Here is a 72,089-nt window from a genome sequence, read left to right as displayed (position 1 = left end):
GCCCTAGAAGAAGACATTTTAATCAACCTGAAATTTATAATTAAAGAGTTTATCAATACAACATTAACAATAAAAATATAATAAATAACTAATCATTAAATTACATATGAATAATAATTTAATAAAGTGAGATATTATGAACAACAGAATTTCATAAAAATAATATCACATTATTTAATATTAATTAGATTAATATTAATAGCAATTAAATATTTATCAAAATTTGATAAATTTCTATATTAATTTAATTATAATATAATATATATTCTCATTAAGATTTAATAGAACTACAATATGGAATAAAAATAATGATTCACTAATATTATTAAATTTAATTATACCGTTCGAACGCCTAAAATAGTATTCGAACGGAATGCAAACCTGTTTGGCTTATATAGTTCGAACGTATAAAACAACGGTCGAATGGGATACTGTTCGAACGTTTAAAACAACGTTCGAACAGTTAATTAATAAACTTGTTTGGCCCGTGCCGTTCAAACGCCCTACCTAGCGTTTGAACAGTATGCGAATGGAACTCAACGACGACGCTGAGTTGACTCAGCCATTGAAATATATAGAATCCTTCGATTTTATGGATTTTCAACAAAGTGATATAAAGAGACTTAAATAAACATTCCTACAATGAATTTAACCAAATCTACGGTGAATATTGATGGATAAATTATTTGATCCTAATTTAAACAAATAAACAAATAATCCATCAAAAACCTAAATTTAAACGGTAAAATGGTTAGAAAAATAGCATACCGGTGCTTAGAGGAAGAGGCTTCGACTGGGTACTATTCACAGTGGCGACTGCGGCTTTAAACGGAGGAGATGGACAGTTATGTTGGAGAAAACGACGTTTTGTGAGTGGTTCGACGTCTGTGAAAATGACCGTCCGCAACAACTTATATATGCAAGACCATTCGAACGGTTTACTTCAATACATTTAAATACTATACTAATATATTAACATATTATATTTTAGTTATAGTCTAATTAAATGACACTATATATGTTATCTATAGTCTAATATATTAACATATTATATTTTAGTTATGGTCTAATTAAATGATACTATATATGCTAGTACTATAGATGAGACAATATGTTGATACTATATATATGTTATATATAGTCTAATATATTAACATAATATATTTTAGTTATAGTCTAATTAGATGACACTATATATGATACTATATATATGTTATCTATAGTCTAATATATTAACATATTATATTTTAGTTATAGTCTAATTGGATGACACTATAGATGCTAGTACTATAGATGACACTATATATGATACGATATATATGTTATATATAGTCTAATATATTAATGTAATATATTTTAGTTATAATCCAATTAGATGACACTATATATGATACTATATATATATTATCTATAGTCTAATATATTAACATATTATATTTTAGTTATAGTCTAATTAGATGAATGCTAGTACTATAAATGACACTATATGTGATACTATATATATGCTATATATAGTCTAATATATTAACATAATATATTTTAGTTATAGTCTAATTAGATGATACTATATATGCTAGTACTATAGATGAGACAATATGTTAATATTATATATATGTTACTTATAATTTAATTAGTATGATATTATATATTCATATATACTTTACTATAATATAATATATATAATATGCTTGACTGTATATTATAATATGATATTACTATGTTACTAAATTATAGTATCATCTAATATGTCTATATATATATATATTAATGTTGTTCTTTTATTTGGAGGTATAGTGTAAAAAAAATATTATTAAACATTTACCAAACCGTTCAAACTATTAATAACAAGAGTTCGAACGGTTAATACCAGAGATGGAATGCATCTATTACCGTTCGAACATACTATTTATACGTTCGAACATGAAAATTTAGGAGGGCAATTTTTGCCACTTCATAGTTTCACGTTCGAATGGTTAGTAAATAACCGTTTGAACAGGAAATTTCTGCAAATATACAACAGAACCTCACAATCTCACTTTCCTCCTGCGCACCACTCTCAGTCTCTTACAAACCAGAGCCCCTTCGCGAACCAGCACCATTCTCCCTCAATCTAGCTCCCAAACTCAAAAGAGTTTTCATCTCACTCAATTATTCCCGGATTAATTCATTATTTTTACTACTTTTTGGGGAGCTCATTCGCATTTGGTAGTCTAATTTCCTTACATTTTCATCTCTCAAAATCTAGGTATGCTTTTTATATTCTCATTTTGATTTGAATATGATATTTTGTAATGTTGAAAATTTGTATGCTCATGACATTGTTGTTTGTGTTGCTGTGAGTTCGTGATTAATAGGGTTTTCCGTTATTGAAGGGGATTGAAATCTAGAATGAACCCGTTAGAACGGGTATGTTATGTCTAAACATAGTTTAGCACCGTTTGAACGGAAACTATACATCAATGTATTTACAATTAGAAATTATAATATATAAGGATAATTGTCAATAATGATTATTTAAAAATAGTTTAAAAATACTTAAACTAAATAAAAGTACAAATACTTAATACTAAATCTTTAAATTAAAATACAAATAGTTAAGATTTAATAATACTTAAATAGTTAATTCTAAATTAATAAAATGAAGTATTTAAATTAAAATACTACTAAATTTTTAAATTAAAATACAAATAGTTAAGATTTAATAATACTTAAATAGTTAATTCTAAATTAATAAAATGAAGTATTTAAATTAAAATACTACTAAATCTTTAAATAATACCTAATAATTATGTTTTTGTTGTATTGTTGTATAAATAATATGTTGTTATTGTTTGACATATGTTGACATATCTTGCATTGTTTATTCATCAAAATAAATCTTAGACTTGTTTGAGAGTTATCAATCCGGATGAATGCTTATTTGATAACTCTTGAATTATCCAGAGTGAACAGTTTGGAATTGTAAGATCATTCTATTAAACTATCGAACTATATCTGTTATCGTCCAACATTATGATTTTGTATATTCATCCATTGTTCTCCGGATATGTAGTTTCGATGATGGTGTAATAACGTGTTAATCGTCAGTGCACACAACCAAATGAGCATATTTGGAGAACTATGGGGAGATGCTGCCGAAATTTTGTTGGACGTGACAGATAATAGATCATAGGTTAGCGACTATGATCTTACAATTCCGAATGGAATAGTGCCAACTACCCGTTAAAAGGTGGCATACTCCTTGATTGATACATGATACATGCTTGTTTGTTGATGCACACGTGATTGTTTGTAATGAAGATAGTTGGCATGGAAAAGAGTTGTATGAGAGTTAGCGATCGATTGGCTCAGAATTACAATGTATATGCTGAAGGTGTTAAAAAATTCTTAGAGTTCGCATTGGGTACATGCAATAGTGATGGGCGTATTAAATGCCCATGCAGAGAATGCAGGAATTTGCGTTCTCATAAAATAGACTTGGTGAGAGAGCATCTGTTTGTCAAAAGTATTGACAAGGGTTATACTGATTGGGTCTTATACGGCGAACCATATCCAATTTCATTTGAGGCTCTACATGAAAAAGAAAAGATCAATGAAGATGTACAACTAGAGGTTGTTAGATATGAATACGATGAGGATATGAAGCAAATGTTAGGTGACATTGGTGCAAGAATGTTTATAGATGAATGTGACACAGACACATCAAGCTCAAATGATAGGAGCCATAACACTTTTGCATGATTGTGGAATGATTCACAGCATGAGCTATATCCAGGATGCAGAAGACACAGTAAGTTGTCATTTACCATAATATTACTTCACATAAAATCAATGTGTCGATTATCTATTAAAGCAATCAATATATTACTTCAGCTATTTAAAGAAGCACTACCGATAGACAATACTTTACCTCGTAAGTTCTATGAAGTAAAAAAGTTGAAACGAGGACTCAGTTTTGATTACAACGAAATACATGCATGTAAGAATGACTACATATTATTTTGGTGAGAGAATGAACAGTTGAACGAGTGTCCCATATGCCACGAATCAATATGGACATCGGACAAGCAAAATGTACCGCAAAAGGTCGTACGCCACTTTCTATTGATATCTAGATTACAATGATTATTTATGTCACGCGCAATGGCTATAGACATGACATGGCACTCATCAAACAGAATAAGGAATGATAATATTTTGTCACATCCTGTTGACTCCCAGGTGTGGAAGGAATTTGATCAGGAACACCTATAGTTTGCTGAAAAACCGCGTAATGTGCACTTGGATTGACAACAGATGGATTTAATCCGTTTTGGAACATGAGTACTAGTTATAGTACTTGGCTGGTTGTACTTATGTCGTATAATCTATCACCATAAAAGTGTATGAAAGATTTATATTTCATTATGAGTTTGCTCATTCTAGATCCGAGATCACAGGAAAATCATATAGACATACACTTACAGCCATTGATTACAAAATTGAAATATTTGTGAGAGAATGGGGTTGTCACATTTGATTCATCAATAGACAAGTTGTTCAAGATCCATATTGCGGTGTTATGAACAATAAATTATTTTTTCGCTCATGAAAACTTGTCAAGTTGGAGTACTAAGGGAAAAATGGCATATCCAACTTATAACAAACATATCAAATGTGAATGGCTTACGTACGGGAGGAAATTATGTTTCATAGGTCATCCTCGATTTTTACCTAGTGACCATAGATGGCGTGGAAATTCTAGAATACTTGATGGAACTGTTGAATGGGGCCAACCTCCACCATATTCGTATGGCGAAGATGTACTTGCACAATTTATAGATATTGGTTGTAATGAATTTGGTAAAAAACAACAAAAGAGAAAATGAGCTACGAATGAGTTGAATTGGATAAAAAAGAGTATCTTTTTCGAACTCCCGTACTTGTCATATTCTTGATGTTATGCATATTGAAAAAAATATCTGCAAATCCGTATTGTGAACATTGATGTCAATTGAAGGAAAAAAAAGGATACATTAAACTCAAGGAAAGATTTGAAATGGTTGGGAATAAGACGGGAAATGCAATTACAAGAAAATGGTTTGTCTGTCTACATACCGATTGGGTGGTATATATTGTTAAGAAACGAAAATGTTACATTTTGTGAATGGCTAATGAAGATTAATTACCGGACGGTTATGCCTCGAATCTAATAAGGTGTGTGAGAACAAATAATTGAAAAATAACTGGATTAAAAAGTCATGATTGTCATGTCTTCTTACAGCGTATCTTGCCTATTGGTATCCGTGGGTACTTGAAGAGAGATGTCGCGTGGCTTTGACTGAGTTGGGTACATTTTTTAAAGACTTATGTGCTATGACATTGAATGTAGAAGTTTTGGATCGAATGGAACGGAAAATTGCCATAATATTGTGTAAGCTAGAAAGTATTTACCCACCCTCATTCTTTGATGTCATGGTTCACCTAGCCATTCATTTGCCACGTGAGGCTCAACTTGCAGACTAATTCAATATAGATGGATGTATTCCATTGAAAGATTTCTTGGAAAGTTGAAACGTACAGTGGGTAATAAGGCTCGCCCAAAAGGATCAATTACAGAAGCATATATTGACGATGAGTGTCATACCTTATGTTCTAAATATTTTCACGGGTTTGACACTCAGTTTGATCGGCCAGAAAGAAACTTTAACATTGACCGAACAAGACAACAAAATGTGTTTTTTGTGTTTTCCCAACATGTACGTTCAATTGGTGCAGTGCGTGGTTATAACTTGTGTGGAAGAGAGTTCAAGAAAGCTCAGTGGTACGTACTGAATAATTGTCCTGAGATAGAGAACCACTTAAAGTAAGTTATAACTTTTTCTTAATTTAAATTCATTCATTTACTTTAAAAGAAATTCTAAGAATATAAAAGATTTGTAGTAATCATCAATTTCAGTGATTATATTAACGTGTTCAAGGAACTGGGAGTAAATGATATAAACCAGAAACATGAAGAAGAGTTCCTGAGATGGTGTGAAGAACGGATAATGACATTACATATACTTTACTCAATAACTAATGAAAAAATTTTGATTTAAATTTTGATATAATATATGCTTTACTTAATATGTAGGTTGTACAAATGCATGCAAATAATCCAAATGATATATCGGATGAACTGTATGCATTGGCGCATGACCCATCGAGACGCGCTACTCGATATTCTGCATTTATTTCTCGGAAAAATAGGTATCACACAATGGATCAAGATTGTTATAGGAAAATCCAACATAGTGGTATCCTAGTCGAAAGAAGTCATGATGGAGAAAACATTTATTTCTATGGGGTTATTGTCGATATAATTGGAATGAAATATTTGGTAGAGCTTGCGGTGTATCTGTTTAAGTGTGATTGGTGGAATTTAAGCAATCCTCGAATTGGAGTCCGTGATGATGAATATTTTTTTAGTGTTAATACATCAAAAAATGGTATGAAGATATTTCTTTTATTTTGGCTTCTCAAGCATCTTAAATATTCTACTTAGATGACCCGGAGTTAGGAAATCAATGGCAAGTAGTACAAAAATATTCTCCAATAAATATATATAATATTATCCCTTAAGCAGAAGGATAAGATGAACACAAAGATGACCCATTTACTCAAGAAGTATACCAAGAGAGTCAACCCGCCTTAAATTTGTTTGTGGATTTGAGCCAGTATGAGATGATTCCATTAAATATAGAAGATATTGAGACTGAAATTATTGATGAAAATGTTGAATCATCTGAAATATCTACAAATGATGAAAGCGAATTATCAAATGAAACTGATATAGATTATGATTGACCAATTATATGTTAACATTATACTTGATGACAAATATTTTACTTATTGAATGTATAAGTAGTTTGAAATTATGCCACCAAAGAGGAAGGAAGTTCACAATCCATCTCCACTTGTTCCTAGCTCTCATTCAGACTCACCATTAAAGATTGACTCTACAGAACAAGGTAAAAATCTAATACTCATAAAAGTTATTAATTAAAGTCCTAAAATAGACATATAATAGAGATTGATTACAATGTTATATTTTAAAGAGTCTACAGTACAATCTCGTCAAGGTCATGGCACCATTAGAGGGGTGACGTTGGAAAAATATCATAAGGTGGGTAAGATCAAGGTTAATATTCCTGACGAACATACTGGAGGCGAAGGACAACCAGTAGCTTGGTTTGCATCGCATGTGGGTGCTGTTACACGAACTTCTGCACCTTTGGCAACGACTTCATGAAAGAAAGTCCCCCAAAATGTTAAAGAGCTTATCAAGAAGTGTTGTTTGGTAATGTTTAAAACATTGATTTTGTAGAATAAATTTTTACATTTTACTTAAATTTAAAATATTATAAATGATAATATGTTTGTGACTATTTTTTTCAAGAATGATTTCGAATTAAATTTTGGTCGAAAAGATGAGCATAAGACTGTGGAAGAGCTTATGGGTAATGCATTCCGCAAATATAAGGCGATGTGTCATGAGCATTATAATAAGTTTGAGAAGAAAGAATATGCACGCCAACATCCTTTTCTGGATGTCCGACCTTCTGAGTGGGAAAAACTTTGTGACATGTTTGAGAATCCATCATATCAGGTATAATTAAATTTAATTATTTTATTTGTCCTATTTGTCATTTCGCTTCATAATATTTTTAATTTATTTGTAGGAGCGAAATTCTATAAAATAGATCTAAATTGAATATTAATCATCATGCAGGCTCAAGATCTTTCCATTATCTCTCTAAGAAATTGGTATTGCTATTTTTTTTATTGGATATAGTTATTATTTGGATGAATCATAATGACTTTATATCTTAACACATATTTATTGTAGCAAGATTCAGATACCAATTATGATCTGACAAAATTATATGCTGCATCGCACACTGATCGTAATGGAGAGGGACTCATCCTGATGTCTATGAAAATTATGTAAGTATTATAATCTGTTTAAATTAAATATATTAGAATATTTATGACGATATTAATTCTTTATCTTATATATGTCTAAAATCAAATAGTTTCCCTACGTACTGAATCTGTGTCAGATCAAAATTCCTTAATAAGTGATATTGATATTTTTACATAAGTCCTGGGTCAACGTTCAAGATATTTGAGAGGTTTGGGTTGTTGTGTAAAGTTTTCTCCATCTTCCTCTTCTTCCGGATTTGCATCTATGACTTCTATAGTACCAGAGAATGTGAATTCTAGAATTAAAGAATTGACTGCAATGTAACATGAGTTAAATGCGCAATTGGCAAAACAAGCAGACATAGAGATGCATCTCAAACAACATGAAGAACAACAAGAAGAGTTCAGAAGACAGATGCAACTCCAAATGTAACAGTTTATGCAACAGTACAGGCATCCAAGCAACTAATGGTTTTTTTCATATAGATTTTGGGATTATCTATTTATGTATGAACAATGCCAGTCTCACGGTTATTTATTTAGTTCACACTTATTATAAAACTTTTGTGAGTATTAAACAGTTTCTAATGTACTTTTTAAAATATTATGAATGTCTATTTGATTTTTTATTATTGAGTTTAAATAAAATAATTATCGTTCGAACGACCACATAACGTTCGAATGTAATTTATTTTCGTAGCGTTTGAACTATCACATAACGTTCGAACGCCAGTTATTTTCGTAGTGTTAGAACATAACTTCTACCGTTCGAATGCTTATACCGTTTAATTTGACCCTTTAACGTTCGAACGGAAAGCTAAATTTTTACTGTTCGAACGTGTGTATAATTTATTTTGTTCGAACATATTTTGCAATCGCTCAAACAAATTAATCATGTTCGAACATAAAATTGTAACCTTTCGAACGATATTTTGGGAAAATTCCAACCGTGATAAAAGAAATTCTTGTTCGAACGGTTTCCTTCAAATTCGTGCCAACAAATATTTTTTTAAGACGAAATGGTGATTTTCATCTCAATATATCTTTTGGGATAGTGTTGTTGGAACGAGCTCAGGATGAATTTTTTTCGTCCCAAAAAATATTTTGAGATGAAATGACTATAATTTGGGACAAAAACATTCGTCGCTAAAGAGCCTTTCTATTGTAGTGATCGGAAACAGAATTTTCTAATTTTATTCTATGATGTATCAGATGAGGTTGGGTAAATAACCTAATATCTATTTTTTACCCAAATTATTGGTTAAATGGCATCGATTATCAGTTATGTGCAAGACTAGAAAAAGTGGGGTACTAAAATATGAAAGAAATAAATAAACCAAGTTATTTGGCTTTAAAACTGGATTTAATTATGTGAGTATATATTAGTGGTTGAAAAACTTAGAATCCTTTTGAGTTTCTCTTTAAACTGATATATGATCTAAAATATGAAAGAAATAAATAAAGTAGACTTATAGATTTTATTGAAAATTTATTGCTTTGCTAGCTATTTAGAACTTGAAAAGCCTTTTCCTTATTTATTTTTTTTAATTTCTCCTATCCATTTTGTGAAAAGAAAAATATTTTTGACCCAATATTATTATTGTTGAAGATATGTCAAGTTTTTATATTTGTATCTCATTAATGACACTTTTGTAAATAGATTAATGACAAACTTGTAATATTTAATTAATGAAAAAGTTGTAATTATATAAATTTGTATATAAAAGGTAATTATGCCTATGGAAATTGAGAGATGCAGAAGAGAAAAATACTTTACATTTTCTTTTGAAGCCGTGTGTGATACTGGAGAGAAACGGAATGGATTTTTTCAATTTAACGTATGATATATTAGATTTACTTTACAATAAAAATAGATTTACAATCTAACGTGTCATATCTAGTCATGTCAATTTATAAGTTTATTTTTATGTGATCTCTTTATGACTAAATTATTTTTCTTTTGAAAATAGAAATAATACATACAAGCTTATATAAGCAAAGTGAGAATTCAAAAAGATGGCTAATGATTGTTAAAATAGCAGTTATAAAACTTTGAAACTATAAACATTAATTATAGTTACAAACGTTTCAAAAATAAAATTATCAATTACCAAAAGAGAACTATTTAGTTTATATATATGAACAAAATTTTGTGCAAAATATAATTGTGCGAAGTGTGTCTAATATGTTGCATTGTGCGGCTAGTGCAAACTGGGTGACACCACTTTTGTATGTCTATCCCACATATTTAAATTTGGAAAAATCTATGCTTTATCTTTAATTTTAACCCACCATGAACACTTCTCTTGCTGACACAGTAGAAAAGACTAAAAACCCACACTTTGAGAAATGAGAAACTGACTGAAAGGCTAGTCTCCTTCCCCTTTTCCACTTTCCATTCCCCATCTATGACCTATTTCTCCTCCCTGTGACCTAATTTCTTTAAATTCCTCTGCTACTCGCTAGTCGCCTCCAGCACCCAGTGTTTCAACACTTCTCGTGACCTCCTTGCTGGCACCAGGTGTTTCCCCTTCCCAAAATATACTTGAATCTCTCTCTCTCTCTCTCTCTCTCTCTCCCCACTGGATTTTGTGCATGTAATTTGAGTTCCGTTCATAAGTTGGTTTCTGGGTCAGTACACCAAAGCATGTTTGCTTTGCTCGATGCTTGTAGTACGCAATAACTGCATGTTCATCCTTAAAAGTCATTCCAGACTTCTAGTTGTCAACCACATCAACTTCATATGTTTCCTCATTCTTCCCATCATCAATACCCCTCCCAACCCCCCCCCCCCCCCAATCAAGATCGTCTTCTGGTTCATGCCATAATAATGGCATCATTTCTTTAATCAACAAATATGAAACAATCAACATTTACTTAATAAATTAGAGCAAAACATGACAACCATTTCCATTAGTAACATCTGTTTGTTGCTCAATACAACACTCGGTTGAGTTTATAGGAGTATCTTCTTTAGTTCCAACAAGCTCCTCGGTTCCACTCTCATTTATTGGTTTTGAAGTCTTCGCCTTTCCACTTTCTACAAAGTGCTCAACCTTGTTTGAAGTTCCTGCGCTAGATGTGGGATAATTGAGTCCCAAATGGTTGGATATAAGGGGGGTTACACAATGTTAAATAATAGTGTAAATAATAATAATATTTCGTAATCATTTATAACTCATGTCATTAATTTATCTGACTTCCCCATATGTAGGGGTAAGTAGTTGTAGAAGCATTATGCTTTGGAGGAGGCACATACGGGTTTGGAGTAGAATCATAGGGGTTTGGAGGAGTCATATAGGAGTTTGGAGTAGAAGTGTAGGCATTTGGAGCATAGGAATTAATTTCGGGTAGCATTTTGAAATGAAGAAAAGTGAGAAGTCATTAGGTCATATGGATTTAAATGAGTAGGGGCTGCTGGAGGAGTATATCGGGGTAGAAGCTCGAAAAATGGAGTCCCTATAGATCCATGATAAGCCTAACAATAAGAATAACATTACTTTAACATCAACAATAACAACGTGGTCAAAGCCAAACAAAAATTTGTACTTTTGTCGCCTTTGTAGAACTGTTGTACCAAAACTACCCAAAAACACACTCAAACACAAGATAGAGACAATATGTAAGTAGTTCGGCAATTTACCTATGTCTACTGTAGTAGAAACAATAGATTTCAAAGTTTTTGTACAAAATATACAAACTCTAACAAGATTATCTCTATCTCTACAAATGGCCTCTTCTATGTATTTCACACAGACACTATTTCGTTTATAAGATGATCTCCTTTTATAAGAGAAGCCTCAAGAGATAAACAGACAATTAAAGTGGCTGTAGGAGACAAGTTTGATATTTTAGAGACAGCAATCCAAGACTTTTGAGTTGTTACTGTTCACATGGGTTGATATTTAACAATCACCCCCTCTGCCCATGTGTGCTATATTAAGCTACTGCAAACTGGTACTTCCTTCAAATGATTTCACCCTCATTGAAATACTCATTATATTTGCCATGAGAGATTTCTACTATCAATGCTCCCTAAGGCACCAACACACCCGAAGGTGCTCAGCAGTGTGAGATGTTGATTAATTCCAAACAGTGTTGGAATTTGATTCCTGTGATGACTTTCATCAACATATCTGTTAGATTATCTTCAGTGCCAATCTTCTAAAATAGAATGTTCCATTCATCTAATATTTCATGTATGAAGTGAAAACGGACATCTCTATGTTTTGTTCGAGAATGATACACTTGATTCTTGGCCAGATGAATCGCACTCTAACTGTCACAGTAAACGGTAACCTCTTGCTGTTTAAAGCCCAAATATGTTACCATTCCTTGTAACCAAATGGCTTCTTTCATGGCTTCTGCCACAACCATGTATTCAGCCTCTGTTGAAGATAGTGCAATTGTAGACTGCCAAATAGATCGCCAACTAATTGGTCCTCCAACCATAGTGAACACATATCCAGTTGTCGATCGTCGTTTGTCAAGATCACCAGCATAGTCTGAGTCAACATATCCAGTTACTAGACTATCTTCACTCTTCTCGAACTTCAAACCAACATCTATGGTTCCTAGAATGTACCGTAGAATCCATTTAGCCACATGCCAATGTGTCTTTCTAGGATTATGCATATATCGGCTGACTAAGCTGACAGCCTGGGAGATATCAGGTCGTGTACACACCATGACATACATTAAGCTTCCCACAACACTTGCATACGAGACATTTTTCATATAGTTCCGCTCTTCATCACTTTTAGGAGACTGCAATGCACTGAGCTTGAAATATGGAGCCATTGGAGTACTTACTGGCTTCGTCTTCGAGTTTATGTTGAAACGTTGTAGTGCTGTCTCCAGATACTGCTTCTGATTAAGGTGAACTGTGCTTTTCACCCTATCTCTATTAATTTCCATACCCAATATTCTTCGTGTTTCTCTTAGATCTTTCATTTCAAACTCTTGACTCAGTTGAGCTTTCAATCGATCTATCTCCACCTTACTTTTACATGCAATCAACATGTCATCTACATATAAAAACAAATATATGAAAGATCCATCTGCAAGTTGTTCGGAATACACACAGTGATTGTATTGGCAATGAGTGTATTTCAAGTCAATCATGAAGCGGTCGAAACCTTTGTACCACTGCCGAGGTGACTACTTTAAATCATAGAGAGATTTCTTCAGATTGCAAACCCATTTTTCTTTACCAATTTCTTTAAAACCTTCTGGTTGAGATATATAAATCTCCTCCTCTAGATCACCATGTAAGAAAGTCGTCTTCACGTCAAGCTGTGCTAACTCAAGATCATATTGTGCAATCAAAGCTAGCAATATTCGTATAGATGAATGTTTCACAATATGAGAGAATACCTCACTATAGTCAATTCCCTCTGTCTGAGCATAGCCTTTGGCTACCAATCTAACTTTGAATCGCACCCCACTTTTAGCAGCTTGATCATCTTTCTAATTGAAAACCCACTTACAACCAATTGACTTCTTTCCATTTGAAAGCGGCACAAGCTCCCATGTCTGGTTCTTATGAAGAGACTGCATCTCCTTGCTCATTGCACTTTTCCATTCAGTCTGTTCACTAAATTGTATGGCTTCTTTGTAAGTGGTTGGGATCTAATCTCATTCAGATGGAAGTGGATACGTCACAAAGTCTGCATAACATGCTAGTAAACATGTCTCTCTTCTTAGCCTGTTTGTTGCAATTGATTCAGGTTGGCTTGGAGATATCGTGACTGGACTATCAACCTCAAGTTGTCCATGCTCTCCATTAGAGACCCTTGATTCTTTTGGCGTAATAAATTTCACCTTCTGCGATTCACAAGGTGCTTTGCTATAATGGCTGCCTTTATGAAAGTCTTTATGCTCATGTGACTTGAACATCTCAGACTCATTGAATGTAACATCTCTACTAACTATTACATTCTTTGACTCTATGCACCAGAGTCTATACTTTGTTACACTAGTACTAAAGCTTAAGAATTTTACTTTCTTAGCTATAGGATCAGCAAGTATCTGATTGAAACTATTGAAATGTTCGGATATAGACATACCTTCTCGCAATTTGAATCTGAAGAGCTTCTTCTTCAAGTATAAGCGACTCTCAATACTTTTTGTCAAGTATTTTTCTTCCAATTTCCGCCAAAGTTCACTTGCTTTTATCTCTCTCATGAAAAATTACTTTGATCTTTGGCAAGGCACAAACTGATTGTACCACAAGCTTGTTGATTAAGCTTGTCCCAATCCCTATTCGTCATGTCCTCCGATTTCTCCTCCAGCGTAATATCTAACTATTGTTGGATCAAAACGTCCATGACTTCACATTGCCACATGCCAAATTTATTAGTTCCATCGAACTTCTCAACTTCAAATTTGACATTTGATACCATGGATCTACGCCCAGAGCTACTAGGATTTCCAGAACTCCTATAACCTGCAATTTCTCCTTTTAATTCCATCTGAAAAATCGCTTACCTTTGGAAAAATAATTTCAAAATTTCAACCGTACGGATGAGTCCAAAATGATCCAAATAGTTGGAAAGCATTATTGGATCGTAGAAATCAGACTCCGAATGGCTTAGATCAAACCCAAAACATATCTGAAACTCTAACGGTCCCAGATTGAACAGGAACAGTAGCGGAGCGTGTGGAAGCGCGTGGGCGCGTGTATCTCACGCGTCTTCAACCTCTAGAGCTCGTGGGGGCATGTGGTATGCACTCATCTTCAACCTCTGGACGACCGTTGGCGCGTGAATCACACATTCCAACCTTCTAGGAGCACGTGTGAGCTCCTCTTACGTCCGTTTTCAATGCCGTTTGCGGTAACGTGTTCGTCTTGTCAAGATGAACCTCCTAGTGTGGTCAAAAGTTGATTTGGATCAACTTAAATTTCCTGGGTAGTGTAAAACCGAAGCTTTGATACCAATTGTTGTACCAAAACCATCCAGAAACACACTCAAACACAATATAGAGACAATATGTAAGTGGTTCAGCAATTTACCTACGTCCACTATAGCAAAAACAGTCGATTTCAAAGTGTTTGTACAAAGTATACAAAATCTAACAAGATTATCTCTATATCTACAAATGCCCTCTTCTATGTATTTCATACAGACACTATTTCGTTTACAAGATGATTTCCTTTTATAGGAGAAGTCTCAGGAGACAAACAAACAATTAAAGGGGCTGTAGGAGACAAACTTGATATTTTGGAGACAGTTATCCAAGACTTTTGAGGAGTTACTGTTCACACTTGGGTTGATATTTAACAAGAACTTGACCATTCTCTCAAAGATGTCTTCAATCCGTGGTTTATAGGTTGTTTATTTTGTCCTTTGCCCATTATGCTTTTTGGTCAATGACTTGTAGCAAGTGATTTGTTTAGATACTAATGTGGACATTGAGCTTAACGAATTAAATTAAATGAAGCACAAATACAATGCAAAAAATTCAAAACTAGGGAACCCAAAGTTTTTGTTGTCCTCACAAGAAAATAAAACCATAACAAAAGTCTCGTTTTGTAGAAAAGAAGAAATCAAACATGACCACAAACAATATAGATAAATGCCTTCAATAAACACAAACAAACTAAAAACACAGACAAGTAAATGCACAAAAATTTTGAATCTAACAATTTAAATACACAAAAAGATAAATGCACAAAAATTTCATTAAATACAAAAAAAAAAAAAAATTAAAACACAAATAGATACAAAAATTTCGAAATACAAAGTAGATATGGTGAACTAAATGCACGGCTTCGATTTCAACATAGAAGGAAGGAGGGAAACTTTCATTGGTGAGTTTCATTGCCTGCAACCTGCTCCTTAGGGCAACTTAATTTTCACTCTTTTGAAACAAAATCAAAGGAAAAATCAAAGTTTTCATGTGTTTTTGGCTCTTGGTTTGTGAGTATTTTTTATTACACTTAAAGCCATGTCACTGTACACGCTGGCCAGTGCGTTACAATGTAATGTACTCTGTAGCAAAACTTCCATCGATAAAGTAACTGCAATCGAGATGAACAAAGGGAATTACAAAAGAGGGCTAAGACATCAATCTTTAGAGGGGTTCCTTCTTGAGAAATGTTCCAGCCATAAAGGGATTCCACAAAATTTAACCTACAAATTGACGTGACTTAATGTGATACATCATATTGTAAAGTTATTTTTATTGAAAAATATATTTAATGTATCATATAAAACCACGTCAGTTTGTGAGTTTATTTTTGTGAAATCTCTTGGTGACTATAGCAGTACTTCTCTTCTTTTAATTTACCCAATCTTAAACAAAAACAAATAACTTGAACTTTGAACATCTTTATAATGAGATTTTTCCACTAAATCCTATGGAAATAGACACCAATGCAAATTCAGGTAGAAACTCAAGTCTCCTTTTTTATCAGGCATTTTCTTTATTTAATCATGTTTGCAATTGCTTGTCTCCTGACTCTCCTCTATAAGTACCATGTCCAAAATCTAGCATCAGTAAGAATAATGAAGAAGTAAAAGAGGAAGATAAGCGAAATTAAGGCCTTAAATCTTGTTAATTCTCTTGCACTTGCATCCATTATTTTATTCCAGAAGTTCTTATTTTATTTTTTTATAAGCAAATTGCATTAAATTAAAAACATATGTACAAGAGGAGAGGAAAAAATAGATAATAGACCAATGATTCGAGCCCTTGTTCCTTGGCCTTTGTCAAAGAGGGGACCGCATTAAGCGTTTTGGTGTTGTTCAACAAGTGGACTGAAAAGTTTGCTATCAAAGGCCATGCATGACTGGAGCACTACAAGCAACCATTCGTTTGTTAGATGTTCTCATGTCCACTACCTCCATGTTCTCATTCAGGAAAGTGGGAACATGGCCAGATATCTAAAGTCAAAATGACAAGGTCGCCAGCAGCTCATCGACAGCGCACTGCACTATTTCGATGCATGGGGCTCACGATACAACATTTGTACTGTTTATTATACACACGGATGTGCGGCAGTGCTTGAGGAGCATGCGCGACTTTGGCGGGCATGTAAGGCTCACGTACGTGCAACTCCATTTGGAAATGCCACTTGGGAAGGTTGTAGATCAGCAACCTTTGAATCCACTGGCGGGGCGCGCACATATCTTAGGTGGCTGAAAAGTAGTAGATATAATATTTTCAACCTAGAAAGAAAAATAGTAAAGAAAATAAAATGGAAGACGAGCAAGATTTATAATATTACAACAATAGAGGTGGAGCTAGAATGAGTGGAGGAGAGGGAGGAGCTGAGAAGGGAGAAGGGAGATAATAATTTTTGAGAAAAGATATTTGTAATAGTAAATTGTTGAACTGCTATATAATCATTTTGAAAAAAATGAATAAAATATAAGATTTACATGAAAAATAATAATTTTTTAATAGTAAATCCTACTCTTTTTCAAAACGATTGCGTGATATTTATGAAATTATTCCCTTGTTTTGATTTTTGGTAGATGTGCTTGTGTAAACACATCACCTCCCATTGTGAAACTATGGACTTGGGTGTTGCAAGAGTTATTTATCATCGTGGAACTATAGTGCAATCATGTCACCTACATAAAGTAAGAAGTTTTTGTAGATTTTATGTAGTAATCTAGTTTCCCTACTTGCGAGTAGATCTCCTCGAGTTTTTATTGAACTTAAAAGAGTGTTGAGAAAAATATAGGCAGATTTATAAAATTTATAATTTTTTAAATAAATATTTTTAAAACTATTAAATACTCAATAAATATTATCACATTGTCTCTTGTAATATTGTCATGAGATATTACAATAATACAAAGTAGTAGGCCTCTTATTTTCGCTAGCATTAATGAGTGTGTTACTTATATGCTTATTGAATTATTCTATTTTCAAGTCGCTATATAGAGTACACTATCTATATTACTCAAAATATAATATTTAATTTGTAAAATTTAACTTTAAAATTTATATTCTAAATTAAATTATATATTTTAATAAATATATTCTACGCATCGAGTCGAGAATATAATTTTTCTCTACTCTGAAGATCGAAATTGGTGCACTTTTAAACAAACAGACCAAACAAAACAACACAAGCGGGGTTGGGGATTCCCTCAAACCTGGTTGATATCGAGACTTACCGTGCAACCAAACACTGCTCCTCGTCCTCGCAACACGTCATTCCTTTCCTACAGACGACGCTTTCTATCTTTCACTGGCTACCACTACGGTGTTTGATTGATGATGATCTAATCTTTATAGATACATAACGGGCAGGTATTCAGAAATTTTTCTCACAGGTAAGCTTTAGTATAGAAGGAAAAAGGTGGGAGAGATCAGGCTATTTTTTCTTTATTTCTTTCTTCTTTGTTCTTTTGTTTGGATTTGAAACTGAAAAGAACAAGATTGGTAGGAAAAATCCCTTGCTCCGATAGTACTTTCACAAAAATTCGAGTTTGTTGAATGGTTGCTATTAATGTTTACTGCTAAAAAAATTTTGAGCGAAATCTGTTCTCCAAACTGGATTCCTTTCCGTGCACTCGGTTCCATTGTCCGGTTCTTCATTATTTGCTTCTATTTGAAAATGTTATTTATTCGTTTGTTTGTACATTTGGAGCTTTGTTCTTCATTATTTGTTTGTACATTCGGAGCTTTGTTTTGTTGTTTATTTCTTAGAAAAAGGAGTATGTAGACTATGCCAACTTTTTTTCCTGCTAGGTGAAGCCATTAGATTTGATTAATTTATTCACACCTACTGAAAAACTTTATTACCTTGAAAGTAGAGGTCTTGCTGGATGAATAAATACTGTTTTAATGTTAACAATAAGAGTATCATCGTTAGAAAGCTTTTTAGTGCATGGATGAATACGTACTATTTTTAGTAGCATTGATGTTTGCTTTGAAGATGATGAGTGTTTTGAAATATTGTCTTCATTTCAAATAAGCAGTTGTAGTTTTACTATGTAATTTTGGAAATGATTGTGCTGTGATATAATTAATTTAAACCTAATAAATTGAATGGATTTTTGTTGGAAATAACAGTTAGGGGATCTTGATAGCTTATTCTCTTTCCTTTCATTTTGGTGTCTAATGTATTTTTGGCGCTTCTGCAATTTGGTAGTTCTATCAAATTGTTATTCTGCAGCAGGTTTAGAGATTTTTTTTATTACAGAAGTAAGATAAGTTTTATGAATGATCAACAAAAAGAATTTTATTAATGATCAACAAAAGAGGTACATTTTGTTGATTCCGTGTATGCTTCCTGCGTACTTGGGCTATGCGTATTATTTTCTATTAATAAAACCTTATTCTTACTTATCAAAAACAATAAGAGGTACATTTTTTTGGGGGATTGGGGGAGGGGGGGTAGAGAGAGAGAGAGGAGAGCAAAAAAACTCTAAAAACCAAGACTAGAAAGACGCAAACTGGCCATCATCCAATGGTAAAGTGCATTAAAAATGACTGCATCGCCATTCTGGAAGATAAACCTTGACATGGATGGAAGTCCTTCAGAGTTTAACTACGCAAGATGATAGCTTTCTTCCAAATGTTTGTGGGACTCTCTAATTTATGTTATTGTAATACCCGAATTAGTATGAGATTTTGACGAATGAGGCTCCATATTGCATGGAAATGAGAAGTTCTTGCATTCTATAATTGATTCCTAGGGCCCCCAATCATAACATTTATTCGTCATTCCGGAGTATAAGCACAAACATGGCTCAAGTTCTCCTTGGGTCATTTCAAATAGTATCAAAGCCAATCTCAACCAGAAATGTAGGACTTGAGGCATGTCACCTACAACATATTGACCTGATGAGGGCAGTAGGGACTTAAGGGGAAGAAGTTGTAAAACCCAGGAATTAGCAAGAGATGGTGGCGAATGTGATCCCATAGTGCCTGGGAATGAGAAGTTATGATAGTTTATAATGATTTCAAGGCACTTCATTTGTATCATTGACTATTCCTTTTAGAGTATAGATGCAACAAATCTTTTTCTTGAGAATTTTTTTGTGGGATTGTCTAATTTTAGGTTCATATGTGGCTTGAGCTTTCCTTGAATTGGTATAATTTCTTTTTGCATTATCAAATGTTATTGCTGGTGTTGTTGAGAAGTTAAGATTGATGGGCTTTCTGTATTTGCCTTGATGTGGTTAGCTTCTTCTTTCTTTTTGATGTTCTTTTCTCGGTGTCCAAATTCCGTATGTTGCAAAATTTTACCATGTCAATTGCATTTTCCAGCTGGATATCAGCCATTGAAGATGGTTTGGATGTTAAAATCATTTTAAATGAGGGACTGTCTTTTAGCAGTGACGGGGGTATTCTAGCCTGGATTCTGCAATGTGGCAATGTTATATTATGAAGCCTCTTTTGATTGATTAGTACATCCAAGATAAATATATAAAATCTCATTCCTTGAATTTGCATCGAATTAATTATTAACCAAAGACCAAGTCATTATGTCTTGCTAGGTCTAACCATTGAACCATTAAGTAGAACTTGTAGTTTTGCCCCAAATTGTAAGAATTGGAAAGATAGGAAAGCTTTCTATGCAAGTGTTTGCCTTTATTTTTCTCACCTGTGTAACATTAGAGGCAATTTCATGGAGCCTTAAATGAGCAGTTTGCTGTAAGCTTGTGACAGACATTCTTATTCTCATGATGACTCTTTTTCATTTCACTTGCATCCCTCTCCTAACTATCTAATTCTGTTGGATTTGATAACTGATGACTTTTTAATTTTCAGGCACAGTTACCTATCAGAAAAAAAAATATCAGGCACAGTTCGGACTTCGGTGTCTTGAGAAGGATTCTCTTCCACTAACTGAAGGTGTTCCTAAAGAAGGCAATCAAGGAAAATTATAATGAAAAGCACCGATTCTAAACAGAACTTACTATTGAACAAGTAAGATTCACCTGTTTCTCCGGTAGTTTGGGTAATTGTTTCCTTTAAATTTTTGGATGAGATGTTCAGGTGCTCTTCTTCTTGATTGTAATTATTAGTCATTTGGTGGTCCTTCAGTGAGTTCCTTGTGCATTGCATTGTTGAAGGCCACCCCTTTCTCCTTCAGTTTTGGAGGATCCTGCAACATTGGCAATATTTTTTTATTACTTGGGTATTATGAAAGCCCCTTTCTGAGGGCGCTAGTTAGTAAATGTTATGTTCCTTGGCACTGCCACTAAGGTATTGGTGGTTATTTTTGTTTACAGTGGGGGGTTTTATAGCTTTTGGCAAAAGCAGACAAAGCCATGATAATCCGTCCAACTGTAAGGCTTTGTTTGGATCTTCAACTACTCTAAACTCATCTCAACTCATCATTACAATTTTTTTAAATTCCAACACAAAATATAATAAACAATTCAACTTTTTCAAATTCTAAAATAATAATAATATTAAAAAATAATATTCTAACAATATTTTATCATCTCAACTCAACTCACTTCAACATCCAAACGCACTCTAAGATGATCACCGCTGAGTTGTTTTAAGTGACAGCTTTTTACTGTTGTAATTACTTAAAGTGGTGGTTAGTAACTGCCACAATAAGTTAAAAAATACTGGTGGTTTTTTACTAAGATTATAGGTCTTGTTTTTATAATTAAAATATATGCCACTTTTTACATTTCCCCTTCAGCAGAGACCATTAGTGGTTGTCTTCAACCAGAGGTTTGTACTGACTACCACTTATCTTTTAGTTGTGGTTTTTGGAACTTTAGTGGCGGTTTTGAAATATTAAATTGTTTATATATCTTGAATGCAGCCGCAACCCAGAGGTTCTTTGGGCCCAACGCTCTGATAAGGTTTATCTGACTGTTGCTCTGCCTGATGCAAAAGATGTATTTGTGAAATGTGAGCCTCAGGGGCTGTTTAGTTTTGTTGCTCAAGGGCTGCAAGATGAATCCTTTGACTTCAGTTTGGAACTTTATGGCCCAATTGTGCCCGAGGTGAGACTAATAAAAGTCTCTTGATTATTTTCATCTATATCATTGATTTTACCAGTTATTTAGTTTATATAGCTTACCTACTTGTAAATTATTTTATATCTTTGTTTTTATCCAAAACATTTTTTGTTATTTTCTTGGATGACTGAGTTTGGCTTCAAGTGAAGGGAAGGGGGAAATAAACAAGTGACTTTTGCTTCATAAGGCATGCTATCCTGCTGATTATGATACTTCTTGGATGAAATTGATTCAAACTTTATTATCTCATTTTGGTCTTCCCCCGGTGTTTGTTATACCTGGGTGAGAATAATGTTTGGTAATTATGTCATCAGGCTTCTCAAGCGGCTCAAGTGTGCAGAGTATTGAAGTACCTAACTTGATCATATTTTCATAGAACATAACTACCTTGTCCAAACAGATTTCTATCCTATAGTGAAGGGAGGTCCAACTTATACTTTGATTTGTCTTTGCTGTCAATATCGTTAAATATTTGTTTCACACATCCCATCGCTAAGCACAACCTTAACATTATTTTGCAACCATGGGTAACATCCCTTCAACCCCTATTCTCTTTTGTTTCTGTTGTACCCACCTTTTACTTCATGGCTGTTGTGCTAAGTACACAGCTGCCCCTCAACCACTGATCCTGTTGCAACTTCATCACTACCACTTGCCACCTATGAGGTTATGTGTTTACCATGAAGCAGCCACATTGTAGTGACTTATAACTTTCAACAGGCATATTTAGACACTAATTGAGTCTTTTTAGTCATTTATTCCCTTTTAAGCTATAAAATGTTCTTCAAAGTGCCCGCACGATATTCCCACACTGTGTTGAATTTCTTTCACTTTTTGTAATACCCAAATTGGGAACCTTGGTTTAAGGGGAGTGGTTGTCTAAATTCTTTCGGCTCACAATAAGCCTCCTCATTACCCGCACATAGAATCACGTTTCTAGGTAATACAAGCCTGAAATTTCTGCCTTGTTCTGACTGCCCTATTCTGCCTTCTGGTATCAACTCAAAGATGCTGTCTTGTGTCTCCTTCCCACTATACTAGGCTTCCTCCACTTCCCTTTCTCTACTTGGGACACCACCATTCTCCAGAGCATTATCCTTCAAAATTATTCTGCCCGGTAGTACTGACTTTTCACTGACCCAGTGAACCCAGCCCCACCAAAGCCCTATGAGATAAGTGCTTGTCATGTTGTCATGTATGTCATGTGTACTTAGGTTGCACATCTTGTGCTTTTTTACGAAATTTATTACTTGTAGGGGAAAAAACAACACAGTTAGACTAGCTTTTGATTTTTCATGGTTGTCTAAGTGCAGCATTTAAGTATGTAAAGCAAAGCAGCAGTGCTAATGGTATTGTTCAAACATTGAAGGATGTCTAATGCTTGGAGTTTAGCCAAAATAAAGAAATGTAGTAGGTGTTAAGTTGGTGGTTTATATTGCATTATATAAGCTTTGTATATTCTCACCTTCGAGTGTGAGAAGTTAATAGTTCAAGAGTTTTTTGCCATGTTTTTGTTCTGATATTCCAATTTCATTTCAATTTAACCTTCTGAAATGATTGGAAATGTATAGGTGTATTGAATTTTGTACCTTATGGTGCAGGGTTGCAAAACTGAAGTTGGGTTGAGGAACATTCTATGCTCAATCCAGAAAGAGCAGAAAGGTTGGTGGAAAAGGCTATTAAAGTCAGAAGAAAAACCTGCTCCTTACATTAAGGTTGATTGGAATAAATGGTGCGATGAGGATGAGGAAGAGGAAGAGTCAGCTTGTAAGTTCGTATAACAGTTTCTAGGTATTCGGTTTCATGATGTGAGCAGTTTCATGTCCCTGACAATGTTTATGCACCAGGCTTCGATTTGAGATATTATATTATGCATGTGATTTGTACCTACTTGTGTTATGGTTTTCTTCCATCGTATTATATTTGAGGATTCTGGCTAGCATTTAATTTGCGGTTTATCTTGGGTGGTGTATCAAGTGCCTGAAAATTTCTTGTGGATAGCATTCTATGCCATTCAGGCTATTCTATAATTTTCTTCAAACTGATGGTTTATTATCAAGGTTGAATAAGATTTCAGTTCTTGTAGACAGTAGCTTGCTTGATCTGAGGCTGAACTCTTTTTTTTTTTTCTTTTTCTATTTTTGGTCTTTTGTAGCTGATTTGGCCTCTGATGATGACACTGCTGAGGTAATTTGATTCCCTCTATTTACTGAAGAGTGAGTAATGTAGTTAATTTTTTGCTTTGACTTAATCATGTGCCAAGAATTTTGTTCTTATGCAGCAGGATGTTGGTCAAGATGATGGAAGCAGCGATGACGAAGGAATGCTCTGTGAGTCTAAAATTTCTCTCTTTTATGGGAATTTTGTATTGAATTGCATTGAGAATGCAATTCAATACAACATTAAGTGTGTTCTCAAATTAATTTTTGTTATATGCATAGTGAAAATTCCTGTGTATGTAAACTATGAAATGCATATTTTTTTAGAGATGTCAATTTGTTGTCTACATCGTTGCAAGAGAAATGTGTCTTTCTTTTTGTTAAACATACAAGCACTTTGTCTCAGTTGTTTGCATTTTGAAATTTCAACCATTCCATTTCTATTAACACATTGCTAATTGAATGCATAGTTTGAACAAATTATTGTGTATTGATGTTATTATATGTGTTGGTCATTACTAATTTTGCTTCATGTGTGTATAGCGCTATATCTTTTCTCTTTTTTCTTTGATTATTTGAATATTTTTTTCTTTTTCTTTTCATCCTCCGCTCTGACATGGAAGAGTAATGCATTGACAGATCTTCCTGACTTGGAAAAGGCGAAGAGGAAACTAGCAACAAGTGACTTCTGACAAGCAACATGGAGCTGGTTTTTATGTTCCGACTACTCATAAAAATAGGTAGGAACAGTTGAAGAATTATGGCCATGACTTTGGGGTTTGTATACAGATCTGATTTTCCTGATGCCCAAAAAACAGCACCACCTTTTGATTTTCATATTTACTTTTAATTGGCTTGCATGCTTGGAGTTGGATACCTGAGTGGGTTTATAATCTGATAATATGGTGTTCTAAGGGTTTGCTGAGTGGTTTCCCTTCTTCACTTGAAGAGACCAAGATTCCTAGAATTCTCCAATCCAAATAGTTTCTACACTTAGCTAGAGATAAGATACTGCACGTAGACTCAATTGTATTTAATGTCGAGATTCGGTTTCTGCACCCAAAGAGGGTGGAGGGAAACCATCGGAAAGGTCCTCACCCCCTTCCGAAGTGGTAGGAATGGTGAAAGGTCCCCACTCCTACACTTTGCTAGAGATAAGATACTGCATGTAGACTATTGTATTTAATGTTGAGATTCGGTGTTGTCTTGGGTGGCCCTTTGCACCCAAAGAGGGTGGAGGGAAACCATCGGAAAGGCCCCCACCCCCGTCTGCTGTTGTAGGATTGGTTAAATAGCTGATTAGGAAAGAAAAAATAAATAAGATCTGTATGGCCAACCTTCACCTCCTACCCACATAAACAAAATTTTCTAAACTCAAATGCCCAGAAATTAAGAGCCCCACCCTACCCACAAATCCCTCCAAAACTTGGGCATCTAAAGATGAACTCTCATGTAAGAGTGTAAATCCGGATGCGGGTTCAAGTACCCGGCTATACCCGGACCCGCATCTCAATTTATAATGCAGTTAAGGTACTGTCCAAGTTAACCCAGTTATAATCAGGCGGATACTCGGTTATAAAAATCCAAGTATCTGGATTCTAACAGGATAATCGGATTTGACATACACAAAATGACGAGATCAAATGATGTCATTTCATCTATAAGGAATTTTATTGCCTGATATGGTAGTAAAAAGTAGTGAAAATTAGATGAAAAATAATGATAAAATAATGAATAGTAATGGAGTGTTCTCTAAATACATATTTCACTACCCAAACGAGCCTAAATTTCTTTTATGTTTTCACCCTCCGCTCTGATATGGAAGGGTAATGCACTCATGACAGATCTTCCTGACTTGGGAAAGGAAAGAGGAAACTAGCAACAGTGACTACTGACAAGTAACATGGAGCTGGTTTTTATGTTCGTACTACTCTTAAAAATAGGTAGGAAATTAAGAATTATGGGTATGACTTGGGGTTTTATACAGGTCTAATTGGCCTGATCATGCCAAAAGTTTTAAAAATTGTGATTTTTATTCATTTTAAGTACTGTCAAAAGTTTTATTTTTTGTTTCTCTTCTGCATACAAGCATGATGAAAAGCATTGATCACATTGAGCTTATCTAGTATGAGCTTTATAAGTACATATTATTGCCTGATATGGTACAAAACGTATCATAATACAGTAGCAACAGCAAGAACTATAATCATGAGCAATCAAATTAATGGGGGCATGTCCTTATTATTGTAGAAAGCAGCCAAGTGTTTGATCAAATCCTTGGCTTTCTCACTCTCCAAATCATTCAAATAAAACGCATGGTCTTCTCCAGCGACCCTTTCCCTCCTACCCAGTGCCTCATAATAAAGCCACCCTCTATCCCTCAACACATCCTTCTCAGCCACACACACCAAAACCCTCTTGCACCCTAGCCCCACTAAGCTAGGGGCCCCCTTGGCCACCGGGTTAATCTGTGGATCATCTTTGTCTGGTGAGGACGGGCAGATCAACGGCCACAACCGATCTACAAATGCCTTCTTATTTACATCTAGATGAGCCTCTGATCCGATAGGCTTTGATCCCCAGAAGTATGGGTGTTCCAAGACAACTCCAAGAATGCCTACTTTCAACCCAAAATCTACCTCTCCAGCGGCCATGGCCAGGTTATGAACAATATTGGCCCCTGCACTCACACCGGCCAAGAATACCCTCTCAAAATCCGCATGCTCATTCAACTATGCCTCAGGCCCAGAAACATTACCAGAATGTGAGCCAACCCATTGCAGCGCAGCCCTAGCGTCCTCATACGCAGCAGCAAGAGGGTTCTCAGGAGCTAACCTGTAGCTCACAGAGACTACAACAATATTAGCTTCAGCCACGATAGCGTTGAGGTAATTGTTGTGTCTGGAAGTGAACGGCGACCCAACGCAAAAACCACCGCCATGGAAGTAGACAATAAGAGGGAGTTTTTGGTTTGGTTTGGCAAGCTTTGGGAGGAAAAGGCGTGCAGAGAGGTCGAATTCCGCCAGGATTTTTACGTCTTTGGACGTGACGCCTGTTTTGAGATCCATCGATGCCGGAACAAAGTCCGTGCCCATTCTCTCTACGCGGCCGTCTTTATATGTTCGTATCATTCCAGGAAACTCATGGGCTATTTCTGGTTTGCTCGGCTCCATGGAGCATGGAGTCTTTGAACGGAGATGTAACAGAGAAGATGCTCTAAGATGTTTCTCCTCCACTCCTTTGCACTTGTAGATGAGCGCACAAGTGCTTACACTTGGCCCTTGCACGCAAGGGATCGAATATGTTGCAAATTACATTCGTACTTTGGCTTGGACCTTTCCAATGTTGTAAAATTACAATATTGAAGGTGATATATATATATATATATATATAATAAATAAATAAATAAATATAGTGGTCAAAATTGCTTCTATATATTCTAGAAGAATGCTATTATGTTTCTAATTTATACCACTCCCGTTGCATTAAATATTGGAGTCCACAGACAGCATTTAATGCATTGCGGTCTATATGTTATATCTATTTTTATAATTTTTGACTCAAAAATTTTTTTACAGTTCTGAGAGAGATAGATATAACATGCAGATCTCATTATATTTAATTGGGATCCACATTATCTACTACTAACATTTAATGTAATTCAAGTTATAGTTGTCTCTATCCCCTTGTCAAATTATGAAAAACATTTAAATAAAAAATTAGAAAAAATATATATTAATCAATAGCAATAGCAATGTTAATTAACTTTCAACAAAGATAAAACAAAGATTTTTTTTTTTTTTCGGTTAGGCAATTTTGTTGAGGGATATATATATATATATATATATATGATAAAGGAAAAATTATATATCCCATATTATCATATCACTAAGTATGATATGACATATTTATCACTATTAAATGATCATTTATTATATGCTTCTTTATCATCTAATGATGATTAATGTATCACTACTTAATATGATCAAAATAAGATGAGAGTGTGGTGTACAACATTATTCATGATAGAGATATACTCTCGATTAGTGCATGCACTTGCCATTTTTTGTTCATTGATTTAATTTAATGTTGTCTGTCATCTTATGATCATGTAATTTAGGCAATGACATGAACTTCCACCTAAATGTCTTCATCCCAAAAAGATTGATAACCAAAAAATACAAAACAAACCCAAAAGACATTGCATTTTAATTATGAACTACTACGACAATTTGATGGACATCGATAAACATTCGAACTATCATAATTTATTGCCATTTCATTTATTTTTAGGTAGTTATGAGCATTTCCCTTTAGTTTTGTATGACCCTTTGTCATAATTATCCCGTTGTTTGATTACCATATTCCTCCACCATAAATAAAAGATTTTTTAAAAAATAAATGAAGTGAAAAAATTGAATATTTGAGAAAGAAAATAAATATAAAAAAGCAAAGAGAATATAGAGAGAACTTTGGAGAGAGAGAGTAATGCAGGTTACAGTGTCCCAAAATCCTAGAGCTACTCCTTTACTAAATTGATTTTTATCAAATAATATACTTTAATTGGAATCCATATACAAAAGAAATATTTGCAAATTATACATGCGAGTAATGATGCCTACACAACACATTTAATAACATATTTCACAATACATATTGAAAAATAAGGATATTTTTGTAAAATGATGTCAGTTTTATAATGTATTTAACAAAAATACCCCTCTTTTTAAAATATTGTTGTGTAAAGTGTTGTAAAGAGTGATGTGTGTATATCATTTTTCTATACAATATTATCATACATTCGAGTCTTTGACCACATTTTTTGAAAGGAAAACTCATATTGACCAGTGACATTAATTCGGAGTCACACATGTTTTAAGCCTCGTGAGGATACAAGAAACGTTTCATCTCATCTCATTGCATCTCGTTATTACAACTTTCTCAAATTTCTATACAAAATATAAAAAATAATTCAACTTTTTCAAATCTCAAAACAATAATAATATTAAAAAATAATATTCTAACAATATTTTATTCAGTTTTTAACTTTCATCTCAACTCATCTTATCTCAACTCACTATCCAAACGACACTTTAATAATACAACTGAAATTAGTGCAATTAAATACTAAAATTAAGTGCCACCAAGTAGAGTGTTATTATAGTTACGCTCAAATATGGATGTCACATACGATGCTCCTCTTATACTTTTTAGGAAAATGATTTATACATAACATTTTTCACAATACTTTACACAATTGAGTTTTAAATGAAGGTTATTTTTGTAAAATAACTTATAAAAGTAACATTATTTTACAAAAATACTATCATTCTAAAACATAATTGTAAAATATATTGCATGGGTATCATTATTCTGCTTTCTATTTAGCAAGAAATATAGAAAAGACTATGATAATTACATTGGAGGTAATAAAAAGTGGACTAGTATGGCCACTAAACACATAAGATACAAGAAATGCTACTTACTATCTACACACCACATACCAATATGTGATTTGTCAATTTTGTCTTTCAATTTAAAAACAAAAATATCTCTTTATATCTATCAAAATCATTCACTTCAAAAGAGTGAGGCTGGGACCAATGATAAACTCTCATTTGGAATGCAAAGCTTATTTTCTACTTATAAGCTTAAAGAATACAATTTATGTACTTTGCACAAGGAAATTGACAAGACAGTCATTTTTATTCATTTTACAACTCTTTGTTAAAATGGAGAGGGCATTTATATAGAACTTTAAAATGAGGGTATTGTTTTGTTTTATAAAACTATAATACAAAAACAAATCCTCCCTAAAAAGCTTTAAAATAACACTTTTGTCTTTAAGAATCCAAAAAATATCTTCTCTTTTTTTTTTCTTTTATATATATATATATATATATATATATATATATACATGGGGGAGGGAGGATTCAATCTTTGGTTCTCTTAGTGAGAAACCAAGATGTTGCAAACTGATCTAAAGGATCTTGACCAAAAAATATCTCTACCGTCCTTAAAAGTTACACAAAAATTATTTCCAAGAATTTAAAATAAGTCCCAGCCTTCCAAAACCTAACAAAAAGCCAAAAATCTCTCCACAATCTCACAAAAAAGTGTAAAAATATTCTCTAGTCTACAAAATCTCAAAATAACTCTCTGACTTAAACATATTTGAAAAACTCATAGTTCCCTCTAAGAATAATGTAATCTAAATATGCATAAAGTTATCTTTTCTTTTACAAAAATAAAAACATTAGCATGAATGTTTACTAAAACCAAAATCTTTTTAACTTAAAAAGTTTGATCAAAAGGTTTCTAAAAGTCAAAAGATGTGTTTTTCTAATTCCAAGAATATATAATTTTTCTCATTTATCTCTTATTCATTTCAATATGATCTCTCTTACTCATCTTCATGACTATATCTAGAATTAAAATATTGCATTGAAAAAAACAAAACTATAATTTGTAATTCATGACTTGTTACAACTATGATGCACATTAGTCCTGTTGGGCAGGCCCCCGCTTCTAGCACACCCGACAGATCTACCCATGCTCGCGCTATATCGGGACAATCTGCCTGAATTAAGCGAAAGGGCAGGCAGATATAAAAAAAGTTTGTAATAGGTGGGCGAGTGCCGAGTGGGTATCATCCCATTTGCCCAGTTTTTACCCCGGCCACTTGCATGCCTAGTATATAAGGGGAAAAAAAACCATAATTTTCATTCAACATATTCTCTCCCTCTTCTCTTTTGCCAACGGTAATTGTGAGCGCTTCCCCTTATTTTCTTCTCTCAGCCAATCTTTTTCTCCTTCTAATCTTGATGTCTTCTTCCCATGTTTCTCTTCTTTTCTTTCTTGTCTTTTTCTATTACTCTTCTCCTCCTCTTTGTAACCATGGCAGTGGGTCACTCGATTCATCTCGGGTGTCTTTACCTTGCCAAACTCCAAGCCAGTATTTGCCTTGCGTGGCTTTGGTGGTTTCCGGCATGGAGAGCCACAATAGTAACTCACAATGCTCGGATTTGGTGGTTTTCATACATGAAGAGCCACATCCTTGGCTCTCCGAGCACAGATCTATTGGTTTCCGTGCATGGAGAGCAACAATAGTGGCTCTCTGAGCATGGCTCGGGTGGTTTCCCCTATATATTTTTTACTTTGTCGATTGTGCTATGGTGGTTGAAATATATAATTTGGTTGTGATACAATGTACTGATGGCGCTAGGGGTGGGGATCCGAATGGTAGACTGAGCTACCAATTCGCCCATTGAACTGACGAGGCTAGGGAGTATAAAAGGGCAAGGACGGGGTGTGGGAGGCGTGGTTGCCCGCCCATGTAGGGAGATAGCACCCTTAATGTACATTAAAAATCTTTAAGTTGATGAATATATTTATATTTGAATACATCTTGAATTGTGCTTTATAGTGATCTTGTTGTATTATTACATATAAAATATATAAATAAAAGAATTATTATTACAATATAAATTCGCCCTCCTAAAGTTCCTTGAACCATAGTTCTAAGGATGGCCATGTGTTGAGAGGGATTTCTTCCCCCAATGCACACGGGAAATCTCTCCATCCGCCAATGACGACTCCCCTTTTAGAACATTGGCATTGGTTTCATCAAATTTATTTTTAAAATTTGATGAAAAGTACATATTTTTCATAAATCTAAAACCTCTCTATCCATAACCTCACATTGGATTAGCCATTAGATTAATCAAAATAATAATATAATATAATTTTTTTAATAATAATATTTTTAATGTTTTCTTTCATATTTTACAATTATACTAACCATATGTTAATTAATAATTTAATTTGATACTTAAATTATTATTTCCCAATTAATTTTTTTCCTCCAGCTAATTATCCAATAAACATATTTGTCAACACTTATTCTACCCAACAATCATATATGCAAATTACAATGCATAATTTTTATATAGTTTTGTAATTTTTGTTCATTTTTAGACTTAATATATTTATTTGAGACATAGAAAAATATTAGGTTTATGAAGAGAATTGTTTAAAAAATGTTATAATTTCAACCACTCACAAACAAATACTTAAAAAATCAAATTAACGTAACTGGTTGTAATATACAATTTAATATTAAATATCAGACAACCAAATCCTAAGAAAATATATGATTAATGTGATCGGTTTGGTTTTATATTTAAATTTATTAGAAAACCCAAAATCGTAGTATATACTCATGCAAGATAAAAAATAAAAGCAAGAATAATAAAAAAAAATACGAAATCAACACAAGAAATTACGTAGTTTGACCCTAATGGTCTACATCCACGGCAGGAACAGTCTAGGAGTCTTTATTATTGAAGAATGCATCAAAAAACTTGAGTTTACAATCACTTATAATCATTGATCACCGTATAAAATATGAATTGGCTTTATCGTATTATCCTCTAATTACCATACCATAAAATACACTTAATCATCTCCTCAAGCTCCAATTTAATCTTGATAAAACTAGGATTTGAAAAAACTGCTTTATTTCTCTCTAAAATTACGTGCGGCTTCAAAGGAGAGTAAATTTACTTTTTGTTTATGCATCCTCTCAATTCCCGTAGGCACTTGACTTTATATGTAAACTATAAATTACAACTTTGCCATCAATTAAAAAATAACAAGTTTGCCATTAATCTATTTACAAAAAATGTCATTAATGAAATACAAACTTAAAAGTTTGACATATCTTCAACAAATCTCCACCTTGACAAGTCTTTTATCCTTGCAAAGTGATCTTCTTCTTCCTCTAAATTGTTCCTGCAAAGTAATCATAACTCTAATAGCTCTCCATATTAATCAAATTTAGACAATGCCTAAACCTGGTAGTTGGTAGGGATTTTGTCATCATATTAGAAGAGTTTTCCTCAGTTGAAATTTTTTCTACTTTAATCTCTCTATATGCTATTACATCTCACAAAATGAAGTCGAATGTCTATATGTTTAGACCTTTAGTGGTATACTGAATTTTTGACAAGATGTATAATGCTTTAGTTATCACAGTGATAACCCCTTTAAATATGCCTAACTCATGTGAAAAACCATTTAACCACATAACCTATTTTATTGCTTCTGCCATAGCAATATATTCAATTTCAGTTGTTAATAAAGTAACTACAAATTGTAAATTAGCTTTCCAACTAATAGTCCCTCCAAATGCTATAAATACATACCCAGTCAAAGACTTTCTGATATCCAAATTAGCAGCATAGTCAGAATCCACAAATCCGTCTAACTCACTCCCTGTTGCACATCCCCTCTAAACCTCAAATCTAGACACTAAGTTCCAATTAAGTAATGTAATACCCACTTCATAGCATGCAAATGTGGCTTCCCAGTGTTACTCATAAACCTACTTACCATGCTAACAACATAGGTTAAGTCAGGTCTAGAGCACACCATAACATACAAGATGCTTCCCACCATGCTTGCATAGGGTATATTTTGCATAAATCTAATGTCTTCCTCAGTTTTAGGGACTTGATTTATGGACAGTTTTGAATGTTGTCCTATTGGTGTGCTAAGAGCATTGACATTGGCTTCATCAAAGTTATCTCTAAAATTTGTTGAAAAGTACATGATTTCTATAAATCCAAAACTTTCCTAGCCATAACTCCACATTGAATTAGCTATTGAATTCATCAAAATAATAATATAATATTATTTTTTTAATAAAATATTGAATTCATCAAAATAATAATATAATATTATTTTTTTAATAAAAATATTTTTATTTTTTTTATATTTTATAATTACATTAATCATATGTTAATTAATAATTTAATTTGATTCTTACATTATTATTACAAGACGGTTGGAGATTAAACGTGAATAAAAAAGAATTTTGGAGATTAAAAGTGAATAAAAAATAGATTTGATGAGTGAATCGTAACCCTTCAAATTTCAAGAAATCTATCCATTTACTGTAACTCAAAGTTTCACACTTATATATTTGACTAATCCAATGTAGCCCTATTTTGATGAAATTCATCAAATTTTACATTTGGCTAGGCTTTTGATGAAGCCAATGCCAATACTCTAACAGGTTTTAAATTAGACATGCCAAACCTGTTGAGGATCTTGGTGATATAGTTTTTCTGAGATAGATAGAGAAGTCTTCTTTTTCTATCTCTAACTATTTTCATGCCTAATATCATCTTTGCTAGCCCAAGTTCCTTCATCTCAAATTCTGTTTGCAGTATACATTTGACTTCCTCAATTAGATCGGCATCCCTACATGCTATAAGCATGTCATTTAAATACAAGAGTAGGTAGATAATGTGGTCCCTAGAATGCCTAAAGTACACACAGCTATCATAATGACTCATTTTAAATCCATTGTTCAACATATGAGAATTAAATCTTTTGGACCATTGTCTTGGGGATTGTTTAAGTCCATACAACAATTTTTTAAGTAAACAGACATGATCAATGTTTGACTCATTTACATAACCCTCAGGGGGTTGCATGTAAATAGTCTCATCTAGTTCACCGTGCAAGAAAACTGTTATTTACATCTAATTGCTCCAAGTGTAAATCTTCATACGCAGTATAGGATAGAATTAACCTTATTGAGCTATATTTAACAACAAGTGAAAAAATTTCATTAAAATCTATCCCTTCCCTTTGAGTGAATCTCTTTGCTACCAACCTAGCCTTATACCTAAGATCCTCAACTCCTGGTATTCCCTCTTTCCTTTTGTAGATCCATTTAAACCCTACCAGTTTAGCCTTTTCAGGCTTAACAAGCATTTCCCAAGTATGATTCTTTTTCAAAGAATCCATTTCCTCATCCATGGTCTGTATCATCTATGAAACTCATTATTTTCCATGGCTTCCTTGTAGGTTCTAGGATTCATTTCTACAACTTCATCTGCTACGGTCAAAATATAAACAGTCATCTCAACTTGACCATACCTCTTGGGGGTTTTATAACCCTCCTTTTTCTATCCCTGACCAAGTTGTATGAATTAACTCCACCTTGGTCCTTATCACCTAAAGTGGAAGTTTGAGTTTCAGCATTCTAGTCTTCTAATTTTCTCAAATTATTGTCACGTTACTCTATCTCAAAATGTATCCTCTCAGGGTTAGTATCATGTATGGGTTCGAGTCTTTTAGTTTTCACTCGAGCCATTTCATGTTCATTAAATACCACATCTCTACTAATAATACATTTTTGTATCCCTAGCTCATCAATCCATAACTTGTACCATTTTACTCCCTCAGGGTGCCCTAAAAATATACATTTCATAGCCATTGGTTCCAGTTTGTCAGTTCGGGTGTGAGCATACGCAACACACCCAAACACCCTCAAGTAGTCATAGTTAGAAGGTTTTCCAACCCACATTTCTTGAGGAGTCTTAAACCCTATGGCCGAATAATGACTCCTATTAATTAAATAGACTACAGTTATGGCAGCTTCAGCCCAAAAAGACTTAGGAAGTCCCAAGTTCGACAGTAAGCATCTAACCCTTTCCAATATGGTCATATTCATCCTCTCGGGTAGATCATTCTATTGAAGGATTTCCCTTACTGTTTTATGCCTAGCCATACCCTCCTTCTTACAGAATTGATTAAATTCACTTGAGAGATATTCAAGCCCATTATCAGTTTTTAATTTCTTAACCTTCCTTCCTACTTAAGTTTCTACCAATTTCTTTCATTCCTTGAGTTTCTCAAAAGTGTCACTCTTATTTTTAAGAATGTACAACTACACTTTTCTGGAATAGTCATCAATTATAGAGAGGAAATAATTTCTCCTCCATGTGAGTTGACCCTAACTGGATCCCAAAGGTCTGAGTGCACATAGTCCAGAGTTTGTTTTGTAGTGTGAGTGGTTGTTTTAAAACTTAAAGGATGCAATCCTCACAAAAATGTAAATTTTTCATCTTTTTTTCACCTAGCAACCCCTATTTATAGAGTTCTAAAAGTCTTTTGTGACTCATGAGACCTAATCTTTTGTGCCATAGAACAACCCTATCCTCACCCTTCTCTAGGATAGAAGGAACCTCACCTATAACAGTTTTCCTAATGAAGATATACAAACCATTTTTAATGACTCATTTCATCAAGATAAGTGAACCCTTAGCAACCCTCAAAGATCCAGATCAGATCTAAAAGTATACCCGGATTGGTCTAACACACCTAGTGAGATTAGGTTCCTTTTTAATTTAGCTATGTATCTAATCTCAATTAAGAGTTTTTCAATACCATCATGGAGCCTTAGCCTCATCGACCCTATACTCTAAATTTTACAAGACTTATTATTGTCAAGCATCACAAACCCCCCATCTAAACTAGTAAAAGTTTCAAACCATGTTTTATTAGGACACATGTGAAAAGAACATCCTGAATCAATCTCGGACACCTTTAGAACCACGGCACTCTCATACCCATCACTCACAACCAAGGCATCCCCCTCCTCCTTAGACCCATTTCCTGTGTTAGATCTCTTATTAGGACAATCTCTTTTGAAATGCCCCTCTTTGTGACACAGTAAGCATTTTAATTGCTTCCCTTTAAACTTATACCTATCACTCACATTGTTTTTACTGTTCTTTCCATTTTGACCTATTTTTTCAGCTCTCTCAATCACAGTCAAGCCCTCCTCAGCTTTAGATTTTATTTCAGACATGGCTTGTAATTCCCTAAAGTGTAATACGGCATAAACCTCATCTAAGGTCAGTGGTTCCCTCCCATACATCATGGTCTCTTTCAAACTAGTATAAAAATTATCCAGAGAACTCAACAATAAAATTTCTTGATCTTCATCGTCAATTTTAATATCAATATTAGCCAAATCTAAAATAATTTTATTGAAAGCATCGAAATGGTCAGAAATCGATATACATGCAGACATCTTGAATGTGTAGAGCTTCGTCTTCTTGTACAGTCGGTTGGCCAGAGATTTTGTCATGTAGAGGTTCTCTAATTTCAACTAGATTCCAGCAGCGGTGTCTTCATTGGCTACCTCCCTCAGAACTTTGTCTCTGAGAGAAAGAATGAGTGTGCTATGAGTCTTTCTCAAGATTTCTTTCTTATCATTCTTTTCAATAAATTCCATTTTCTTTTCTCCAAGAAAAGCTTCTTGGAAACCCTGTTAAGTGAGAAGGGCTTTTGTTTTGATCCTCCACAGTCAAAAGTCATTTTTTCCATCAAACTTTTAAATATTGAACCTTACAGTCCCCATCGAACCAAAGCTCTTGATACCACTTATTATAATTTCAGCCTTTCACAAACAAATACTCAAAAAACTAAATTAACGTAACTAGTTGTAATATGCAATTTAATATTGAATATCAGACAACTAAATCCCAAGAAAATATATGATTAACGTGATCGGTTTAGTTTTCTATTTAAATTAATTAGAAAATCTGAAATCGTAGTATATACTCATGCAAGATCAAAAATAAAAGTAAGAATAATTAAAGAAATGCGAAATCAACATAAGAAATTACGTGGTTCGATCCTAATGGTCTACATCTACGGCAGGAACAACCTAGGAGTCTTTATTATTGAAGAATGCATAAAAAAACTTGAGTTTACAATCACTTACATCCATTGATCACCGCACAAAATATGAATTGGCTTCTTCGTATTATCTTCTAACGAAACCATACCATAAAATATACTTGATCATATCCTCAAGCTCCAATTTGATCTTGATAAAACTAAGATTTGAAAAAACCCCTTCATTTCTCTCTAGAATAGCTTGTAACTTCAAAGGAAAGGTAAAGTTACTTTTTACTTCTGCATCCTCTCGATTCTCGTAAACACTTAACTTTATATATAAACTATAAATTACAACTTTGCCATCAATTAAAAAATTACAAGTTTGCCATTAATCTATTTACAAAAAATGCCATTAATGAAATACAAACTTAAAAGCTTGACACATCTTCAACCAAAAATTAGGAATTCATGTGATTTGAGCAACAGTATAATGCACACTTTTCATTTTGTTTTTAGCTTCATGTATCAAAACGACAATGTTTGGCCAGTCTCAATACACATTCATTTAACGTGGTCCAGCCGCCAACATTCAAATAAGCATAAAATAATCCGGATAGCTATGAACAGTAAGTCTTCAAATTTGAAGATGAAGAAGAATGTCATGTAGCTCAAAATTTCAGATTTGTGTATATGATGAATCCAATGCAGTGATTTTAAAATCAAATTTATCAAAATTTGAAGATTTGACTCATTTGATGAGTCCAATACTAATACTCTTATGACTTGTCGAAAGAGGATATATATACCTCTTTTGAACCGTAAGAAGTTGAGGAAATGGGCCTAATATCTAAAGTCGCTGAATCCGAATGGGCCTCTTCCTAGTCCAATGCTTTCGGATCCCAACTTTGAAGCCCAATAAGACTGCTCGTCGCTCGCCTCCCTCATTTCCTCTTCTTCCTCCTTTTTCTTCTTCACAGACACAGGAAGAGAGAGAGAGAGAGAGAGAGAGAGAGCTCAAATGGATAAGACGTTGGTTCTGAGATCGCTATACCGCTCCCTTTGCTCCAGATCTTACCATGTCGCCGCCGTCAGCCACAGTTTTCTCCGCCACCAGCACCAGACTTCTCGAAGCCTCTTCAATCTCTCATCTCCATCTCTCTCAGGCTCTCCGAACCGCCCCCTCTCTGGTACTTCTCGCCTTCTTCATTGATCCGATTATTCCGATGAGTCATGTCCGTCTTTTTTGAAAATTCTGTTTGCTGAAATCGGATCTTTGAATTCTAAGTTTTTCCCTATGATCGTACGTCAGTACAAATACTGAAAAAGTTTAAAATTTTTTGGCATAGTTTTCTTGGAGTCTTTGTATTTGGTAGATGAATACGTGTTCACACCCAACGCACGTATGATTTCTGGGCTGTTTAAATAAACAAAAAAACCTGAATGTATAGGAGCTCCTTTGCGTGATATCGTATAGCGGGTCTCTGCTTTCGACACCTAAACCCATTTTGATTCCTAGATATTTTTTCCACCCTGCAATGCTGCTACTTTATTCACTTAAGGTTAAGGTATATGTTTGATCCCAGAAAAGTTATCCGAATTTAAAGTTTATCCCTTGAAAATATGTACTTCAACTTTTAACTTAACGCCTGATTGTTGAGTTCTTGATAATTCCTCTTTGTATGCGCGATGCTAGATCAGAAACTGCCAGGGATGCAGACGCCTTTCAATAAGAGTTTGACGTATTAGGGTAGCTGTTTTTGTCCTGTTATGGTATTTATATATTGTTGTGTTTGTGTGTTTGAACTTGTTGGACAAGCAAGCTTGTGTTTTTCTACAGTAAAGGAAAGATGTATGTGTGGGAGTATAGCATAAAACTGATCTCCAGCGCATGTGAATGTATGAGCTTCATAAACAAGGGCTCGGACATTGCCCTCATAAGTTATAGATTTTACCATATTTGGTTCGGTTACTTAACAAAATAAAATTATATTTGCATTGTTTGGACAAATTTTTTGTGGTGTGTAACGAGGCATGAATAATTTATTCATGGCGGTACTTGTGTGACCTACTCGGCATATGGACATTTGCAGCCGTATTTGCATACAGTTGGTGTAGTGTGTTAGCTTTTAATTGTTATCACTATTTGATTGCTATAACATTGAGATGGCTTTTGTGTTCTGAACTTGTTTCTCATGGTGCAAATCTGCAGGTTGCCTGTCTTCTCTTTCAATGGGCATTGGAAGCAAGCGGTTTTATAGTGAAGATGTAAGTCACATGCCAGTCGTAAAAGACCCCAAGCTTTACAACGCTTTCAAGGATTTAATGGCTAATAGTTGGGATGAGCTTCCCAGCCATGTCATCCATGACGTGAAGGCAGCTTTGTCTAAAAGCACCGATGACACAACTGGTAAGGAGGTCGTGGCAAATGTTTTTCGTGCAGCTGAAGCAGTTGAGGAATTTGGCGATATTCTTGTGAATTTGAAGATGGAAATTGATGACTCCATTGGAATGAGTGGTGAGGTATTGTAATCTGTTTGAGCTGTTGAGGAGTTGTTATTCATCTGGCTGTCCATTTCTTGTTGTATGATTTTCTCGGATTTTTTGTAGGATGTAAAGCCCTTGTCAGATGAGCTTAAGAATGCACTTCATACAGTTCACAAGCGCTACACTACTTATTTGGATGCATTTGGGCCTGATGAGACCTATTTGCGGAAGAAAGTAGAGACAGAGTTGGGAACAAAGATGATACACTTAAAGATGAGATGCAGTGGCCTGGATTCTGACTGGGGAAAGGTAATGATGACTTTCACCCTTGCCCTTTTAAGAGTTTACTGTTTTAGTCAGAATATTCACCATAGGTTCTATTGAATTGTGTACTCCATGGAACTTATTCAATGGTTTGGTATCCATAAGAAGCTTCATTTCTCCAAATTATTATATAGCGCAATGAGTGTAGATGCTTGTTGACAAATTTTAGATCTTTCATTTTATAAAAAATCTAGTGATGCTCTTGGTCATGTAGATTAATACCTAGTATAACTTTTTCCCCCTTGATGCAGGTTACAGTTCTTGGAACTTCTGGACTCTCTGGGTCATATGTTGAGCAAAGAGCTTAGAACCATAGTTTTTTGACAAGTTCGATGTAATTGTGAGCATTGTGTTTATAATAATTTTTTTCAATATCTGGAGACTGGCTGGTGTAGTCCTTCGTTAAACGCCTTATGGTCGAGGTTCTAGGGCAGTTAAATAAGAGTAATCGATGTCAATTAAAACTGAAGGAACAATGCGGCATCGTGTTTCTAATGTTTTCTTCTGAGCTGATTCCATGATGCTGTCAGTTCTATTTCTTTCTAAAGAAATGTCAGTTTGATCTATTCCATTATGCTTGTTCTGATAAATTGGTTTAACTTGGCACTTAATACTGCATTTTGCGCATGACTTTGGGGGAGAAAGTAAGTTTTGTGATTGTTTGAAAGGTTGAGTTTAGTTTTTACAAAAGGTTTGTGTTCTAATTGCCTGCTGCAACACAAAGGCTTATGGTTCATTGTGAACCTAAGCTTTTGTACGATACCAAAAGTGGCTGTTTGTGGCACAAGCATCTCTTCTAAGGTCTCGTTTGTTTTCGCAAATGAGATGAGATGAGATGAGATGAGATGAGTTAAAAGTTGAATAAAATATTATCAGAATATATTTTTTTACTTTAATTTTTATTTTGGAATTTGAAAAAGTTGAATTATTTATTTTATTTTGTGTAGAAACTTGAAAAAATTGTAATGATGAGATGAGAATGGTTGTGAAAACAAACAAGGTTTAGTCCTGTTTGGTTGTTGGACCATACTAAGATCAATTCAGTTCAGTCTAATTTTAGAATAAGTCTAACATCCAAACACTTAATTTTTAAATTATTAAACTCATCTCAACTCAAAACCTCTTTACATGTGTGACTCATAACATTTTTTCAATTCAACATCTTTTTACATGCGTGACCTACTACTTTTTTTAAATTCTCATAAATATATTTAAATTCATTTTAACATCTAAACACATTTAAACTCGTCTTAAGTGAATTTTACAAAATTTATTTTACCATCTTAACTCACTATTATTAATAAAGAACTCAATTCATCTCAATTCAACTCAACTCAACTTAACATCCAAACACAGTAAATGTTATTAAGAATGTATTTTATTTGTTCTGGTTGCTGGCAACCAGAAGTGACATGATCCCTTAACAAGAGATAGGAAAACTACGTGCTCCTTAACATGTGGGTGGAGACAAATCCTTTACTTCCTTGGTTCTTTCGAAAGGATCTAGTCTTCAATTACTATTGGCTGTTTGTTTCAAGAAATGTTATTTTCAAGGGAATCCAATCGCAGACAATATTACTCTTAGAACATATTCAGAGGAATGAATTTCGCTTGCACGCAATGATATTTTCACTGGATCATTCCAAAAGGATTGAGAAATGTCAAAAAAGAATAAGAAAATTTAACTGTAAACCCTCTCCCTTTATTCTGTCACTCTTTTGAACCCTTTGCCCAAAGAAAAGAAATGAAAAGAAAGAAAAAGTGGTAGGAGAGAGTGATAGAGATTAACTTAGAAAATCAAGGCATCTTAAGAATTCTAGTGCCTTTACGCCATGACCAGGATTCAGAGGGAGATTTAGGTAGGGGTGGAAGCAGCACAGCCTTCCTGCAGAGACCAAATGGCCAGCCCTCACAATGGCACAGCTCCTGTATTATCGAGCGCCTCCAAAACTCTGGAAGATCAATCCCATTCAAGCTTGAACTACGTGAAAAGTTGGTCTTCACGGAATAGAAAGGTTCCCTACTCACAGCACTGGAACAGCAGGAGAAATAACTTGCAGCAGACACAAATTCTTCTCTTTCATCATCATCCTCATCTTCATCACCATCATAATTCTCTTTTCCTTTGGCTGCCTTGGGAGTCATGTACAATTCTCCGGTCCTCGGATAGTACACCCAGGAAAAGCTATCCGTCAAAAGGCTAGGCCTGTGTCGAAGTTTCTCCATTGCTCCGCTTCTAATGGCTGAAACAACTACCTGAGGAAAAATATCAGTCAGAATATAAACGATTTGGTTAAATTCGTTTCTCACCACCAGCTTAATCTTTTGAGACAATCAATCACTAATAACATCAACTCAAAACCCGCTATAAACAACGTTGATGCAACAATATATGCATATGAGAATAGTAAGTACTACCTCTTGTTCATCATCAAAGTCACTTGTCGGATACTCCTCTTCCCGGACTGCAGTCGGAAGCCGTCCACCAAAATTATGGCAGTTGCAGAAAGCATCCTTCAAAGCTGCAGAGAGAAATTTGGATATCTTGGAAGAATTTGGTGGTGGATCCTCGTGATAAAAGACGCTCATGGTGGTAGACAAGTAGGGTAGAGTTTGTGGGTTTATCTGTCAGATGAAAGCATATATACAGAGCCAAAACCTTATACAATTCACAACCATGTTGATGTCCAAATTGACCTGCCTTTTTTTGATAGTGGCCTTGCAGCTTACTGATAATACTGCTTTGCATCCGTTGGTGTAAAGACAAAGGTAAAAAGGGCACAAGACATTCCAACAAATCACACTACAATCCACCCCCATTTGAGATTCCAGTGCTGATTTAGACTGCTATTATCTTTAATTAGCACCACTTTTCCTGCAGATGATGTCTATGCTTGTTGTTTATTAAGGGTCACTTTAGCCTTAAGACATGGTGATCTTGGACATTTTACCTAAACCCAAAGATTGGTTGACAAATTTGCTAAAAAATGACAGTCCTCCCGTTTTAAGTTATTATTTCAAGGGGAAAACAACAAAGAAACCAATAGCGACTATGTGGCATTGCGCCCCAGTTCTGTACCAAATTTCCTACGATGAATAATTGTTCACGACTTTAAGGAAAAGAAATTCAATTACACTGAAAACAAGTTCAAGAGGAGGAGTTTTTAGAAAATGAAAAATGAAAAGAAAAGAAAAGAAAAGAAAATGTAACCCATTTATTGAGATCAGTTCACCCGGTACCATATCTGGAAACTAGTTCGTTTTCCTCTCACAGTGGCACACTTTTCCTCCATTTATGAAGTTTGGTGGGTCTGGTGGGTCTTCAACTATCATGACATTAAGAAAAGACAACTACAGCACGGTTTCAATAATGCCAGGCTCTGGCCGGATTCAGAGATGAGTTGAAATAGTTTTAAATGAATTAAATAAAATATTATCAGAGTATTATTTTTTAATATTATTATTATTTTGTAATTTAAAAAAGTTTAATTATTTATTATATTTTATGTAAAAATTTAAAAAAATTATAATGATACGATGAAATGAAATAAGTTAAAATCAATTTCCAATCCAAACCGAGACTCAAACAAGAAGCCACAGGAACAGAAGATTTATTTCAATAATGTTACAAAAGAAATCTGATTTCTAGTGGCCCATTCGTGAGTTTGGTTCTTTTTCCATTAATAACCGTAAAGTTTTCTAGCTGGATGGAAAGCCGAGAACTAAAAGATTGGTTATATAAATCTCCAATTAGATAAGAGGCATGGTTGTCATTAGATCCACGTGATTCCAATTACTGAAACAACAAATCTCTTATTGTTCAATCCACTGATTTCTTGCCAGCCGATTTTTGAAGGGAAAGTCACCCAGAAGAACGCCCAATTGATTGGAGAGGACACTGCAGCAATACGAGCCAGTAGTCAAACTCGTAAGTGACTAGTTTTGGAAACAGATCATCAACAATGTCCATCTCTTCCATTATTTTAGCCTTGGAAGTTAACTTGAATTTCCTCAAGAAGACATGTTATTCACTTCTTCAGGGTATCACTTGGTTGATGGTTCTACTACACAATAGAAAGGCTTGAACTGCTATCATAGGAACAACCAAAACCAAGCTTACTATCAATTAACAAATGAAAGAACTATCATTTCATCAAAATTCATAATTGGAATATCTTTGCAAAATACTAAATTTAATAAAAGAGAGGAATGCAAGGAACCATTATGATCTGAGCTATCACGACTGTTTCAGTACTAGAATGGCCAAGTATCAGGATCACAAATTTACAAACTGTACCCACAATAAATCCCCAAATATAGAATAGTTCGTCAAGCTGGTGTGTTGTCTGACTCTGATATCCACAAAAGCAGCAAAACAGGATTCCCACTAGTGAATTGAATGGTGAGTAAACGAACCATATCTTCAAGCAATTAGATCCTGCACCATTGTGTTAAGGGTCCTCTCATCTTTCTCCCACCAGTGAGTCAACAAGTGTTGTCCAATCAATTGCACGGGATCTTCACAAAAAGATCTGACAGCCAACATCTACAATTTATCAAGTTCGTAAATACCAAAAAAAGTAAGTTATTCCAGGGAGAGAGAAATGAATAACGGGCAAAGTGCCATTCAAGTATAAATTAAACAGGAAGCAAATTAACATATGGTGTGTTAATAGCTAGTTCAAAGAAACATCTCATATAACACAAAGTAATCTCCCAATCAAAGTAGCATCAGAAAGTTAAAACATCACACCTCAATGTTAAAGCATCATGGTAACAACTATTTCAGTAGGGAGATTTATGGAGTTCCTAAGGTGCTAGAGAGATGAGTACTCAGCTTAGCAAAGGCCACAGTCCAGGTTAATCATTTTAAGTCAAGGTTTACCCTTTTTTTTTTTTTTTGATAAGTAATAAATTTTATTCAAAGAAATAGGCATAAGCACAAGTACACAGGACATATACAAAGGAAATACCTACAACTTCTAGAAATAAAAAAGAAAACTACCACCATAAAGCTAAAACAGATGCAGAAAATTATCCACCATTACAAAAGCTTTAGCCCAAGAACTCAAAAGTACTCAAGAAAAAAACCCTAAGATCTCCCAAAGAACATTCTCTATCTTCGAAGCATCTCCCATTTCTTTAGAGTCAAATGCACCACATAAGACAAGGAGAAATCATTTTCCAAACACTCATCGCCTTCTTACAGCCCTTCACACCCTTCCACCCTACCAATAAATCGACCACTTCCTTGGGCATAACCCAATGTAATCCTGTCCAACTCAAAACCTCGTTCCACAAGAATCTTGTCACTTCGCAGTGAAGGAAAAGGTGATTTACAGATTCTCCATCCCTTTTGTACAAAACACACCAATCCGCAATAAACAAACCTCTCCTTCTAAGGTTTTCAGTAGTGAATACTTTGCCCAAAGAAACCACCCAACAGAAAAAAGCAACCTTAGAAGGAACTTTCACTTTCCAAATACTTTTCCAAGGGAATACACAACTACTATGGCTTGACAAAATTCTGTAATAAGATGAAACTGAAAATTTAGCATTTCCAGCAGGAATCCACACCATACAATCCTCTCTATCTTGGTCCAGTTTTGAGCTGTAAAGTTTAACCAGCAGAGCCTTAACTTCATCCACCTCCCAATCATTAACATCCCTTTTAATAATAACATTCCATTCAACCTTATTGTTACTACTGCAATACAAATCACAGACAGCTGCATTTTGATCCCTTGCAATTCTGAAAAGGGCAGGAAATTCCAGCTTAAGAGCAATATCCCCACACCACAAATCATGCCAGAAGAGTATCCTCTTTCCATCTCCCATCTTCAATCTGAAATTATTGGAGAAGGAATCCCAACCTTTTCTAATAAATTTCCACAAACTAACCCCGTAAGCTCCACTAGATACTTTAGAACACCAACCTCCCCACCAACTTCCATATTTCACATCTATCACATTTTTCCATAGAGCTTTGCTCTCCAATTGATATCTCCAAAGCCATTTCCCAAGTAAAGCTCAATTAAAAACCTTTAAATCTTTAATCCCCAAACCACCGCGATCCAACGGTTGACAAACCTTCTTCCAACTAACCAAATGATACTTCTTATCCTCACCTATGCCTCCCCATAAGAAGTTTCGAAATAAACTCCCAATTCTCCTTTCAACCCTTTCCGGAAGAGGAAATACAGAAAGGAAATAAGTGGGCAGGTTAGACAGAGTACTTTTTATAAGAGTGAGGTTGCGTTTGGATGTTGAACTGAGTTGAGTTGAATTGAATTGAGATGATAAAATATTGTTAGAATATTATTTTTTAATATTATTATTATTTTGAGATTTGAAAAAGTTGAATTGTTTATTATATTTTGTGTTGGGATTTGAAAAAGTTATAATGATGAGTTGAGATGAGTTTATGTACCAAACGAAGCCTAAGTCTACAAGGTTTACCCTTATTACTATGAGATCAACAAAGCTCAGCTCAACTCATCTCATCTCATCTAACCATTACAATTTTCTCAAACGTTCAAACAAAATATAATAACCAATTCAACTTTTTCAAATCCAAAACAAAAATAATATTAAAAAATAATATTCTAAAAATATTTTATTCAACTTTTAACTCTCATCTCATCTCAATTCAACTCAACTCAACTCACTATCCAAACCTCCCCTTAATGTTCGCTATATTTTCAAGTAAATTGATTCACTGAATTGCTCAAATGTTTGCATTGTTTAATAGAACATAACTTCTTATTGTGGGATTATGGAAGCATATAGAAGACCTTGAACATGACATATTGCTAGTTTAAATTGAAAGATTATAAACTAATACTTAAATTATTGAATCAAGTAAAGAACTTATAGTTCTACAAGCTTTGTTAAGAGGAAGGAGGTATGAAAAAAACCCAGAAATTAGTTATTTGGAAGGGGAAAGAAAGAGGAAAAGGAAATTGCTGAATTGCTAAAGAAATCAGATTCTAATCCATGGTTAAGCACTTCTGTATTTTCCGCATGCTGAGAAACAAGGACAACTGAGCAAAACAACAAAACTACAGGGTTCATTGTTAAGAGGAAGGAGGTACGAGAAAAAGGAAAAGGAAATTGCTGAATTGCTTAAGAAATCAGATTCCATTCCATGGTTAAGAACTTCTATACTTGCTGTTGCTGTGTCAAGAAGAAGGAGGTATGAAAGAATCAACGAATTAGTTCTTTGGAAAGGAAAGAGAAAGTAAATTGAGCATAATATCAAAATCACAGGGTTCATTGTTCATAAGCAGTTCTTAAAGACGTGTCATTAACATCAAGAAAGCCTTCCAATTAAGTCAACAGATAAACATACGAAATTCACCAAATTTAAGAGTATAGAAAAGTACCCAGAAGTTCATTTGGGAGACTTCAGGAGTTGCTGAGACGTGAGCGAAATGAGAGACTGAAGCTTAGCTACGGCAGTAGTCTTATCAGGTGGACACTTAGACAGAGAAATGTTCAAAGAGTGAAGAGCCTCGTCGAGCTTGCCAGCAGCCAATGCTGCACATCCCGCCCTATAAGCTTCATCCGCCATTCGGGCATCATACTTAAGCCTCTGACTGAAATCCGAGCTGCTTTTATTCTTTAAAATGGACGAAGGCGAGGAATCGAGGCAGGCAGTAGCCCGAGCATACTCAAGATTAGAAATGGCTGTATCAATCTCCGCCAGGAGAGACTCCGGCGCTGAGGGAATGACCTTAACCCCATCGAAAACGCTCCACCGGTAGTTTTGTTCTGAACCCATCTCTAGTTTTGTCGCCTATGAACTACAATACCCCCAGCCATGTTCACACACAAGAATTCGACAACCTAACCCCCCCATCTTTGTCAATGTTGCCGTGTATGATCAGAAAACTAGAGTTTGAGCAGGATAACCCCGGAACATGTTAGCTAAATGTATGTGGCACAAGCCCCTATACAACCTTAAAGATAATGATTTTTGGCTTGTTTCAACCCTGAAAACTACGATCTGCGAAGGACATTCTATTGACAGATAATGATATTTGAATTGTTTTCCAAATTAACTAATTTCACTATTTCAGTTAGAAATTAACAAATTGTTTCAGAAACGAAAGATGGCGAAAGGGTCCCAATCTCCTTGTCACCCAGAAATCATAGCACATTTTCTCATTCAAAGATTGAAACTTTCCCTTTGGCTCCTAACTGAAATACAAAAATAAAAGGATTGAGCTCTAATTTTGGGAACGCTTGAAGCTGAGGTAGAAGAAAAAGAAAAAGCGATACCTCAGGCAGTCAGAAGTAGGCGTCCTACAAGGTTTCTTGAATTCGTGGGAGAGAGCTGCTCCAACATCATAGCTCTGTTCCTTGTCTCGCGTGATTAGCAGTCAAAGATGAGATGGGACAAGTTCCTAGTCCATTCTTGAAGAAGAGAGAGACCCGTCTGATTGAGCGACAGAAACCGTAATCCGTAACGTCTGGTTTGGGCTTAAGCAAATAATCATTAGGCGGATGTAATACACTCCTTTCCTTTTAACCACTAATTATTCCATAATTTCGGAATGCGGATATATGGTATTTAATAATTTGTTGTGAAAATATAAAATAATATGTTATAAAAATAATATTTATATAAGTAATTTTATCTTATTTAATCCCAATAATTTACTTTTTACTGTTTCAGCCGACGCACTAAAATAAAAAATCTTATCAAGGAATCACAATTATTTAATTTCATCGTTTTAGTCAATGAACAAACAATCTCGTCAATTATCATTTTATCTGACTTATCTATTATTATATTATTATATATTTTTACTGTTTCGATACCTATAAAATCTCGTTTAAATTAAGAGATGAGTTGAAATAGTTTATAAATAATAGTGAAATTTATAAATTGAGATAGATTTTAAAAATTTTGTGTGTTTGGATTAAAAATAAGATGAGATGGTTTTAAATTGTATGAGATGAGATAGATGTGGATCTCATAAATAATTGCATAGTATTTATAATAATTTTGTTTTATTTATAAATAAGTAATAATATTTTTTAAAATTACATATCCAATTTTTTTTATAATATAATTCATAATAATATTATAAGATGACAATATTTTTATAAAATCAAATTAAATAAAAAAAAATTATTAACTCAAAATATTTATATCAAACTTTTATAAAATCTCGAGTTAATAATAAAAAATATTAATATTTTTATTTAACTTTAATTTGATTTTATATCAAATTTTTATTTAACAAAATCGACATTGTGATCACGTCAGGAGCCTTTCTCTTTCATCTGGAGTGAGTTTTCTCTTTCATTTGTAAAAGTAAAATCAGACTGAAAAGTGAAAAGCACAATATCCTTTTTATCGTTAGTGAACCCATGTAAAAATATGAAAAAGAAGTAATTGTTGTTTAGATTGAAGATGACTTTACTGTACGAGAAGAGTTTCTCAATCCAAACCTAAAACGAGGCTGAAGAATTGAAGGAAGAGATTCGAAAAATCCTTTCTTTCTTATGCCCTTACCTTCCCTCATCCCTTCCCAAAATCAATTTCCTTTCAATACTCTTCAAAATTAATTTCCTTTGTAAATATGTTTTCAATAATATCAAATTTTTTATTTAAATTTAGAGTGCGTTTGGATGTTAAAGTGAGTTGAGTTGAGTTGAGTTGAGTTGATAAAATATTATTAGAATATTATTTATTATTATTATTATTATTTTGAGATTTAAAAAAGTTGAATTGTTTATTATATTTTGTGTTAAAATTTAAAAAAGTTGTATTGATGAGTTGAGATGAATTATATTTCCAAACGAAGATATATCTGCATTTATCCTATTTGCTTTATATTTCTTGGTACTATAGTATCAAGCCAAGTTGGCGTTAGTTCATATTATCTTATATTGGTATTAATTTTATATTATTTACATTCTCGAAATACCTACTAATTTCTCTATTTTAATTAATTTTTCTGAATTTCAATCAATATTTAATAATTTAATAGGTCATTCATTTGTTTACTTGATTACCATTGGATGAGAATCCTTATAAATTATAATTGACCATCAAAATTCTTGGTAGAATTTGGAGAAATGAAAACGTTATAGATCTTATAGATTTCCCATAAAATTAGTTTCTATTGGATTTTTAATGTTGTTAAATCATTACTTGACGTGACTCACAACCAAGATTTTGTAATCCACTAACTATGTTGTATTCGAAATCGTCTCTTTTATTGAGACTAATTTATTTACCCTCTAATCTATCTTCCTTGCATTAGATTTTATGTAATGGGTTATTTTTTTAGCCCATGCACTCTTTTATCGAGCCCATTCACCTAAGATTTAGCTTTATTTTGCCTAGGTTTGAGTTGCATTCTTTGTCTTTTGGTAACTCTAGCCTGTTTCAATATTTTAGGTTTTTAACCTATAGTGTAACATACCTCAAGAACTTGATGAAGATAACACTGATTTGCTCTCTTCGATGGGAGCTCCTTTAAAAAAATGAGTAGAAAAATGTGAGAAGAAATGAAAAAGAAAATAAGAGAAAGACAGAATATTCTATAATATTCCAGATTAATTTGTTATACTCTCCAACTGAGTACATATACTCCATAAAGACCCTACGGAAAGCTAATTAGAGGCCATGGACCTTTTAAGTCCAAACTAATAGCAAACAAACCTAAGTGGGGATAGAAGCAACTAGGCTTAATTAACACAACCCTAACCTATATAAAGAAATGCAATAAAACTAAGCAAAAAACATTATCCATCAAGCCCATAGAAGCCACTGAGCCCAACTCTCTAAATCTTTATTGCCCCAAACCAAAGCCCACAAAGACTTGGGTCCAGTCCTGTAGATGTACTAAAGTGTTTCAAACTCTCTCCCTTTAAAGCACATTGCCCACAAGATGTGGTTATGCTTCAATCCTTCCTTTGTAGTTACTAGTTAATACAAGCTTCTTGCCTTCAAATTTCTTGAGTTGACCAACAACATACTCATCAATGAATTCCTATAGAAGACCTCAAACCCTTCTTCTTCAGCATCTCTAGGAATAGGAATGGGGAGTCCTCCACTATCTTGGAAAAATTACTCAATGTCTCCATAATGCAACCATTATGTACATATGCACCAATCATGGTGTTCCATGGAAGTATGCGCCTCTTAGCGATATCAACAATTTTATCAAATATTTGTCTACTCTTCTCAAGTTCTAACGCCTTGGTGCATAATTTTTTGGCTTCCTTGTATTTTTTTAACTTTAACTTGCAAGCTACATTGTTCAGATTCTAGGCACCCCTCATTGCCTTGGCCTATTTTTTCTCCTTCTCACTAAAGGAAGAATCATACTCGATATACTTCACAACCTTTTCATATCTCTTGGAAGCCTTAGCAAATTTACCAGCCTTGGGCAACACATTTCATTTTTCCTTTTTTGCACCAGCAGCATCAATTTCTTCTTGCATGTTCATACATCATAATTTTTTTTCCTTGACAAAATATACGAGCTCAACCTCATAGTAAACAATAAAGTTAGGACGAACCACATCCAATACCTGTTGAGACTGAGAAGAGCCCAATGCATATTCTGGTTCAACAATCAACAAGGTTATTCCATCCCTCTTCATTGTCATCACAGCTCTATCAAGCCCCTAAATAACTTTCTCATTATCTGTCTTGAACTCAAACAGCTCTACTCCATCATCATGAAGAACCCTGTTAAAATCCAAACCAAACCAATGAGGTGAAATACATTATCCCAAAATTTGCTCACCAAATGATTTCCCTCAAGTCCTTTTCCCCTTCCTCTAACAAAGGAGAAATGAGTTGTAAGTTGTGTTGATAGTAAAAAACAACATCTCTTGTCACCATTTGTGGAATATCCTCTTGGCATCTTCCATGCTCCCACCTCTAGAGTACATGACTATCAATAGTTGTAACTTGAGATGTTGAATTTAATGTGGTTTTCAACAAGGATGTTCACAACCCAAATACCTAGTCTCAACACCTCCAAGATGTCAACAAACTGAGAAAACACCCATCATGGTCACCTCATCTTGTTTTGAGTCTTTAGAAGCAATCATAACTTTGAATAGCTCAATTTCCATAGTTGGTCGTCCCTTTTGATCATAACCCGAAATCATAACTTTGAAGGGGGAGGGCAGTCCAATGACGAGCACACGAAATTCAGAGAGCCTAATACTCCACCACATCCACTCCACCCACTACTATTACTACTAGATGCCCACGGCCACCTTCACTTGTAACCGATGTCCATTAAAATCATAGTCATTGTGACGCCCCGATTCCCACATACAAAAAACACGGGAATCGTGACGTCAGGATGATGACAACACGGTCACTCATCCCAACGATAGTGCCAAGTGTGTGTACATGCAACAGTGTATAATAAATAATGCAGCGGATAATATAAATAAGTATACTAAGTACCAGAATTTTTAAATACAAATATTCAAAACAAATCATTTTTAAAAAGTTATACAGTCATCCCAAATATATTACAAAGGCAATAGATAAATAATTGATAAAAACGAATCTCGACAAACAGGAGCAATCCCAGATCACTCAGCCAAAGGAGCCAAGCTAAGGCTTGTCATCCTCATCTGCATCAAAATCTGCTATACCATAAAATGGTACCACAGGTAATATAAACCAAACAACTCTCGGGATAAAAACATATTGATGCAACCAATATGCATCAAATCCAAAATATCATTTTTCCCGAAAATGAATATTTTCCAACACACGCCAAAATCTCATTTTGGCCCAAAAACAATAATCCGTCATTTTCCCAGAAAATGACCCAAGTCAATAAAACATCATTTTCCCAAAAAATGAATCACATAAAATCCTTTTATCCAACACACCTTATTTTTCTCAGAAAACAGCCTATTAATCCATTAACCAATGCACCATGATCTACCCTAGGGATCATCCGCACGTCCTGGCTTCATAGCGATGCTCAGTTCCGCGCCCAGCGCGTTCATGGCTAAGCACCCACTACGCAACGAGCAATGCCCAGTTCCGCGCCCAGCGCATTCATGGCCAAGCATCCTCTAGCCCCCGCCAGCAAAGGGGCCACGGAGTCGGCACGAGACCATCTCGTCCGATCTCGTTGTAGCCCAACAACAACTCAGGGGACATCACTCAGTATATTCCGCTCCCGAGTGACCAGAGGAGCTCCACCGAGATAATACCCCATCTCGGCTTGGGGTCGTAATACACACGCACCCAAAATCCTTTAACACATGAAAACCCAGTTTTCATAAAACACATGAACATGAATGCATGTACACGAAAACCCAGTTTCCCTTACAAACATGATCGTGCGTGCAATATGCCATGTACATGAACAACACCATACCAACAACCAACATTTCACAATACCAACCAAACACACAACTCCATCCATAATCAATCCGACCCCCGAGCTCCTCGAACTCAGTCCGGCATATCCAACCATATCACAATAATATGAGTTAGTGCAAAAATATATTTAAATCACGATAGTTATCTGGAAAAATACTTACAGTGCTATATAGTAATTTCTGAAGGATCATGGAGCTGCAAGAAGTGGCGGCACAGCAACGTAACAGTGCAAAATGCACTGTGGCCGTGGGTCTCAAAAACTCACTTTTGAATGGGGATAAACTAAGACCCGAAATTGATAGGGTAGGGCTTAGGGATGTCGGTGAAGCTAGTGGTGGTGGTGGTTGGCCATGGGTGGCAGCGCAAAAGGTGGTTGAAGACCAAAAATACCCAAATCAGAAATGAGGTTGGTTGTGCTTCACCGGTGATGGATCGAAGCTGGGGTTGGGTGCATTGGGTAGCTGGGAGGTCGAGGATGAAGTGGTGAAGAAATGATGGCCGGAGGTGGCACGACGGCGGCGCTCGGGCTCAAGGAACGCCGCGGCTTCAAGCCGTGCGTGGAGGAGAACGCCGGCGAGATAGGGGCCGAGCTTGGTGGGGGATGATGGCCGGCGGGAGGGGAACTTGTGTCGGTGGGCGGTGTCGGTCACGGGCGGCTCACGGCGGCGGGCTGGGTGGAGGAGAAAAACGCACAGGAAGAGAGAGGGAAAGGGACATCCGCGCGCGGGAAGCAGGGGAAGAAAGAAAAAAGAAAGAAAGGAAAAGAAGAAAAGAAAAAAGAGAGGAAAGAGAAAATGGAGGAAAAGAAATGAGGTACAGTCCTCACATCTTGGGTCACAAAAATTATCCAACAGAAACGATTTCAAAACAACAAGTACAATAAAATAATTTAAACGTAATGATACAATGAAAATAAAATAATTAAATCCAACAATCAATTAATTTAAAATAAAGAACAATTTAAATGCATCACAATAATAAATATTAAGAAAACACAACAAATTAATTTTCACAATTTAAATATCATAAAATAAACCATTTAAAAATATCCGATAATTTTAAAACAAGAGAATAAATTTTTCAATTAATAAAAATAATCCTTCAATAAAAATAAACTAAAATACGGGGTGTTACAATCATCACGACCACATGGCATCTTCAGCATCTTGAGCGTCTTCAAACTCAACAAATTCATAGCCCAGGGGCCAGGCAGTACCTTCAGATCGATGTGGGCTTTGATTCCATTCTTGTAAAACAAGTCATCCACCTTTAACTCAACCATATATGCCTAGTCCTCATCAAAATCAACTCCACACTTAGTGGCAATTTCTCTTATTAGATCCAATGCATTATTATCAATCGCGATAATGAAATCATGACCAGAATCAACAAAATCCAGTATTGCAATCAAATCAATAGATCCTCCAAAACACTCAATTGTGGGGCAAAACAAGATTAGGTAGTTGTATAGATATTGGTTGTAACGCTACAGCCCGATCTTGAGGTCATCGGCGAGCTTAAAATCAAGCTCTAACCCGCAGGACTGGAGGGACTTGAAGTAAATGGAGTGAGAAGAATTTAGTGCAAGATCTTCGAGCAAGACGAGGACTCAACAGCTAAAGGGGCTCTGACATAGCGAAAAGCACAAAGAAATGAAGTAAAGAAGATCTGCGTCTTCCAAACACGAATTGAGAGAAAAGTGAACAGTTTCTTTATTGTCAAAATCAATATCCCCCTTTTATTACAACCTTGCACTTTTATAAAGTAATCAGCTAAGAGACGAAAATGTAAATATTAAAAAAAAAGGAAAACCAATAGCTTGATAACAGGCATAAAAAGTGAAATGAGATTGAGTCAAATATGATGGATCTTGACGTCTTGAAATCGTGCAGCTAGTTGTAGAGATCTTTGTAAATCTTCTAGAGAATTCTTGACTTGTCCTACATCAATATTTCCCCTACTTTAAGACAGAACTCGTCATCAAGTTATTGCTTGGGTAAAACGGTTCGTGGGTGGTACTCAAATAGGTCTGACACATTAAAAATCGAAGAAATGGACATGTCTTCAAGAAGTTCAACTATGTAAGCATTATCTCTAATTTTCTTTACGATTCGGAAAGGCCCGTACTTCCTGTTCCTCAGCTTATTGTAAGTTCGTGCTAGAAAATGATTCTTGTGCAAATGGACCATCATTAAGTCACCTTCTTGAAAAATCTTGGCTCTTCGGTGCTTGTCTGCTGCAACTTTATACTTGTCATTAGCTTGCTCTAAGTTCCATCGAACATCATCATGAATTTGTTGGACCTTCTCTACCATGCTTTCTGTTGGAGAACTTAAGCCAAGGAGTTTGGGAAGAAGAACCAGATCTAAAGCAAGCTTTGGAGGTTTGGTGTAGACGATCCCAAATGGTGCATTCCTAGTGGAACGGTTGCACATACTATTAAAAGCAAACTCTATCTGAGGAAGGTGAACATCCCACTACTTGGGTTTGTCACCGAAGACGCACCTGGTCATGTCACCGAGTCTGCGATTGACGACCTCGATTTGTCTATCGTTTTGGGGGTGGCAAATGCTGCTATACTTGAGGGAAATATCAAACTTTTTCCATAGAGTAATCCAAAGATGGTTGAGGAATTTGACATCGCGGTCTGAGGTTATTGACTTGGGAACGCCATGCAGGTGAACAATTTCCTTGATAAGTGAGCAACATTTGAGACATCTGATGTCTTCTTGCATGGTATAAAATATGTCATTTTTTAGAACCTATCCACAATAACAAAAACAAAGCCCATTCCTCATTGAGTTCGTGGTAATCTGAGTACAAAATCCATGCTCAAGTCTTCTTATATGTTCTCTGGCACTGGTAAAGGTGTGTATAACCCTGTGTTTTGAGCTTGTCCTTACTAACTTGACAAACTGGACACTTTCGTACAAATTTCCTGACATCGTGCTTTAGTTTAGGGGAAAAATATATCTAAGCCAATAAAGATATGGTTTTTTCACGCCCCCCGTGACCATTCAATCCACTACCATGAAGGTCCCTCAATAGTTGTTCTCGTAGTAAAGTTTGGGGGATGCAAAGTTGGTTGCCACGAAATAGGTACCCATCTTGAATGTGGAAATCTGAAGCAGGTTGTCGAGCTAAACACTTGCGCCATCTGTCTTGAAAATAAGCATCATCAATGTATAAATCTTTTAGTTGCTCAAAACTAACAATCTCGGTTGCAGGGTCACGAGTCGGCCACCTTATTTTGTTGCCCTGACTTATGCTTGAGCATCACGGGGAACTTATGCATGAACGCAATCCAACTAGTGTACATTCAGTTGGGGCTTTTTTGGCTATTTATGAACTTTAGTGCTTGGTAGTCACTGTACAATACAAATTCTCGTTGTATTAAGTAGGGCTCCCAATGCTTCAAGGCTTATATAACTGCATAAAACTCTAACTCGTAGGCGGTCCTCTTCCATCTTACTTCATTTAATTTCTCACTAAAAAATTCAATAGCTCACCCCTCTTGGAATAGGACAACACCAATGCCTACTACCGAGGCATCACATTCCACTTTAAAGAGTTTCTCAAAACTAAGTAGAGCAAGTACAAGAGCTATGGATAATTTATCCTTAATCATGGCGAAGCTGATATCTTGATCTTCTCCCCAATGGATTAGCACTTTCTTCATGCATTTAGTGATCGGTGCAACTATGGTGCTAAGATTTTTGTTGAACCGTCAGTAGAAGGTGGCCAACCCATAGAAACTCCAGACTTGGTTTATGGTGGTAGGTTTGGGCCACTCACGGATTGCACGCACATTTTCCTCATCCACATGAACACCTTCAACACCCACAATGAATCCAATAAATAATAGGCGATCAATGAGAAAAACGCATTTCTTTAAGTTGATGTACAACTTGTTAACTTGTAGAACTATTAGAACCTCTCGCAACTTTTCCATGTGCTCTTGTTCATTTTGGCTACAAATTAAAATATCATCAAAATATACAACAAAAAATTTTCCAACAAAAGGTTTTAAAGCCTAGTGCATAACACGTTTAAAAGTACTCCCGAGTGATCAGAGGAGCTCCATCGAGATAATACCCCATCTCGGCTTAGGGTCGTGATACACACGCACTCAAAATCCTTTAACACATGAAAACTCAGTTTTCATGAAACACATGAACATGAATGCATGTACACGAAAACCCAGTTTCCTTTACAAACATGATCATGCATGCAATATGCCATGTGCATGAATAACACCAAAACCAACAACCACTTTTGAATGGGGACAAATTAAGACCCGAAATTGATAGGGTATGGCCTAGAGAGGTCGGTGAAGCCAATAGTGATGGTGGTTTGCCGTGGGTGGCGGCCCAAAGGGTGGTTTTAGGCCAAAAATACCCAAATCAGAAATGGGATTGGATATGCTTCTCCGGTGACGGATCGGAGCTGGGGTTAGGTGCATTGGGTTGCTAGGAGGTCGAGGATGAAGTGGTGAAGAAATGGTGGCCGGTGGTGGGGCGACGGTGGCGCTGGAGCTCAAGATACGCCGCAGCTTGGAAGGGCTCGTGGGGGCAAACGGCAGCACGATAGAGGCTGGGATTTACGGGGAAGGGTCACCGGCCGGTGGGGGAGCGAAAGGGACGGGCGGTGTCGCGCACGGCGGCGCGACGTCGGTGGGTTGGGTGAGGCGACGGACGCACGGGGAAGGGGAAGGGGAAGGCTGTCGCGCAGGGTTGGGGAACTGGGGAAAGAAAAAGAAAAAAAAAAGAAAAGAAAAGAAAGAAAAGAAAAAGGGGAAAAAGAAAAATGAAGGGAAAGAAATGAGATCTAATCCTCACATCTTGGGTCACAGAAAATGATCTAACGAAAATGATTTTAAAACAGCAAATCCATTAAAATAAATTAAACGTAATGATACAATGAAAATAACATAATTAAATCTCACATTCAATTAATTTAAAAAGAAGAACAATTTAAATGTACAATAATAAATAAATATTAAGAAAACATAACAATTTAATTTTAAAGATCATAAAATAAACCATTTAAAATATCCAATAATTTTAAAGCAAGAGAATAAATTTTTGAATTATTAAAATAATCCTTCAATAAAAATACACTAAAATACGGGGTGTTACATCCTCCCCTCTTAAAAAAAAATTTCGTCCTCGAAATTAGCAAGTCAAACATTAACGCTAAAACAGGAATAAGATTCAACCAAGAGCAGACTTAAGAAACATAATGCCAGTCAATCAAATAAATACGGATACTGCTCTCTCATGACAGCTTCTCTCTCCCAAGAGAAATCCTAAGCCAACGGATCGCCCCATGACACCTTCACTAAAAGTATTGTCTTAGACCTTAACCTTTGCTCTTTCCCATCCACAATCTGTGTCAGGGCAACTTCACAAGAAAGATTAGGCCGAAGTTCAATGCGTTCAGGGTCGACAAAACGCGGCTCTAGCTGTCCACAACTCTTCTTCAAAGACGACACACGGAACACATCAGGGACATCCTCAAAATAATCTAGCAGGGCAACTCTATAAGCAAGTAGTCCAACTTTCTCTATAATCTGGAAAGGGCCAACATACCTCGGACTAAGCTTTCCCTTCTTGCCAAAGCGCTTAACCCCTTCATCGGAGAGACTTTAAGGTAAACCCAATCACCTATCTCAAATGATAAGTCTCTTCTCCTTGTATCTGCATAACTCTTTTGGCGACTTTGGGCTTCCGCCATTTTAGTCCTTATAAATTGAACTTGATCCTTCATTTCTTGAATTATCTCAGGCCCAATCAATTTACTTTTGCCAACTTCATCCCAACACAACGGTGATCTACACTTCCTCCCATACAAAGCTTCATACGGGGCTATCTGAATGAAGGAATGAAAACTGTTATTATAAGCAAACTCAATTAGCGGCAGGTGATTCTCCCAACTCCCTTGAAATTCCATGACACAAGACCGCAACATAACCTCAAGAGTCTAAATAGTACGCTCTGATTGACCATCCGTCTGAGGGTGATATGCAGTACTAAACTTCAACTCAGTGCCTAAAGCTGCCTACAAACTCTTCCAAAAATGGGACGTGAACTGCGGGTCCCGATCCGACACGATACTCTTGGGCACTCCGTGCAAACGCACTATCTCCTTAACATACAACCGAGTCAACTTACCTAAATAGTCAGTATTATTGATAGGCAAGAAATGGGCACTCTTGGTCAACCAGTCAACAATCACCCAAACTGAGTTCTTTCCACTAGGAGTCCTCGGCAAACCCACAACAAAATCCATAGAAATATCATCCCACTTCCACTCAGGAATAGGGAGAGGTTGAAGCCTACCAGCAGATCTTTGATGTTCAGCTTTTACTTGACGGCACGTGGCACATTTCTCAAAAAAAATATGGCGATATCCAACATACTCGTATTAGTCCTCCAGCGGCACATCACGACCAGTATTCCTAGATGACTATGCTAACCAAAATCTTATTTTCCACAAGAACCTTAATACAATACCTAGAAAATTCCAATGATCAATAGCTCCATACAATAATCCATGCTAACCTCAATCAGCTCCTATGCTACAACTTCTAACCTCCATTGAATTCTACATTTGGTAACCAAATGGCCACTTCCAAGGTTAACCATCAATAACAAATTGCACAACCAAAAGACTAATCTCCAACTACAAGCATCATCTAAAAATTCAAGTCACTACTAATTCTTCAAGATCAGCACAAAATCCGAACTCCTAACTACAACCACAAATATCACGCTTCTGCTGCACACTCTGATAATTCGCCACATGCATAAAATTTATGTCCTCATAAAAACTAGCACCATCGAGTACAAGGTGGCTCCATACCTACTAACCAGAAAACTCTTACCACCTTTAGGTAGAAAATACTCTTTTCCCCAAAACCAGGAGTTATCACTCATATTCCTAAATTAACTCCTGCTGCCTTGATCAAACAATATCCCGCAAAATACATCTACGATCATAGACAGAAAACCAACCTCAGCATCCCAAATTGAAAATAAGCAACCTCAACCCAAAATATATCCGTCTCATCTACGATAAGGAACATACCTTAAAAAGATTCGATTCCAACCCGACCAACCAAAAAGAGCACCTATAAACTTCTATCAAATAATCTAAACCCAAAAGCTCATCACCGACATTCAGAATAACATCTACTCTAGCGGTGACTAAACTCATTACGAACCATCATTAACTTCACCAAAACATTATCAAAACCTATTTGATAACTTGCCCGCCTACTTCTACTCCTATAAGCTAGTATTAGTACGGCTAGTTCCTTCAATAACACATCACTATTAAACCTCAAGGCAAGTCATATTGCTCAAATCATCAATCCAACAAAAGCCAATGTAAATCACCCAAGGATCCTAATGCTTTATTAACTCACATACTTGATCATATTATTCATCGCTAATACCTAAGGTTCAACTTCCAAGATCTTATCATACACCAAACATAACGACCCATCAAACTCTCTTCAAATTAAATAACAATGTCCTTAATTCAACCAACTGGATTCTCAATCTCCAAAGAAAGCATAACCTCAAAATTTAAATTCCTAGGTAACCTCAAGTCATAATTAATTCCTATAGATAATCACAATAATTATTGTCAACCATCATTCTATTGAGTAATCCGTTTCGACTACACACTCTGATTGACTCACCAAAAATTCCAAACTAAAATCTCTTGAATTTAATACTATTGTATATATTCATCTTCAACACCTACCCAAGATACTTCTTCCAAGCCAAAAATGAGACAAGGACCCCTTTACTCTCCGAAATGCATACACACTCACCACTACTACACATCGATCTCATGCACACTTAGCCAGAACCAATAATCCTCCAAATGTGCAAGTGATCTGTCACTACCATTTCCATCATCTGGGCCTATATCCCCGAAATCAACAAGAATCATTTCCTACGTCCGCACCATCTATTATTCCTTAAAATTGATATGGATTAAATCCTCAACCTGTTACTATAACCTTGAGCTAAAAACAATCATTTACTGAACTAGATCAACATCTTCAATCCTCAGAAAATACACAAACTAGATCATTACCTTCCATCTCCAAAGAAGTTCTCTCCTAAAATTCCTCATATCAATAACTCAACTCTGATCAATCATATTTAATTCAGTCCTTCAACTCTGCAATTCTAAAACCTTAAACCAGATAAAAATCATTTTCCAAAATCTTGCAGATCGATGACCTTAATTTTAAAACATTCACCTTATAAAACTTGTAAATTCTAAAACCCCAAATGTTACCAAATTGCTTATCAAGGTCGGCAAAATCGAAAACTTCTAATCTAACTAATCCTTCAAATGCTTGTTGAACCTATCACCTTAAATCCAATAAACTTATTTCCCAAAAACTATAAGGCCTCAAACCTTAGGTGACCTTCTCAAAAATCTAACATTGGAATTCGTTGAACTTACAACATTCTACTCCATAAACTCACTACATAATTTCTACGAAAGTTACGACCTCAATTAACCTAAGCGATTTAAAACTATTTCCCTCCTCAATTGTGACTTGAGTTCCTACTCCAAAGAGTTCACCCAGATCATGTCATTCCCTTCAAGCCTCGATATTAAAACAAACCAGTTGCCAAGAGTTCAGGCCTACTACACTAAGTGTTCAAGTCTAACAATGACATTCACAATCGTACCATCTTCCTGCCATAGCACAACTCTTAACCCGCTTTTCAATTCTGAACAAAACAAAATAAAATAAAATTTCATAAATAAATAATATACAACAAAATGAATAAAACTAACAATAAAACATCATAAGATAAAATGAATAAAACAAATGAAGTAGTGCACAATAAAATAATTAAAAAATAAATAAATAAAATAAAATAACCTGCCATAAAATAAAACAAATAATATAAAATAAACAAACAAGTAGTATACAATAAAATAAATAAAACCAACAAAATATAAAAACATAAATAAATTAAAACCATTAAAATAACATACTTCAAACCAAATAATTTCAAATCACAACTTTAAAACTTTCTGGTACTCCACCTATGGGACATGTGGTTTTACCCAAAACCAAACTGCTCTGATACCCCTGTGGCGCCCACGACCCCCATGTAAGGAGACACGGGAATCGAAACGCCGGGATGATGACAACAGGGTCACACATCCCAACGTTAGTGTCAAGTGTGTGTACATGCAACAGTGTACAAAAACAACGCAGCGGATAATTAATACAACTGAGTACCAGAATTGTTAATACAATTTAGATAATCAGTAAAAAAGTTTAAATATTATATAGTCATCCGGAATAAATATTTTACAAGTCCCAAACCAAAATGCGAGTGATCCAATCACTCCTCGGGCAGAGCGGACTCCTCAGGCTCACACTCATCCTCCACTGCATCAAAATCTGCGTTACCATAAGACAGTACCGCAGGTAAGTATAACCCAAATAACCACGAGATAAAAATGCATTAATGCGACCAACATGCATGCATATGATGAAATATGCATTAAATCCAAAAATACTATTTTCCCCGAAAATAGATATTTTCCAACACACGCAAAAATCTTATTTTGGCCCAAAAAGAATACTACGTCATTTTTCCAGAAAATGACCCAAATCAATAAAACCTCATTTTCCCAGAAAATGAATCACATAAAATCCTTTTAATCAACACACGTTATTTTCCCAGAAAACAGCTCATTATTCCATTAACCAATGCACCATGATCTCCTTTATGGATCATCCGCACGTCCTGGCATCGTAGCGATGTTCAGTTCCGTGCCCAGCGCGTTCGTGGCCAAGCACCCACTACGCAACGAGCGATATCCAGTTCCGCGCCCAGCGCGTACGTGGCCAAGCATCCTCTAGCCCCCACTAGCAGAGGGGCCACGGAGTCGGCACGAGACCATCTCGTCCGTTCCCGTTGTCGCCCTTTGACAACCCAGGGGACGTCACTCAGTATATTCCGCTCCCGAGTGACCAGAGGAGTTCCACCGAGATAATACCCCATCTCGACTTGGGGTCGTGATACACACGTACTCAAAATCCTTTGACACATGAAAATCCAGTTTTCATAAAACGCATGAACATGAATGCATGTATACGAAAACCCAATTTCCTTTACAAACATGATCATGCGTGCAATATGCCATGTACATGAACAACACCAAAACCAACAACCAACAATTCACAATACCAGCCAAACACACAACTCCATCCACAATCCATCCGACCCCCGAACTCCTCGGACTCAGTCCGGCATGTCCAACTAGTTCACAATAATATGAGTTAGTGCAAAAATATATTTAAATCACAATAGTTCTTTGAAAAAATAGTTACAGTGCTATATAATAATTTCTGAATGATCATGGAGCTGCAAAAGGTGGCAACACAGAAACGCAACAGTGTAAAATACACTGTGGCCGTGGGTCTCAAATACCCACTTTTGAATGGGGACAAACTAAGACCCGAAATTGATAGGGTAGGGCCTAGAGAAGTCGGTGAATCCAATGGTGGTGGTGGTTTGCCGTGGGTGGCGACGCAAAGGGTGGTTTTGGGCCAAAAATACCAAAATCCGAAATGGGGTTGGATGTGTTTCACCGATGACGGATCGGAGCTAGGGTTGGGTGCATTGGGTTGATAGGAGGTCAAGGATGAAGTGTGAAGAAATGGTGGCCGGTGGTGGCACGACGGCGGCGCTGGAGCTCAAGATACGCTGCGGCTTGGAGGGGCTCGTGGGGGCAAACGGCGGCGCGATAGAGGCTGGGATTTACGGGGAAGGGTCGCCAGCCGGTGGGGGAGCGAACGGGACGGGAGGTGTCGCGCATGGCGGCGCGACGGCGGTGGGTTGGGTGAGGCGACTGACGCACGGGGAAGGGGAAGGCTGTCGCTCGAGGGGGGGAAACTGGGGAAAGAAAAAGAAAAATAGAAAAATGAAAAATGAAGGGAAAGAAATGAGGTCCAATCCTCACATATTGGGTCACAGAAAATAATCCAACGAAAATATTTTAAAACAGCAAATCCATTAAAATAAATTAAACTTAATAATACAATGAAAATAACATAATTAAATCTCACAATCAATTAATTTAAAAAGAAGAACAATTTAAATGTACAACAATAAATAAATATTAAGAAAACATAATAATTTAATTTTCACAATTTAAAGATCATAAAATAAACCATTTAAAATATCCGATAATTTTAAAACAAGAGAATAAATTTTTGAATTATTAAAATAATCCTTCAATAAAAATACACTAAAATACGGGGTGTTACAGTGTAAGATCTAGGAAGTCATTTAATAGCTTCAGCACTTGATCTGAGGTCTCAGAATTTTGGTGAGTCTCTTCTCCTTTAACAACTAACGTCATCAATTTCTCAACTCCTCTCATGTCTTCTAAAAATTGGGATTCGGGTACTACAAGGAAGGAGTCCTTCTTCTCCACTATGATGTTGGGAGGTGTCTTGTCACTCATGGGTACTGATACTATCTTTCGCCCATGCCACCAAAGCATGTAGCTATTGTCACGCCCTTTGTATGTGGCATCTTTGTCATATTGCCATGGCCTAAACAATAATATGTGGCAGGCGTCCATATCTACTACATCATAGACTACTTCATCCTTGTAAAACTTGTCAATGGAGAATGAGATGCAGCGAAGTATGGTTACTTGTGTCTCAGCACCTTTTTTTATCCAACTAATCTTGTAGGGGTGAGGGTGCTTCTTTGTTTTCAATTGCAAGGTGGAGACTAGGGCCTTTGAAACTATATTCTCACAACTCCCACTATCGATGATCAAGTTGCATACCTTTTGATTAATGGTGCAATGAGTCTTGAAGATATTGTGGCTCTGTATTTTTTCCTCTTGCTTTGGTGCGAGTAGTAATCGTTGGATTACACAGTTGACAAGTTCCCCTTCATCTCCTTCCACGAACTCACCCTTGTCATCATCACCACTTTCATCTTCATTTAGCTCTACCCCTTCATCATTTGTATCCACGATATTAACAGCTCGATGGTTAGGGCATTCATTTGAACGATCTCTAACCTAGTTGCACTAAAAACATTTACCTTACATGGGTTTGGCGTATGGGTTGCTGCTGCTCCCTTTATTTTGGGTTAGAGTGGGTGTGGGCTTTAGGTTTTGAGTATTGACACTCAACTTTTGTGCTCAGATGGTGGATGGCTATTGTTGGTGTAGTGGTACTTGGTTTCAATGGCTTTGAAAGTCTGTGCACTGGTTGGTGGATAGGCTAATTGCATTTCGATTTTCATAGCCAAGCTAACGGCATCTGCTAATGTCCATACAGTGTGCAACGTAGCCTGATCTTGGATAGCAAGCCGAAGGCCTCCAATGAATCTTGCAACTCATTGCCCCTCGGTCTCCGACAAATTGTTCCTTGAGTTCAGGCAAAAAAATTCCTTTGTGTAATTAGTGACAATGTGATTCCCTTGTCGACAATTCTGATATTGTTGATATAAGATCTATTCATAATCTGGTGGTAAAAATCTAGCCCTCATCAAGTGATTCATCTTTGGCCATGCTTGAACTGTTTGTTTGCCTTGTCGTCTCCAATTATTCTGCATTTATGCCCACCATACTGAAGCCCCGCCTCGCAATTTATATGCTACCAGTTTAACTTGTTGTGCTTCCGGTATCTGCATGTAGTCGAGAAAATTCTCTACGTCAAAAAGCCAGTCGATGAAGCTTTCGACGTAAAGTGGTCGTTGAAGCAAGGTAGGTCAAATTTTATGCTAAGCATGGTGCTATAGGTGGTTCTATGGATTTTTTTGGAGAAGAGGTCAGTCCGGGGAGGCTTAGGGGGCTGTTACGTATGGATCGATTGGGTATTCCGTACATTAGACGTTAATTTTTTTGGGGAAATTTTTTTTTGGGTTTTTTATATAATTATGGTTATTCCTCCGCCTGAGTGAGGGTTGATTATTAATAAATGGAGGCTGCGCCTTTAAAAAAAAAAGTCAATTTTTATGCGATAGTTGTTGGTGCTCTCTGGACCTCTTCTAATATCGTTGCCTCCCCCCACATATCCTTCGAGTTCCTCATCACTGGAAGAATCAACTTGTTCATGTCATTCACATCGTGGCAAAAACCCACGATCTTGGCCAAGTCAATCGTCATGGTTTCTAGGGCATTCAACACGTAGGCTTGTGATGGTTTGTTGTATCTCCTTGTCGATACGTTCGATACTATCAAACCTTTGTTAGTGTAACACCCTGTATTTTAGTGTATTTTAATTGAAGGACTATCATTATTAATTCAAAATTTATTCTCGTCTTAAAATTATCGGATATTTTTAGATGGTTTATTTTATGATCTTTAAATTGTGAAAATTAAATTTGATATGTTTTCTTAATATTTATTATTGTGATGCATTTAAATTGTTCTTTATTTTAAATTAATTGATTGTTGGATTTAATTATTTTATCTTCATTTTATCATTACGTTTAAATTATTTTATTTAACTTACTGTTTTGAAATTATTTTTTGTTGGATCATTTTGTGACCCAAGATGTGAGGATTAGACCTCATTTCCTTCCCTCACTTTTCTTTTTCTCTTTTTCTTTTCCCTTTCTTTTCTTTCTTCCCATTTTCTTTTTCTTTCCCCTGATTTTTCCCCCAACGTGCGACAGCCCCTTCCCCATTCCCCGTGCGTCCGCATCGCCTCTCCCAGCCCACCGCCGTCGCACCGCCCCTCCATTCAGCTCCCCCACCAGCCGGCGACACCACTCCACCAATCTCAGCCCCTAACTCGCCGCCGATAGCCCACACGCACCACACCAAGCCGCGGCACTCTCTTCACTCCAGCACCGCCGTCGCGGCACCACCGGCCACCATTTCTTCACCACTTCATCCTCGACCTCGTAGCAACCCAATGCACCGAACCCCAGCTCCAATCCGTCACCGGTGAAGCACAACCAACCCCATTTTCGATTTGAGTATTTTTGGTCTTCAACCACCCTTTGCGCCGCCTCACACGGCCAACCACCACCACCACTAGCTTCACCGACATCCCTAAGCCCTACCCTATCAATTTCGGGTCTTGGTTTGTCCTCGTTCAAAAGTGAGTTTTTGAGACCCAAGGCCACAGTGCATTTTGCACTGTTCTGTTGCTGTGCCGCCATTTCTAGCACCTCCGTGATCTTTCAAAAATTATATTATGGCATTGTAAGTATTTTTCCAAAGAACTTTCGTGATTTAAATGTCTTTCTGCACTAACTCATTTTATCTGTGAACTGGTTGGTTATGCCGGACTGAGTCCAAGGAGTTCAAGGGTCAGATGGATTGTGGACGGAGTTGTGTATTTGGTTGGTATTGTGAAATGTTGGTTGCTGGTATGATTTGGTTTATGCTATGAGATTTGTTGGCTGTTTCGGGTTTAAATATTGGTGTTTTGAGTTTGACGTTGGTTACGGTGGATATTGATGATTTTAGAAAGTGGTTATATATTTTGGAATTATGAAGGTTTTAAGTTTTGAGAAATTAAAATAGGTTATTTTATAAATTTAGGCTTAAAATATCGAAATATGTGATTGATTGGAAACTTACGGAAATTACGTGATTTTTTATAGGTGACGATTTATAGTCAACTCGACATTTTTGAGGAAAATTCTAGAAAAATTAAGAATTCTAGGTAAGCGGGGTTCCTATGCTAGACCTTACACGAATTATTGAGACTGAGGTTGACTTTCTGAAAACTTTACATATTTTTGTGATGAAATGAGAACTTGGAAAAAACCAACCTCGGTCGCTTATTTGCACTACTCATGAATTCTGTATGAAAAAGAAAATATTTTCTGACATACATTGTGTAGACATGAGCTAAATTTCGTCATGTTGTCTCTAAAATCTGAAAAAGAGCGATATTCAGAATCTGAAAAATTGTACATTGATTTAGAAAGATGCTCCGACTTTTGTTTTCGGTATGTGAGAACGATCTGATTATGCTTTGGTACTTTGTTTTATTTTCATATGGCATCTGAAAACCTTTGGCATGGTGTACTGATTTTGTATATGACTCTGTCTCTGCTCTGTTATGCTCTGCTCTGTTTGGGTTGGTACCAACTTTTCTGTCTCTGAATGCACCCACTTTGGAAACGAGGTGGTTTTATTGTGGTTTTTCCTGTGTGCACACTCGGTGCTCCGAGAAGAATAAGGGAAAGATTTCAACTCTGTCTCTGTCCGGTTTGGCCACTGGGGATAGGACAACCCTACCAGGGGGTGAAATATGGTCTCTGCTCTGTAAGACACTATGTTTTGATATGATGATGATGCTCAGATTATGTTATGCCAAAGTGTTTTTTAATATGAAATGGATCTTTAAATATGAACATTTGACTCTTTTGGAGCATGAAAAGATTGAAAAGTCGTTTTGATTTTCTGATAACATATTTTTTGAGATCCGCATATAAAAATATAATGTTTTGTTTCCGCATACTGAACTTTCTGAAAGAGGCTCATGCTTGCACGCTAGTATATATTCTCTGCTTACTGAGTTGTTGATAACTCACCCCCTCTTATCTCCAATATTTTCAAATGATTGGAATATTTCCAGTTGAGGATCAAAAATATGGAGCATAGGTAAGAGGAGTTAAGAATAGTGGTTTAAGTATAGGAGTTTTACATGAGTATTGAGGATTTTGTTATTCAGTAAGTTTGTTGCGTTCTGATGATATGAATTGTTGGGAGGTGATGTTTTTATTAAGACTTTGTATTGTCTTGGATTAATTATACTAGAGTATTTGATGTGAATTAATGAGTAGTTTATGAGATAGAGAAAAATTTGATTATGTACTATGTGGATGGAAAAATGATTTTTAGCGACATGAGATAACTCTCCGGACCTTCGGAAACGGGGCGTTACAGTTAGGACTGTTGTTCTTGCATACAAATAGCTGCCCATAGGGCTTACACTCCACGTCCTTCATCGCTAGATTGGTTGCTTTCATTATTGTCTCTTGCCATCAAGTCAAGGGAGACCAGGCTCTCGATACCAATTGACGTAGCAAAAGTGCCAAGAAATGAAGTAAAGAAAATATGCATCTTCCAAACACGAATCGAGAGAAAAGTAAACAATTTCTTTATTTCCAAAATCAATATCCCCCTTTTATTACAACCTTGGCCTTTTATAATGTAATTAGTTAGGAGACAAAAATGAAAATATTAAAGAAAAGGAAAACCAATAGCTTGATAACAGGCGTAAAAAGTGAAATGAGATGGAGTCAAATATGGTGGATCTTAACGTCTTGAAATCGTGCAGCCAGCTATAGAAATCTTCGTAAATCTTCTAGAGAATTCTTGACTTCTCCTACATCAGACTCTCAGGAGAGAAGGGGGTGCATAAATGGGAGGAAAGGATCTGGATATCTAGGTGGTACTGGTTTACAGCCACTAGCTGCTCAACCGTAAATTATTGTACCATAGCTAAGGAACGGCCATCCTTGAGCTGCTTTCCAGTGAAGATGAGGCTCTACTAGTTGGATGGGATGACGTCAAGCATGCACGAGAGATCGGCGCCAAGAGAAAAGTGGAAAGATTTGGCGTGGTGGTTAAGGGAGGCATCGCAGAGCTCAATGAGGCTACAAGAATGAAGACAAGGTGGGAGGATTCCAAGTGCTGCTACAATGCCTTTAGGCAGCTGTAAAGGTCGTCCTTATTGGAGGTCTGGTCCATCGAGATGCCATAAAGGTTTGATTTGGTGGAAAGGAATGAAGGCAATGGCTCAAACGAAAGCTTTGGGTCCATTACCATAGCAGGGGCTTTCATTACCAGACGAAATTTGGGTTTCTTTTGTTGTAGTCTTGGTGTATGAAATATGAATCAAGAGAGAGATTGGACCTTGAGGGAGTCATAGGCTTGGAGTCAATCTTGAGGGAGGAGGATTGGTTGCGGGATAAATCTACAAGAGGCCATCGAAGGCGATGAATATGATAAGCCTTTTGCCTAGCTCAAGTTTGTGAAATGGTGTGCCTGAACATGAAACCTCCATGGTCAAACTCCCTCAACCTAAACCATGAAACCTAAGTATTTTGACAAAAATCGGCATATGAACATCTCAAGTTTGATGCCACATGCTCACGCAAGAGTATGTGATGCCGCAATCCATCCCGAACGTTGGGTCTCCTCCTTTTCCAGCCATGGCATGATTTTTGTTAAGTGCGACCATTGAAGGAGAAATAAGGTCTAAAAATGGAGAAAATACTTTTGGATTTCAGAGAACAAAGGAAGAGGAATCTCGTCGAGATCTCCCTCCATGGATTGTTCTTCCTCTTCTTGCAATGCACGAAGATGTTGCTCACGATGGTTAAACCTTTTTTCGAAATCCTTCCTACCATCAATTACACGCTGCTAGAGAATTTTGAGATTTTCTTGTATTTGTTCCGCCAATTCTCTGATTTTGTTGAAGGATACAAGAATTTCTTCCATGATAGCACAGAGACCAGTGTCTCTCTGATACCAATTTGTAACACAACTCAGGAACTTGATGTAGACAACACTGATTTGTTCTTTTCAAGGAGAGCTCCTTTAGGAAAATGAGGGAAAATGAGAGAAAGACAAAAATAATTCTATTATATTCCAAATTAATTCATTACACTCTTTAGCTGAATATATATACTCTTATGAAGACCCTACGGAAAGCTAAGTAGAGGCAATGGGCCTTTTAAGTCCAAACTAACAGTAAACAAACCTAAATGGGGATATAAGCAAATGGGCTTAAGTAACACAACCCTAGCCTACATAAAGAAATACAATAAAACTAAGCGAAAGACATTATCCATCCAAGCCCATAGAAGCCACTTAGCCCAACCCTCTAAATCTTTATTGCCCCAAACCAAAGCCCACAATCCTAAGCTAATTGTCTGCCAAATAAATGTTAGAAAAAATCTTATCTAGTCAAGAACTGACAACACCAGAAACCCACGATACAACCAAGGGAGCAGTTGGATGTGAATTTCTATACGAATCAGTATACTTGTCCTTGAAATTAAGTTTGGGTTTCTCTGCCTGCATTTTGATGGTTAAAACATACTGGAGTGAATCGATCAGGAAGACAACACAATGTAAGTGAGCAAACACTGCAATTTAAAGAAGAGGTTTACTTACATATTTCAACCAGCATTCCTGATGTTTGTGTTCATAGATATCTGGAGAATGGCACCCAGTCTCAGACGGGCAATAAACCCATATATTACATCCCTTTTCACCGGGCTTGGCAAGTTTAGCACGATCCAAGCAAGCCTGACAGCAATCAGCTGCACTTTCTTTATGGTGTGTAAG

The 72,089-nt window shown here is 35.8% G+C and overlaps 3 protein-coding genes, 3 long non-coding RNA genes and 2 pseudogenes across 8 annotated transcripts; 4 read left to right on the top strand and 4 right to left on the bottom strand.

The window, feature by feature from the left end:
- Positions 1-18,054: 18,054 nt before the first annotated feature.
- LOC121243437 (co-chaperone protein p23-2-like) lies at positions 18,055-24,977 on the top strand. Of its 3 annotated transcripts, none has more exons than XM_041141555.1 (7): positions 18,055-18,239; positions 20,686-20,844; positions 21,701-21,884; positions 23,501-23,666; positions 24,055-24,086; positions 24,184-24,229; positions 24,698-24,977. In XM_041141555.1, exons 2-7 carry the CDS (start codon positions 20,804-20,806, stop codon positions 24,748-24,750), a joined length of 522 nt encoding a protein of 173 aa, XP_040997489.1. In that variant the 5' UTR covers positions 18,055-18,239; positions 20,686-20,803; the 3' UTR covers positions 24,751-24,977. The 3 variants fall into 3 exon arrangements, with proteins under 3 accessions (XP_040997489.1, XP_040997487.1, XP_040997488.1); XM_041141553.1 differs by having other exon boundaries at positions 24,181-24,229; XM_041141554.1 differs by having other exon boundaries at positions 18,055-18,265; positions 24,181-24,229.
- Positions 24,978-25,032: 55 nt separating this feature from the next.
- Positions 25,033-27,294, bottom strand: LOC121243436 (annotated as a pseudogene).
- Positions 27,295-38,488: 11,194 nt separating this feature from the next.
- LOC121243217 (succinate dehydrogenase subunit 5, mitochondrial) lies at positions 38,489-40,925 on the top strand. The gene is made up of 4 exons (XM_041141299.1): positions 38,489-38,730; positions 39,753-40,063; positions 40,151-40,336; positions 40,603-40,925. The coding sequence occupies exons 1-4, from the start codon at positions 38,562-38,564 to the stop codon at positions 40,657-40,659; spliced, it is 723 nt and encodes a 240-aa protein (XP_040997233.1). The 5' UTR covers positions 38,489-38,561; the 3' UTR covers positions 40,660-40,925.
- Positions 40,926-41,948: 1,023 nt separating this feature from the next.
- Positions 41,949-43,052, bottom strand: LOC121242937. Its single transcript, XM_041140958.1, has 2 exons — positions 42,770-43,052; positions 41,949-42,607 (listed from the first exon to the last, which is right to left on the bottom strand). The coding sequence occupies exons 1-2, from the start codon at positions 42,938-42,940 to the stop codon at positions 42,149-42,151; spliced, it is 630 nt and encodes a 209-aa protein (XP_040996892.1). The 5' UTR covers positions 42,941-43,052; the 3' UTR covers positions 41,949-42,148.
- Positions 43,053-44,477: 1,425 nt separating this feature from the next.
- LOC121242938 lies at positions 44,478-48,852 on the bottom strand. Its single transcript, XR_005936008.1, has 2 exons — positions 47,737-48,852; positions 44,478-44,897 (listed from the first exon to the last, which is right to left on the bottom strand). It is a non-coding gene; the product is annotated as an uncharacterized LOC121242938 (long non-coding RNA).
- On the top strand, positions 45,100-46,925 carry LOC121242939. The gene is made up of 2 exons (XR_005936009.1): positions 45,100-45,230; positions 46,805-46,925. It is a non-coding gene; the product is annotated as an uncharacterized LOC121242939 (long non-coding RNA).
- A 17,079-nt stretch (positions 48,853-65,931) lies between the features above and the next one.
- Positions 65,932-66,996, top strand: LOC121242986. The gene is made up of 2 exons (XR_005936029.1): positions 65,932-66,534; positions 66,773-66,996. It is a non-coding gene; the product is annotated as an uncharacterized LOC121242986 (long non-coding RNA).
- A 4,709-nt stretch (positions 66,997-71,705) lies between these two features.
- LOC121242183 overlaps positions 71,706-72,089 on the bottom strand; it is a 10,171-nt pseudogene continuing 9,787 nt past the window's right edge.

Source organism: Juglans microcarpa x Juglans regia, chromosome 8D, assembly GCF_004785595.1.
Source record: "Juglans microcarpa x Juglans regia isolate MS1-56 chromosome 8D, Jm3101_v1.0, whole genome shotgun sequence".
Taxonomy (NCBI): Eukaryota; Viridiplantae; Streptophyta; class Magnoliopsida; order Fagales; family Juglandaceae; genus Juglans; species Juglans microcarpa x Juglans regia.
Note: the sequence above shows the minus strand (reverse complement) of the source record. Positions and strands in the feature narration are given on the sequence as shown.

Coding starts and splice junctions, on each gene's coding strand:
- LOC121243437 (XM_041141553.1), top strand. CDS start 20,804: ATGAAAAGCACCGATTCTAAACAGAACTTACTATTGAACAA. Junction 20,845..21,700: donor CAGAACTTACTATTGAACAA/GTAAGATTCACC, acceptor TCTTGAATGCAG/CCGCAACCCAGAGGTTCTTT. Junction 23,667..24,054: donor GGAAGAGGAAGAGTCAGCTT/GTAAGTTCGTAT, acceptor GGTCTTTTGTAG/CTGATTTGGCCTCTGATGAT.
- LOC121243217 (XM_041141299.1), top strand. CDS start 38,562: ATGGATAAGACGTTGGTTCTGAGATCGCTATACCGCTCCCTTTGCTCC. Junction 38,731..39,752: donor TCCGAACCGCCCCCTCTCTG/GTACTTCTCGCC, acceptor GCAAATCTGCAG/GTTGCCTGTCTTCTCTTTCA. Junction 40,064..40,150: donor CCATTGGAATGAGTGGTGAG/GTATTGTAATCT, acceptor GATTTTTTGTAG/GATGTAAAGCCCTTGTCAGA.
- LOC121242937 (XM_041140958.1), bottom strand. CDS start 42,940: ATGAGCGTCTTTTATCACGAGGATCCACCACCAAATTCTTCCAAGATA. Junction 42,608..42,769: donor ACTTTGATGATGAACAAGAG/GTAGTACTTACT, acceptor ATTTTTCCTCAG/GTAGTTGTTTCAGCCATTAG.